A 72,089-nucleotide genomic window follows, 5' to 3' on the forward strand; every position below is an offset into this window, starting at 1 on the left:
TTTGGATCAATTTCTTGAAGTTTAAAGGGTGAAAAATCCTATAACCACAAAAGTTTATGGAAACACGTTACACATACATTCAAATTTCGATGTAAAATGTTTTTTTAGAAAACAAACTTCAAACTTTTATTTTTCGGTGTTTGATTGGCACTTGAAAAATATTTCACACACACTCTAGTAAACGTGAACTAGCATTGTGCATGTTCGATGCACGGGACAATAGAAATCACATTGGTATTTTTTTGGCCTCATGTATCGATTAGGCACAATGCTAGTTGATAAAAATCATACTTCAAAGAACAAAAGCATTATCAATAATTTGCTTGAAAGGGCATATTATACTGTATGGAACAAACTTATTTGGCAACGGGCTCATGTATCACCAATACTGTCATCTCTTTCCGCCAAGCAAGGACCTCACTGCAATCAAAATTCAAAGTCTTTATTTTTTTACTTATATAAAAAAAAGAAAGCCCAAAAATTCTTGTGACACAGTCAGTTAATTTTGTAAATCATCAAATGTTGCAGAAAGATTAAATGGGAATTATAAACAGATATGTAGAATACGTATGCGTGTGCGTTAATTTTACAATGCGCATAAATAGATGGATGAGATTTATCAAGATCCACAAATGTTTACTCGATCAGCTCTTCATTAGAAATGATTTCGTTGCACAATTTCCCTCCGGGCCGTCAAGGAAAAAATGAGTTACAAAATGGGTGAGAGAGAGAGAGAGATGAGGGAGGTAGCAAACGTGGGGGATATTCCCGGACAGTTAAAAGTCTAGTGGGTTATGCATGTTTTGAATTGTTTTTAAAGAAAAAGAGAACAAGTGGTTTTTAAAAGAAAAATTAGAGAGATAAAGAGAGGGAGAGAGTCAAGATACGCATATTTTTAGAAATAAAGAAAATACAAAATCTAAAAATTAGAGAATGAAGGTTCGGAAACTTGCGAGGGCTCAACACATTTGCGTTAGTGATTAATTGATTGATGTGTGTGTAAAATGTTTGCGGTTACGGAAAAATCGTTAGCGGATTGATAAACGTCAATGGTCACAACTCACAATAGTGGCACTTTTTTTTTTTTTTTTTTTTAATAGCTTGGTTTGGCAGGAGGATGATTAAAAATAAAATTCACGTCCATCCAACACGTTTCATGTAGTCTGGTCTTCTTCCCTCTTTCCCCCGAGACCAAGACTAGAACGGTAGAACCGAACCAGTCTCCAACACGTTACACGCTCACTGCCAGTCTTCCCCACCCCACTACCCACGCACACTCTCTGCATTTTTCTCTCTCTGTACATGGTATACACACTGCGTCCACTAATATTTTAGCAGTATTACATTCGTATCTCTCTCTCTCTCTCCGTCTATAACTATCTATATTTTATCTGCCATGCGAATCTCCTTTCAACTCTCAAATACCCAATCGGTTCCGATTTCTTCGATCCGTAAAGAATCAAGATGACCGGATGCGATGCGCCGTCGTCCAACGGCCGGCGCGTCAAGAAAATCGTCTGTGACGCCGGCGCCGGTGCCGCTGCAGGTTCGCTCTTTTTACCATAAACCCCTCATTTCTCCTCAATATTAACGCTTTTGGTGATTGCTTAGGTTTACTTTGTATTCAGTAATTTAGTTTTGCTTTGTATTCTGGGCCAAAAACCAGTTTCGAATTTGAAGATTAAAATGGATAAAAGCGTGGAAAATGAGAATATGGGTGCAATGTATTTCACTTTTTCTCCATCTGTAGGAAATTGGGCTTAAAAATGGAATTTATTTTAACTTAATAGACAAATGTCGATTAAAATTACAGATTTATTTCTCTCTCAAAGATGTGAGATTTGGGTGCAAGGGTAAGGTTAAATTCAGTTTTCTTTTGTGTGTTTGAAGTAAACTTCAGATACTAAAATTAGTAACTTTACAAGAAAAAAAAAGTCTGGTAGATTTATGTCATCCCATTCGTCGAACGGGCATATGGCTGGTTATTTGTGTAAGCTAATAGGTTTGTTATATTGGAATATTCGTGGTTCTCATGATATTTATCACAGTGTGGTTTACGGAATAACTTCCTTTGTTATGTTATGGGATTTATGCCTCATGCAGGTGCTATAGCTGCTACTATTGTGTGTCCATTGGATGTGATTAAAACTAGATTGCAAGTTCATGGCCTACCTGATGTGCCCCACTCTGGTCAAAGGGGTATGTGATTTTTATACCAGTTGTATTGTCTCTAGCAGTCTAGCTAGTGGCATATGGTTTTCTTCATTTTAGCTAGCATATGGTTTTCTTCATTTATGATACAGTAGCATTTGTATTCTTATGTAATGCTTTCACCGAAGTATGGAGGGTTAAACAATGTTATCATGACAGTGTAGATGCTTGTGAGGGGAAGTATACAACGAGGGTCGAAACCCACCAGGAATCGTATTTTGGGGTAGCTAAGGAGAAAAATGACTTAGCTTCTAAAAATTGGTACTTTTGTATATACCGGATACTGGAATTACCAAATGGTTCTACTTGAAGCTATTGTGTTTATGTAAGAAGAAGTGGTGCTAGGGCATGTTTTTGGAGAAATATCCATGAAACAGAGGGAAGGTAACAAGAAATTTAAAAAAAATATAGGCTACTAATAATGAAATATGGTCACTAATATTTATTTACTAACATTATATTATCAATACTTTATTCAGAGGGCAAGTTATTCATTAAGTGTACCGAAAAAAGTATATAACATGGTCATGACACATGAATATTTCTTTTTAAACATGACAAGTTAACTAAAGTAGTATTAAAAAATAGGAATAAAGCAAAGTTTAGGGCAAAAACTATAACTAGGGTAATCACAGGGGGGCGAGTGTAATTTTAATAATATGTTTTAAATCCCAAATCCGTTTCTACTGTTCACAGTCGCGCAGCGCAACACACAGCCAGAAATGGGGTTCACCATAGGTTTTCGATTTTTGTCACTTCTAAGCTCTAACCTTGCATATTATTAACGCTAGATACTAAGAGATCGAATCCAACTGAGAAAAGCGAAGAACGGGTTCTGGACGGTTTCGGTAAAATGGAGAAGGCGACAGCAACGAGAGACTTTGGGAACGGCTTGAGGTGAATGGAGGATGGTTCTGTGATGCCGAGGAATGTGTTCCTAACACGTTCTATTGAACTAGCTCTATACATAAATACATATGTAGTATTAAGTTAAAATAAAACTAATAATGAAATAACATTGTAATATACTAATTATCCGAATAATAAATTATTATTTTTAATTTATTAAAAATTCTGGTTATTATAGATAATCTATTGTCATGTGAGACACTTTGGACTAATAGATTTGTGTGGTTTGTAATATGTCATCATAATTTAGGATATTACATGTGTCTTTTTCATTCTTTTTACCATGCAATGATGTAAATCTATACTCAAATCACATTAAATCAAAGCCTTATCAATTTAGAACACATAACTTCATATACAATTAATTTGAAAACTGCTTGAAGTTAACAAAAAAATATGAAATATATGGGATGAGATACAACAAATATAAAAAAAATAGCCAAACAGCATTATAAACCCCAATAACTGTGATTCTTAAAAAAAGAAACGTAGGTAATTTCCATATGTTGTGCGGAATTTTAAAAAATCACACCTCCGGTCACCGATACCGTTACAATACGACTGATACGCCCCAAAATCGCGACATCGCAACCAATACCGTTATGGTGACCGATACGGAGATTTCGATCTATGGTATACAGCTTTCATCACTTGGTTAGGGTGGAATGCGGGTGTGGGAGTGAGAGCGAGAACTGGATCGCAAAAGTGACCATAATAAAACCAGTATGGGGCGTCTTCAAACACATGAGGAAATAAATATGGTGCAATTGTCGATATGATTGTATATAGATTGGTTAATATTTTGTCCTTTTATGTATGTGAAATTGGGATACATAAGACTGTATTGCATACTCGGTGATTGCTTCGCAAATTTAAGGTTATGCTTGTTCCAATTGTGTGAAAAATGCATGCCTTTATGTGCCAATGTCTTAAGTTCAATCACTTGATAGTAGTTTTGTTTGTCATTTTGTCTTTTTAGTATTAGATGTTTCTTCGCTGATAAATACTCCCTCCGTCCCAAAATGTTTGTCCGATCCGCAAAACGGAGTCTTAAAAATAATATGATTTTTGCAAGAAAAATTCAAAAGTTTTTTAATAACTTACTAGATATCAATGAGTTCTATTAATTTGTGAAAAAAGTTTGAATTTTTTCTTTAAAAAATTGCATTATTTTTAAGTTATCGTTTTGCGGACCGGACAAATAATTTGGGACGGAGGGAGTAACTTAAAACTTTATAAATCGTATCCTACTGCAATTCTTTTTATGCACGACATAGATAGTATTAGATACAAGAAGAATGATTACAGGCACCGACACAGACGCACAGATTTTCAATATATGTTTGGCATGGCCACGTTCGGTAGGCATGTACATGAAAACAAATATATGGTGATTATAGGTGCATTTTATATGTTTTCTTACTTAAAACAAGTTACATGGGATAAACTTGTAGAAAAGTGAATGTTTTCTTCAAACTTTTGTCTGTTTATGCATGCTCTACTTATATAGATATATGATGGAGTTTTTCACCTTCCTCTTTTGGTATGATCAGGTAGTATCATCATTACAAGCCTACGGACTATAATACAAACTGAGGGTGTGAAGGGGATGTACCGGGGCCTTACACCAACATTAGTTGCACTACTTCCAAACTGGGCTGTGAGTATTACTTTCTTTGGGTTGCTTCTGGAAAATGATTGAGTCCATTGCAACTTCAAATCTTTTCCAAGTGGTTGTAGCTTTAAATGTTTTCCGATTGCTATCCTATTTTCGCCCCCAATTTTTCTTTCATTGAGTAGAGACTGGTTTGATGTTGCTTTTGTAAAATCAATATATATTGCTTTTGTAAAATCAATTTGGTTGAACTACACTACTATGAATACTTGTTTCAAAAAGAAATATGCATGTGTGTTTTTCTTGTGTCTGAATCACCTAGAGGCCCCTCTTTTTTTCTTTCTTTCTTTCTTTTGTTGCTTTTTTTCCCCCTTTCTAGAAATGCAATGCTTTGCGGTGCAAATGCTAGTTTTGTTTCCTAGTCAATTAAATCTTTGTAAAGCCAAAATTTTGGTGGAATAGAATTATTTTTTGCCAGAAAGCTAGAGGATTGTTATGAGAGCGTGAGATACCCGCAAAATTGAAGGATAAATTTTACCATATTGATACAAAGGCTAACCATGTTACAAGGCACTGAGTGTTGGGCTACTAAGAAACGACATATGAGTAAGATCAATGTAGCTAAAATGCTGAGCAAAAAAAGATCAATGTAACTAAAACAATGTTCTAAAAGTCGCTCGGCGTTCATCGCTCGGTCGACCACCTTCGAGCTTCGAGACCTATTAATCGCCGATTAATCGGCTTGTAGCAATTAGTCGGGTTTTTATTTATTTATATATAAATACTCCCCAATGTCAACTCTTATAAAAAATTGAACATTCATCTATCAATCCAACAACATCAATTGTTTTTCAAATATGACATAGAAATCTCTCATTTACAGAAAACTGTTAACATGATTATAACACCAGCTGGTACTGGGTATGGGTCGTTCATTTATTAGTCACTTACCAATTATAATAACTTTATTTATATACACCAAACAATACTACACTTCGTGTTAAGATTTAATAAAAAATATTACTACACTTTGTTTCCAGAATCACTAACGTGTCAATATGGGTATGGGCTTTTTAAAAAAAAACACTAATGTTCGAGATCGGTGGAGACGTGGAGTGAGAGGAGATCTCGAATTTGAGAGAAAGAGAGGCGATAGGCGGCTCGGAGATCTCGTGTTTTACACAGAGATATGACAGGTGACTCCGAGATCGATCAATCGATGACTGGGTGTTGAACAAGCCCTAAAAACTGTGATTCAAAGCCCTTAAACTAGTATGAGTGTATAACAGTTACACCCCTTGATTTTCCAAAATTATAGATTTTACAAAATTATAGATTTTACCCCTATTAATCGCCGATAGCCAATTAATCGCCCATTAACCGATTAATCGACTTATCGCCGCTAGACGCCGACTGACTAATCGCCGGTTAATCGCCGACTAACTCCGATTAACCTCCTGACCTACTAATTCAACCTTCTAGGCATTAATCTAATCGGTTAGGCCAAATTTCCGATTAATCGCCGATTAATCGGCGATTAAATCCTTCTTTTAGAACACTGAACTAAAATGAGAATGTTGAGATGGATGTGTGGTACTAGTTGTTTGTTTGTTTATTTATTTTTCTTCTTTTTGTTGAACTGTTGGGCGCAACTTATTTCGTGAACTTCTGTTTGGCCGAATTTCTCATTCTTTTTGACCCTTTCACCTTTGAGAATATGCATAGCTTGGTCTCATAGTCTTTATCTTTCTCTTAGTAACCAAAGTACTGATTTTTCGTACAGGTGTACTTCACAGTCTATGGGCACCTGAAAGGTCTGCTCTGTACACATTGTAAGTACTGATTTTTGGCATTGATTTTATTATACGATGTCTCCCCCCCTTCAAATTATGATAATTCTTGTTCGCAATGGATTTGAACACAGTGCTTGGTTTGGTTTGGTTTAGGACACATCTTGTTCTTTGTCTTACCTTTCTATTCTTTAGCGGGAACGGATTGTTAACTCCTGTTATGATAATGCAGTGGATAACAGTTGTCAACTTACATTTGGAGCCAATATGATAGTTGCTTCGGGCGCTGGGGCGGCCACGGCTATTGCAACAAATCCGCTGTGGGTTGTTAAGACCAGACTCCAAGTAGGTTGGATCTTGTCTGTGTTTGGAGCTTTCTAAGTAAATTGAACTAATATATCAACAATTGCATTTGATTGCTGCATGTATGACTTGTCATTTGTAAACACGTGTATTATTTTAATGTTATGTATCAAAAAAATTCTCAATATGTACAGAGTTCCATAGCTGTAATTCTTTTGTCGCAGAATGTTCTCCCGTTGGTGAAAAAATATGCTTTGCTAATTTGCAGAAGTACCAAAAGCAGAATACATTGCTGGAAAATGGGATGGAGTATGTCTATAACACTCCTTTAAAGAGCTAGGAAACATGCTCTGAATTGTCGTAGGTTTTGATCTATGCAAGTAATCCTCCTGGCACACATTCATTATTCTGTTCACAGCAAAACTCTACCTATTTTTTTGCATGTCAAACAAATTAGAAGATGAAGAGTCTATAAGATAGAGTTTGCTAGTTGCCTCTTTTTGAGCTTGCTTATCGACTTATTGTCTACTTTTGGGGGATCCCTTTTTTCTTGATTTAGGGTCTTGGGGTGGGTCAATTTGTCAATTTTGGTGCTTTTGCTGAAATTGTATCTTTTATTTTGGGATCTTTTCTTTCTTTATTTTTCACAAGGCCCAACGCCCTAGTATCATTCACAAGATGAACCCATGGGAGACACCTAAAGCCCATGTTTAGTGATTTACGTTCTCACCAAAGTGCTCTTGACATCTGTTAGAGCTTGTCCCACCCTAAAAAAGTAGAATATGAGCCTGCACGGACTCATTTCCAATTGGTTTTGCATACATTCTATTGAAGCTAGGCTTTTGGTAGCTTTTGGATAAGAGTCATAAGACACTTGATTGATTTCCCCTTTGTTTGTGCCGATAGCGCACCTTGTTTTGCTGTGATCCCTATCTTATGGATTCTTTATCCACCTCTCCATGTGCGAGTAGGGCGTCCCTGTGCAGGGGAGCGTTAGTTTGTCCCACATTGGTTAATTATACCTCCAAACCCATTATATGAGCATGCGCAGCTTTCTCAGTCATTGCCAATTAGTTTAAAGTTGGATGCTTTAGAAACACCTTAGACCTAATGCAACGCTATAATTTTGTTTAGAAACACCTTAGACCTAATGCAAAGCTATAAATTTTGTTTAGTATTTCCGAACCAAGAAAAACAAGTTTTTCTTTTGTTTTAGGATGGAAAGAATCCAGTAGCTATACAAATGAGTGGATCAGATCGACTAGGTAAATGGAAGATGCATAAAATAAAACTCAAATCACCCAAAACCTGATACTATAGAGCCCAAGACATGCTGCATGTAAAATTCCATATTTGCCCTTTTCCTTTTGTTCATGCTCCATATTGATCTCATGTTTTCCCTTGTAATGGGGCTTTGACGGTATCTAGACTCTATTCTTTCAACTCCATATATTTTGGTACTCACTTGTTCATCATTTGGGCGTCAGTGCTTGAAACTTCTTCAAAATGATAGGTTTGTGAAGCTAGTAGTTTCTACCTGTTAAATTTGGCTTTAGGTAGAAGTGATATTCTTGTAGCTTCACTATGAATCCTTCCCCAAGTTAGAGAAAGACTGTAATGTGCAAGCTAAAACTGTCACATATAGCTATTAGAATACACAATTTTCTGAGGTCTTAATTATAACCAATGATGGATCCCTAGAAAGCCACAAGAAATATCCTCAATCTCTCTTTGTATAATTTGATAGTCCTACAGGTGGTCTTTTCTAGGTCGATACTGGCCTGTTGTTGAAGTTAGCCAACTATTCCCCCAGTTTTTTGGAAAGAAACCCACCCTTGAGACAAAAACTTGTACTGCCCTTTGGCAAGTATCCATGTATTGGCTGGTCCATCACTAATCAATGTCAGATTATTTGGTGTCCAGAATTTATGTGGGATAGATGTGGTTGACCCTGGCAGATGGGATTTCTATGAGATTGTTGATTATTGTAACTCGGGATTAGAGATTTCTGATTGCCGTATTCCCTGTTCAACTCCTCCCTTTTGTCTTAACTTTTGTTTCTAGACATTGAAGTCTATTCCCTGTGTTTGCTTGTAAACTTATTTCCTTAATTCGGAGACACCATAGGAGTAACCTGCAAGGGGCCATGGCCCCCTCTACGTGAACAGTGCTTGTTATAGTACTCTGAAAGCAATATAATATCTCCATACCGCAGAGGTATGGCCGCTCTGCTAAAGATGTGGCCCTCAAACCCCATACAACGCGGTTGATTCCTATTAATTTACTTCTTTTTTTACCCCCTTTCATTTGTTTGCCTTGGAATTTTGTTCCACAAAGGTTTGCGGACAGAAAGGAGAGTTGCGTATATAGGAGTATGCCATACACATCACTGTAGACAATGTACCGCCTAACTTGTGCATACTGGCATGATATTATCAATTTCCCTCTCCTCTCATCTTGCTCAATTTGTGCGTGTTGGGAGATCCAAAAGATTGAGAAGTGCCACCTTTCAGTCTCTACTCAACACCCTCTCTTCCTTCTAAGGACGTCATGGTCCATGCCCTTTTCACGTATCAGCTCTCTCTTTTTCTCTCACCTGGGCCTCCTATCACTATAACTCTTCGCTGTTGCGAAAGGTTTGCCGGATCTGTGATAGGCTGGGATTTAGCTCTCATCCTACTTTCCCTTTCTCTGTAAAGCTGTCTATTAGCCGGCCCTGTCATAAGTGGTCGATTTACCCCTCTCTCTCTCTCTCTCTCTCTCTCTCTCTCTCTCTCTCTCTCTCTCTCTCTCTCTCTCTCTCCGTGTGTGTGTGTGCGCGCGTGCATAAAGCTATGCATTGCTTCTATGAATCCCATAAAGATGCAATGATGGTTCTTCAATTCATGGGAACTAGAATTCAAAAAATAATGGTTTCCCCAAATTGGGTGAAATTCAGTTCTATTCCAATTTAAAGTTCTGGACCTGAAATTAACACGTTCATCCCCAAAATGATGGTTGTCAATCCTGTTCATCTATTACCTTCTCTGCCTAGATTTGAAGCCTTTTATTCACTCTCCTTGTATATGTGTATATTCTCTTGACGCAAAAACAAATGTATCATACTCCTGGGAATGTTTACAAAGGTGATTCTGGAGCTTGACTTGAGGCTCACCTCGAGGCAAGGCACAGAAAAAATGCTCCTGGGTGTTGATATTTTGGTTAGAGAACCACAAACTCCTTTGTCTATCAGTTCAAGGCATATGGAGCCGTGCGCTTTTCGTGCGTTTTTCACCCATATGACGGAGGCGAACACATGAAGAGTCAGCTCTTTTTTTTATTTTGTAAGTGAAGAGTCAGTTCATTATGAGTTGTTGGGGCGGAAACGAAAGGTTTTGTGTATTTGCAAGACGACTTAGAGTGCTTTTAAAAGTTGGATCTATTAATGCACTATGTTTTATGCCTTACCATGTTTTTTTTGGGAATTTTTATCAACTATTTTCTTGCTTTTTGTGAGGCACCTTTGTGTGGCACAAACACTATACCCTTCTTTTTATTGTGCTTTTAATTAATTTTATTTCTCATAAATAAATTGTAAAAACTCCAAAGGTTTATGCCTCAACGCCTTGAGGCTTACGCCTCACCTCATGAGAAGTCAACAACTTCACCTTTGCGCTTTCGCCTCTGGATACTTTTTGCTAGGGTAATGTTGTCTTCAAATTTCTTCACTGCAGATGTGAGTAATACATTGTGGTTGTATTGTATGTTATTCAGTAAAGCCTCGATTATATTTGAGAAACTGCCACATGACGACACTTCGGATTACTTGGATACTGATTTGAACTGAGCGCCCCAGAGTGTATAGTTTCTGATAAATACTCCGCTCATTGAACTGGTTATTTCTGAGAATTATCATGTTTGTGTTACTCTTACCCCTTCTTTTATTTCCTTGTGTAGACGCAGGGAATGAGACATGGTGTGGTTCCCTATAATGGCATTTTTTCTGCATTAAGAAGGATTGCTCATGAGGAAGGGATACGCGGATTGTATAGGTTGGTGATTCTTATTGATACCACAAATATAAGTTGGTAGTTGTCAGGCTTCGTGATCTTACTAATTGCACCATATCACGAATATAAGTTCATGAAATAGCTAGTTCCATAATGTCTGAAGCTCTTAGAACTTGGAATATTTTGGTACCATAGTTACTCGATTGTTTGAGTTGTTGGTAGTTTTATTCCATTAACTATTTTAAGTGCCATATCTTGGGATTTCTACAGTGGTCTTTTGCCTTCATTAGCTGGGCTAAGTCATGTAGCCATCCAGTTTCCGTTATATGAAAAAATGAAGTCCTATTACGCAAAAAAGGGTAATGTGTTATTTCTTTCATTTCTTTCTATTTTGAGTTGGTTGTAGATACGAAAGAATCATATATTTGATGGGTGAGATGCTGATCATGCTTACTTGATGATGTCAGATAATACAACCCCTGATAAGCTGAGACCCGGGAGACTTGTAATTGCCTCTTCAATATCTAAAGTAGTTGCCTCCATAATGACTTACCCACACGAGGTATTCTCTCTATTTCTACAAAATGGAAAAACATGTAGATATAAGATTATGGGAATTTATTTTCACACTCCCCTTTTTACAATTCACTCTTCTTCTTTTTTTGGGTCTCTATTCACTTGAATTTACTATCTTGCCCTTTATTCAATACCCTTTTTTGCACATTCAAGTACAATATTGTAAATTCATGTGGATAAAAACAAAAAAGGGAGTGTGGATGGTTAAAAAGGGAGTGTGAAAATCATTTTCCAAGATTATTTGTAGAAAATCGTTTACTCGTTGAAACATGATACTGGTTTGGAACTTTTTTTATTTTTTTATTTTTGTAATTTTCTGCATTAGTATTTCTCTGGATTTGTATGTATATATAGACGCCTCTATATTGCTTGCTTTCAACCCAATTTAAGTGCTTCAAAATAGATCCTATTCCATGGTCAATAAGAAAATGTATTTTTTCGTTTTGAATTTATGGAAACCAATAAAGGAGAAATGAATCATAAAATATGATAAACAGAAAGATGATTATTTTTAGTAGTATCCCTGTAGACCTGTCGAATTACAACACCTCAATTCCATAAGAGCATGAACTGCGTGGAGGATCAAAGTTTACTAAAACAGATGACAATTTATATCCCCAATTCTAATTTTATACGTGTTGCTGATGAGTGAGTTAGCAACTTTGTTTTGTTTTTGTCATAAAATCTGCATTTCCGTTCCAGGTGGTGCGTTCCAGATTGCAAGAACAAGGACAAGCGAGAAATTTTGAGGTCCGATATGATGGTGTCATTGATTGCGTTAAGAAGGTATTTGAAAAGGAAGGAATTCGTGGTTTCTACCGTGGATGTGCAACTAATCTACTTAGAACGACTCCATCTGCTGTCATAACGTTTACTAGCTACGAGATGATACATAGGTTTTTGGAGCAGATTATACCTCCAGAAGAGAAGCATTCGGAGGCCAAACCCTGAATCTGGTGGCCATACTGAACCTCAGGAGGAATATGAAAGGACCGGAAATAATGACGACAGAATTGTAGAACAATCACAAACCCCATCTAAATAGGATAGCGACTTTAGTTCCTTCCGGTAACATTGATGAGCTAAAGGGCTGAGTTCGAGAGTGGATTCTCTTCCATTCTTACTGAAAACGTGAGACAGCTTCCCTTAAATTGGGAACTTTTCAACTAGGGGTGATTATAAGAGAGTTTCAATTTTCATTACCAAAAGAAAAAGAAAAGATAGTTCAATTCTTGATTATGCAATGTTCTGTAGTTTATTTTTGCAAGGTTCTAAGTTCGTTTTACCCCTATTGCCTGCATTTGATGTAGAGAACCCTGATTTAAGTAATTCTTTCAGAAGTATTTACTGGTGTTCTTTTTATTTAAGAAGTTGCTTAAATTTTTTGGCAACTTTAACACGGGTAAATGATGTATTCTTATGATATTATAATTTTTTTTGCTCTATCTCCAAGTACCCATTTGCTCGATATTGATCTGCTTCTATTTCCACTTTCTTGTAAGCAAGGCCGGGCAAACTAAAAAGGAAAAACCACTAGTGGATGACGTTATATTTTTTTCCTTCATGCGTAGGTCAAGAAATTCTATGAAGGAAACCGAATACGAAGTGGACTTATTTCCTTGTGTTTGTGGAACAAAAGTCCGTGGTTTTTTGCATTTTTCACTTCAATCTGTTTGTCTGTCCATGTGCCGATTTGAGGTCGTCAATTGCCAGCTTGAATACATATTGTTAAACTCAACGCAACTCTGAGACAAATTTTAGGCCTGTTAGGCTCCGTTTGTTTGGACGTAAAATATTTTTTGGTAAAATGTTTTACCTATTTTCCGGTGTTTGGTTGTGTAAAAAATAAGGAAAATATTTTACATGTAAAACATTTTCTATCAATTGGATGAAAATGACTTATCCTTAAATATTCCGTAAGTTATTTTTCGAAATGAACCTGTTGCTTTCTACTGCAATTCTCACTGTTCAGTTTTCTCGATCGTTGATCCTGACTCACGTTCAATTTCAATAATCTCATATCTCTCCTCTATTTAAGCTCCCTCTCTTTCTATACACTATTTTGTTAGATTTCTGAAAATATTTTTAAGTGCCAACCAAACACTGAAAAATAAAAGTTTGAAGTTTGTTTTCTAAAAAAACATTTTACATCGAAACAAATGGAGGCTTAGTGTTGAATCTTTTTTGTCACAACTACCACCATTTATTTTTACGAGGAAAAACGAGGTTCGCCAAATCTCGCGTAATTTTTTTGCTGAAGTGGGCAAGTCCAATGCCAAATCTGAATGTAAATAATGGCTTTGTCAAAAGAATGCGATGCATTTGAGGTTAATGCCATATTTCTTGGATTCTTGATGAATTTATTAGTATCTTTTTGTAGCAAAGGTGTCAGCATTTATCTCGTGGATACAGACGTTCAGACACAAATCTAAATACGGACCTAGACGTTTAGACACAAATCCGGACCTAGATGTTTCCCTCAACAATTAGAACCGCACAATTAATTATTCTGGCAAACATACTCACAATTGGCAATCCAATCACCCATTCACGCCACTAACTCAAAGTGCAGTGCTTCGCTATAATTGTTTTTCTTCTCTTTCCCTTCACACACACACAAAAAAAACAGAAGAAGACAAAGAGTCATATAATTCCAAGTTCACAAGAAAGCCGACAACAATGCCATGGCAAGCCAAGTGGCCTTTGGCCCAACGTCATTTGGGATACTTAGGTGCCAAGAGAAAGGAGGTTAGGAGTTCAGTTCCTCTTCTAATACGGAGTAGTATTTACTTTCACAGATCAAAAAAAAAAAAAAACCAATGCCCTGGCAACTGAGTAATGACTTCAAATACCCAATATCAACAAGTATACAAACCAGACCTCTATATGTACTTAGGTACATACCTTCAAAACAACTAACTGATCTACAACAATGGCACACCCTTTCTTAGCAAATCTAATTTCAAAGTAAATCAGAATGAAGATAAAGCCTTAACCACTAGAAAAAGATGTGGTTGAGCAACTAACGAATTTACCGGTCACAGAATCCGGTGAAGGCGGAACCTTGCTATTCTTCAACAACACAACATGATCGCTCTCAGGCGAAGGATGCAGACGTTTACCCGTTGCCTCGCCTTCGCTTTTCTCCTCTTTGTACTCCTGAATTTCCTTCAAAGCCTCCAAAACCTCTTCCATTGTAGGCCTCATTTCCTTCTCAAGTTGCAAGCACCGAAATGCCACCTCGGACACTGATTGAGCCATCCTCTCAATCGAGGAATCTGATTGGAACCCAAGAGAAGGGTCTATTAGCTCATTGAACGCATGGTTTTGGATCCTGTTGATCGCCCAGTTAGCCAAGTTGATCTCGTGCCTATGCCTACTTATGTCAACTGCCGGCATTGATGATATGAGCTCGATGAGGACAACACCGAAGCTATAAACATCGCTTTTATCGGTAAGTTGGTAGCATTGGTGGTATTCGGGATCCACATAACCGGGGGTCCCCTGTGGAGCCGTTGAGACATGAGTGACGTTGGTTGGGAAAAGCCTTGAAAGCCCAAAATCCGCAACTTTGACACAGAAGTTTTCGTCAAGGAGGATGTTGTGAGTCTTGACATCACGGTGGATGATGTCAGAAGCATGGAGGTATGCCAGTGCTCCGGCTGTTTCAATGGCGATGCTCATTCGGATAGGCCATGTGAGCAGGGCGTCTTTTGCTCGGTCACCATGTAGGTGATCAGCGACAGTGCCATTAGGGATGAACTCGTATACGAGGAGGAGTTCCTTGCTTTGGTGAGAGGTGCAACCGTAGAGAGCCACAAGATTCCGGTGGTGCAAACGGGTGAGGATTTCAACTTCGTTCATGAATTGGGTCACTCTCTTGTAGTTGTGCTCATATAGGCGCTTGACTGCAACTTCCCGCCCATCTCGAAGTATTCCTGTTTGAGGAAAAAGGTCAAAGATTGAGTAACGGGCGTGACTAATGCGAGTACAGAATACTAGAGACTGGGGACACGTGGTGCATATGGCACGGAAATATCAACATGGTCAAACTAAAATGGTAACATAAAATTTTCAAGCGCGCAGTTGAGACTTGAGATTTGAGAGGAGGTGGGAATGATGAAAAGAAAAAAGGACTGTTAGCAGTTCAAAAAAATCAGTTGAGAGTAAGGAGAGAGAGAAATCTGAAGCAGTTTTAAGAGAAAATTTTTCGTTAAAGTTCAGACCATGGGGTGTTCTGCGTCTAATTATGTACCTAAGAAACATGGACACGAGATGCCCAAGACAAATTTTCCGAAAGGTTATGGGTATGTATCCTGTGTCCGAACATAGCTGTATCCCACATATGTAAGACACTATACGTGAAGCTAATCGTCACAGTAGCATAGATGAATGTGACCAAATTGCAAAGGTAGCGGTGGTAATCTTGTGACATATAAGTTGAACTCTGAGCCTTCTCAATTCTCACCGTGGTATACGGTGCCGAAGCCTCCATCTCCCAATTCTTTAGAAGCATCAAAGTTGTTAGTAGCTTCTTCAAGTTCAGTGTAGGAGAAGACAGCAACCCCAAAGTAGATGCTACCTCTTCCAAGGTCAGAAGAAATGTTCTTCGAGATCCCATAACAGACATTGTTTCGCTTCTTGCGCCACCCGATAGTAAGTATGAGCAAGGAAAGAACAAGGACAACGCCTCCTGGTATGACTGGAGAAAATAGAGGTGCAGCTAGTCAGATTTTGATTCAGCCATTCAAAATCATGAAACAAAATAGTAAAAAACTACAAATGGAAGAAGTGAGCATCTCCAATGGTTAGAGCAAATCTCGCATTGCCCATTATTCTTCAGTTAGCCACAGGGCACATGCCAGTATTAGCCAAAGTTTCTTCTACAATGTGTGAGAGAGAGAGAGAGAGAGAGAGAGAGAGAGAGAGAGAGAGAGAGAGAGCCATTCTAGTGGAGAAATTTTTTGGTTTGAGCCAACTTTTGCTCTAAATTCAGCATAGGATTGGCCAAAGCAATAATTTTGCAATGGAGTTAACTAACTACCCATTGGAGCTCAGTTGTTGGGACAACTAGCCAAGTTGTAACTTTGGCAATGAATTTGCCTACCCATTCGAGTTGCTCTAATGAATGTTGCATATGAATGAAGAACACCAGTGAGATATTTATCAAACATACATCTGTATTTTCTCATGTATATTAGAAGCTGATCAGGGGCACATTACCTGTTCCTAGAATCAAATTCAATTTGCTTTTTCCTGCAATTAAGGACAAGGAGAAAAAAAAAGATCGTTAAACATGTCCGAAAAGATAGGAAGAGAAAAGCCCAATAACAAGCAAATATTATGACTACTCTGAATGCTTTACACTAAAAACCACCATATAAAATGGACCGGACTGCTATAAGTGAAGATTTTTTTCTTACTATGTGAATCAACAACGAAACATAAAAAACATAACCTGAAATCTTCTGAAAACAAAGATGTGATACGAAAAAAAACTGTAGTTTCCTTGCCGAAGGTTATGAGCTCTATTTCTCCGATAAAAACAAAACAGAACTAGAGAACTGCCACAGTATAAAGTATAACCGCCATTGAAATTTCTGCCTTTTTTCCAGCAAAAGTAAGAACATCATACGGAGTACAACATACGTTAGTGAGTTAGTGGGGTCTAGGGGAGACGAACTTCAGAGATGAACTAAGGTATTAGCGCTCTTTACCACGTGAGCTAGACACAGGTTCCTGAAATGGGTTTGATAAGGGCCAAAACACAAATAGTGTTACTGAACCGGCAACGGCCATGGCTTATTTCACACTCATCAGTCATCACAACTAAATAGAACCAGTCCAATGTAAATCCACTCTCAGTAACTTTGCATAGTCTAGAGACTCCTGTTTTACCATTCTTCCCTCCATCAACTTCAGCCGGTGCATGCAGCAACCCACAAGGCCATTACTCACTTTACATTACAGAACCGTTCAAGTACTGATCTTTTCAAAATGTTCAAATAAGTAAAATACTTGTTGGTGGAATTGGAAAAGGCACAACTGCACAAGTAATTGGAAAAACTGTGAAAAAATAGCAGGAAATGAGGTGCAGTTGAAAAATAAGAAGAGATCAGCAAAGTTGGGACCGAATTCCATAGAAGATCTGTCAAATGCAAAATGGCTAGGCGGAGCAGCGCACTCGGGATTAATCACCTTGACATTGACTACCAGGAAGTGTTGTTTGGATAATAGATTTCTTCAATGAAGCAATTACTCCTTTGGTAAGTTGTATACATAGGCTTATTGCCTTCACAGTAGACCTCAAATCCAAGGTACCCGCAAAAACCTTCTTTGCCATCAGTGGTTTCAATTGGGTATGTTATGCGTAGACCAGTAGTTGAACTGACTCTGTGGCGATCATGCTAATGAGGAAACTAAATCTGACATGGAAAAAGTATTTTTTTTCCCATCAAAAATTGAACTGCCAGCCCATTTTGGTAGATTTGGTTAACAAGAATGAGAACTAGGATATATAAAAGGCTTGAGGGCATCATTTGATAGTTTTCTTCGTCTGTGTTATTGAGTTCAACTTGGTTTGAGTCTGTCAGATTCATCTCTGCAAATTCCAAAGCTAATAGTTGGATTTTACCACTGAAGCCAGATTCCAGAATTCAGAATTAACTGTGAAACGTTTACGTATCAAATAAAGAATAAAGAGAACAGTCAAATAACTCCATTCATGATATCAGGATACTGAATTGAAAGGGATAAGGAAACAAAGGAGGGTTGATTAAGGGTAGTTCCTCAAAGTTGTAGAATTGTCACCAGGTCAAACGTGAATCTGAGTCCATCACTGCCTTTTTACCATGGGATATGAAGTCAACTAGCCATCCCATGGAAATAACATTCAGACCATTGGACTCACTTATGCTCTATTTTAGTACCGAGGGGGAATCTCTAAAGGCTTGTTTCACAGGACAAAACATGAATGTCCAGTAAAGGCACAAAGCATATATGGTACTCATACCGTCATTGCAGTGTTTGGAATGAGCCCCATCAGGACAGAAACACACGACAGTTGAACTGTTCAATCCGCAATTGCCTCCGCTGCTTCTGCAATTGGCACAACTCGGTCCAGACCATTCCAAAGAAAATCCTTGGGTCAACAACTTCGCATAGTCTTGAGTCTCCACAATCACACTTGAATTTTCCTCAGTTAATTCAACAGGTGCAAACACTAAGGACTCACAGGGCACCGGAGCGCTAAAACCATAATGCTTTCCTCTAGGAACCAACGCGACAAAGGAGATCAGAATTGTTTGGTTGGCAGCGAAAGCACATGTAACTACACGTTTTGGATAACTAATAGAAATGTCCACCGAGCAGTTGTAGAAGAGCAGGAGATCAGAATTGGAGGATTGGAATGTTAAGGATGACCGGTCGAAAGAGAAATTTTGTTGGGGAGCAAAGCAAGTGGTGTCAAGCACCTCCACATCTAAAACCAAGTGAAATGACTGGTTGTCATAAGAGATATCCTCAAATGAGGTAATGGGCACCAGAGGTCTTATATATGGGCTTATTTCGCTCGCAAGCGACATCAAATCCCTTTTCACCGCAGAAATCATCACTTTTGTCAAGGATCCAGAATGGGTAGCTTATGTTTGGACCAGTACCGCAGTTTTGAGGCATGCAGGCTTCATATTTTGAATCTGCAGACAAAACTGACTCAACTAATATGGTGGAGATTACAGAATGGATCACCACATGAAAGAATACTTCCAAACTCAACACGTTGTGCAAAGCCATTTGATGGACAGAGTTGAAGAAGAACAAGAAGATTAAGAGTAAAAATTAGGAATATGAATGGGAGGGAACGAATGAAGAAAATCAATGCAAGTCACTATCAGATTTGAATGATTCTAAGTTTGTAAAAATGGTTTTGGTATTATTTTTATTTGTGCATTCAAGTTGACTTGGCTCACACTTACAGTTACCCAGCCTTTTAAACTGGGTTGCAAACCTTATACTAATTAATTTGCATGCGAACCTCATAATTGTGTAATCAACATCAAAGGTTGCGAAAACAATAACATATGTTTTTTTTTTTTTTTTCTTTTTCTAGGACTATGGATGGAATATGAAATTGGGTCAAGTACCCATTTGTGAATTGTCCTTCTTGAAGCAACAGAAGATAAAAAACTACAATGCAGTCGATGTGGGTGTCATACGAAATTTAAGTTCAAGAAGCCTAGGTTAAATCCTTGGTAAAACTATATAAAATGGGTGTTCGAGTACAAAACATATTTTAGCTAACCCTTTGTCATAATCTTGAGATACTATTAAAGAAGCTATGTGTAACATGTTCTATTTTCAGTTTGATAATCTCTGGTGTGTGGGGATTTTGTTGGAGCGTTAAGACGGTAAGTGATTGAGAAGACCATGTCATTAATTTGTTGAAAGTGACCTTGTACTACTATTTTGTTGGCACATTTGCCTATATAAGATAAGATAGTATGGGAACAAAGAGTCCATACGTTGTGCCCTAAGGCAAAGCACGCGTGCTCTGGGGCCAGTATCAGGGTCCATCCTAGGCCCGTTTATTTGATTTGAACTGTTCCTCTTCTTCTCCTCGAGTAGGTGACTCGAGTAAAATCTCAAGTTGATAGGACATCTATAACCATGTAATCAACACATATTTGTCTTGGAAAAGAAACCTAGCCAAAATGATTTCGGATATGAGCATGGTAACTGTGCTTCGATGCAACTCGTTTGATATTCAACATCATTCTTAATTTGCTTGGTTTCCAAAATCATGCAGCTCATTTCCAAAATCATTCTTGCTCGGTTTCTTTTTCAATACAAAATATGTGTCAATCACATGGTTATAGATGTCCGACCAAACTGAAATTCTTCCATGGATCAAGACAGAAAATGAACAATTCGGATCAAATAAAACGGGCTCAGGATGGACCCGATATTGGCTACACAACACGTGCGCTGTGCCTATAGAACCCTGTCCCCAGTATTATGTTGACAAATTGAAAATTATTACTCCAGAACAGAAGTCTTCTATAAAATAGGTCAGACACTCTCCTATTGGACCCAATCAGAGGTCTTCTGTTTTAAATCAGGACTCTTCTCTCCTTTCGAGTATCTTTATTTCTTAATTCAAGGAGGTTCATGTCACTATGGTTGATTTCACTGTCGCCCGAGTAATTATTTTCCGTGAACACATTTAGCCCATTCATGTCATTACGATTCGAATTATTGAAATTTGATTAGAAAATAGGAGGTCCACATTTTGTTAAAAGGTTGAATCTCTCACTGGATCAGTGGTGTATATATTTATATCTCCAAACTGCAAAAAAATGAAGGTTGAGGCTACCATGCATAGTGGACATTGATGGCAAATTTTGGTAAGTAGGTCTAGCTTTGTAGGTAAGTAGTAGGTAAATGATATTTTTTCACATAAAATACCAGAAGTTCTAGTTAGAAAATTCAGTTGAAAAACCAGAAATTCGTAAATTCACAAGCTTAATTAGTGTGTCTACACTAAATGAATTAAATGAGAGCTAGTTTAAGGACATGATTGGGCCGAACTCATCATTTTCCACATCACTTTGAGATGATGACCAGCATAAGGAACTACCTTTGATCCTGTTGAAATGGCCTAGCAACAATTCAGATGCATAAACAGGCCTGTTTAATGTGAGGGCGAACAAGGAAATTTACACATTTAATTGTCATCTGCCCACCCTAATCTACCCACACCCAACAACAAAAGAAAACCGAAAAAGCTAATTAAGGAAACAGGCGGGAGGAACTGAAGGGCATGCGGGGCTCACTCCGGATCCCCTACGGATGATCCAAGTCATTCAATAATTTAAAAAAAAACTGAGTGGGCCTGTGAAAAAATCAGCTTAATTCGATAAATGTAGGTGCTCGATCCAATCTTTCATTTTTTTCATTCAGATTTCAGATCCATGAAAAAATAGAAGATTTGATCGAGTATCTTCACATATCGAATGTAACGATCCGCTCCATCTTTGTACAATATTGTTCGCTTTAGACGCTCAGAGCCCATAGACTTCCCAGTAGGTCACCCATCCCTAGACTACCTCAGGATGAACACGCTTAACTGTGAAGTTCCTATGTGCTTTGGCCCGCCCTCACAGCTTTAAAAGGCATTGTACAAGTAGGAGGGATCTTTTTTCTTATAAACCATGACTTGCCCCCTTCCGTCCGGATGGAGCCTGTTTCCTGCAGTACCGCCGGCTACCGAAAAGCAGAGTGTCACAATCTACCCCCTTAGGGATGCAACGTCCTCGTTGCACAGGTCCAGCAACCTCCCCTGGGGTCCGTGGCAGCAGAGCACATACTACTCACTACTCTACCCAGGGCGGGGCTCTGATACCATTTGTAATGACCCGTTCCATCTTTATACAATATTGTTCGCTTTGGACGCCAAAGCCCATAAACTTCCCAGTAGGTCACTCATCCCTGGACTACCCCGAAATGAGCACGCTTAACTATGAAGTTCCTATGCGCTTTGACCCGCCCTCACGGTTTTAAAAGGCCTTGTACAAGTAGGAAGAATCTTTTTTTTATAAACCGTGACTTACCCCCTTCCGTCCGGACGGAGCTTGCTTTCTGCAGTACCGCCGGCCACTAGAAAGCGGGGTGTCACGAGGATCACTCATTTTTTAAAAAAAATTATTGAACGACTCAGATCATACATGTGGGGCCCAGAGTGGGCTCCTGCGGCCGTCGATTTCTGCAGCAGCTTTGAAAGAAAACAAAGTATATGCTCATCGTCCTTCCAAATGCTACCCTATGCTACCCTAAACAAATCATATATCCCTCACCCCCTTCGACTATATCTTCCGTACTATTATATCCCCTTATTCGACTCCCGCGAAAGACATACTTCTTTGGTTGCGATAGTTTCTTTTGTGAATTTTCTATTTTCACTGTGGATGACCAAGCTTCGAGTGGATCGAAGGGTGGAAGCTGGTATGGACATCCCTTGCCTCTAAAAAAAGTGCTTCCTACTAGTTCAAGAAAAAGGGTAGGAAAGGTGATTTCGTTATGGCTATGTTTGCTTCGATGTCAAACATTTTACAATGGAAAATAATTTTTGTGGAAACAGTTTTCCATAAAAACATTTTCCGCGTCTGGTTGACATAATCTTTTCTCTGGAACAAATTGATTCAGTTCTCTTACATTCGTGTTGGCACTCCTGGAGTGCTCTTTAATTTGGTGGAGGGTCAGGTGGTGAACCGCCAATGGTACTAGGAAGCACAAGAGAGACAAAATAATGAAAATACACTTGCTGGTGCGTGAGAATTAAGGAGGAACATTGCCCTCATGGTAGGTCGATCAATTTCGAAAAATAACTTACGAATGTTCGTCACTTAAGGCATTTGATGGTCTCGAATAAAATCGTTTTCCCCTCAAAAAAATTTTACTTGATTTTTAAGCAGCCAAACAGAGAAAAAATGCTCGAAAATATTTTGCATCCAAATAACGTAGCTTATATTTCTAACTAGAAACACCTTCACAAGAATAAAGTAGGTAATGGATTCGAGTCTCGCCGTAGGATTTCATTCCCTACCTCTTAGATTACGTTTCTTGCACGTACATAAAAATAAGGAGAGAGAGAGAGGACGTACCTGAACGATGACACCGGACAGAATGAGGCCTATCAGTGCAAAAGCACTTGAAATGATCTGTAGCCAAATCAAACCCACACCTACCTCCGCTCTCCTCACACCTACCGCAATTCGGAGCCTTCCATTTTACCAAGAAGCCCCTCCTCAGCACACTCAAATAATCCCTTATCACGTCACCACTCACCAATTCAACTGGCGCTAGCACCTCCGTTTGGCAACTCCGCAATCCATATCCCAGGTTCCCATCATTCCCAAACATAGCCAATGCCCCATTCCCATGCCTACTCTCCTCTCCACACCCAATTCTGTACTCCAAAAGATTTTCACCCAATGAGGAACAATTTGAAAGCAGATACAAATCCGAACCATTCGAAACAACACTGAATTTATCCACCTCTAGTGATACGTTACTGATCGGAGGCCAACAATCGTGCTTTAAATTCCAAACCGCGGTGTTGCTTAGCCGGAGGGTCTGCCCTCTGTAAAGAATTTCTTGGATTGTGTAATTGTTGTTGGGTGTTTGGAGAATTGGGCAGTTGTTGTTTTGGCAATTTAGCTCAAATCCAGGGAACCCACAAAAGGGTTCTTGTTTATTTTTAATCCAGAAAGGATATCTTATGGTTTGGTTGCCACAGTTTTGGGGTACGCAGGCTTCATAGTTCGAATCCCCACTAGAAATTGTGGAGGTTTTGATAAAGAAAATGAATATAGTAAAGGGTAAGGAGGGTGTGAGGGGAGATAGGCTTTGATGCTTCATTTGGAAGGATGTTGAGGTAGTAAGAGATAGAGATATATAGGTAATGAAGATGACAAAGTATATGGGAGAGAAATGCCGGCAGGCTTGAAATTTAGTGGTTTATTTTTATTTAAAATTTTTGCTTCGAAATTTATGAGGTGTTATCAATTAATTTGGGACCGCCGAAAGAATGTTAACTTGGAACCTTGTCTGCCCGGACACTAGTTATCAATTTATATTTTGAGAGAGAGAGAGCGGGGGGGGGGGGGGGAAAGATAAGATGTATAGTGGGGGGAAAGATAAGATGTAACATTTGAGGGGGGGTGGGGAAAGATAAGATGTATAGTGGGGGAAAAGATAAGATGTATATATATATATATATATATATATATATATATATATATATAGATATAGATATAGAAAGAGAGAGAGAGAGAGAGAGAGTGGGTGGGGGGAGAGAGAGAGAGAGAGAGAGAGAGAGAGAGAGAGTGGGTTGGGGGAAAGATAAGATGTAGTATTAAAGAGTGAAGATGACTAGGTATTGATGGAGGAGTTACCATGTGTGCCGTGTAAAAGGTTGCTTGACTTGGTATGCAAGTTGGAATTTGAAGTTATGATTTTTTCACTTGACATATCGTAGAAATCCCAAACTACCGTTAAAATATTTGGGACAAATTACAGATTACCTCCTCGTGATATAAGCGTTTGGCAGATCACCTTTCTAAAATTTACAAATGATCAATTTATCGGTTTCGGACTAAATTGCTACCGTTAAATTTTCCTTCCAAATTAACAAAAGGTGTAGTACACATGCCTGCTATGAGAGTTGCAATTGAAAAACTAATGCATTGTTTGGATTGATTTTTGAATTTTTTTAAAAAAAATAATAGAAATAATAAATGAAAAGAGATAGAGAAAGAAATGTTCAAAGTGGAAAAATTTAAGGAGAATTTTTTAAAAAATTGTTTTTTGAACCCTTCTACATCTCCTCCAAAATAGATACTCCGTAGAACCTATTACCAACCAAGCAAATTCAACAGAGTACGTCATCTTCTTCACACCTCCCAGTTCAGAACCTCTAGGTTTTGTTCCACTACATCTCATGCTCCGACAACAATTAGCATTTCCGGCGAACCAAACCACCCACGAAGCCATGACATCTCCGTCTCTCTCTCTCATGCCCCTGTTGCCGCTCTTCGACAGCGGTCCGGCGGCCTCACGGCGAGAGTGAAGGCGGCGACGGGATAACGAAGTACATATCCTCTGCATCAAAATCCAACCCACCACCTTCAGCAAAGGTTACATTGCATCTTGGAGCTTACAAATTCCAAATCGTTTACCCTAAATCGTCCCAAAGCTTCCATTGCATCTTAGAGCCCACCGACCCAAAAACGAAATTGGGGACCGATCATCCTCTCTCTCGCGTGTCTCCCCGTCCCTTTGGCTCTCTCTCTCTCTCTAAACGAAATTGGGGACCGATCATCTTCTCTCTCGCGTGTCTCCCCGTCCCTTTGGCGCTCTCTCTCTCTCTCTCTCTCTCTCTCTCTCTCTCTCTCACACACACACACACACACACACACACACACATCAGAGCTCACCGAAATAGGGTGCTTTTTCTCCATATGAAAATTTAGGTCAAAAAAAATTAGGGATGCTGGAAATCAAAGATTATTTCTTCGGGTTTAGCTTTATTTATTTATTTATTATTTAGATTCATAAATTGTGATTTTTGGTTTAATCGTAAAGCAAAAAAACATGACCATCATCCATATTTCTTTAGGGTAATGACATTGTTGAGATTTTTTTAGTGGATTATCAACTGTGGTGTTGTTTGTTGGTAGAAATGTTCTCTTTCATTTTGTCTCATTCCTTTCAATTTAAAGGATGACAAACCAAAAAAAAAAAGTGACATTACCAAACGTGTTTTATGTTGGCTTTATTTTATACTGTCTACAAAATATTTAATACCAAACATGTTTTCCTTTTGTAATGTTGTTTAAAAAAAAAAAAACACATGATTCTACTTTTAGCTTTTAATAAATAAAAATTTAAAAACTGACAACGTTACCCACCACCCCTTAATGTGCACCAAACGTGTTTTTTCTTCTATTTTTGATTAAATAAAAAAGTTTGTTTCTTTTTTTGATTAACAAAAAGCAAAAAAAAAAAAAAGGCAATGTTTGTTTTTATAATTTTATAAATAATTGCCTAACTAATTATATCCAAAAGAATAAAACAATTAAAGATTATTCTAACTAAAAACTTGAAGAAATTAAATAGCCATCCTAGTTGGAAGACTTATTTAGGTGCACATCCTAGTGGTTTTGAATACTTATGTCCTCATCCTCAAAATGAATAGTTGCCCAATCATACCCCTATACATAATAATATATATACATATTGTCTACCTAATTAATATTTTGATATATTACTAATATATTTTCCCCATCTGCCGTAATTAATTCTCTCCCTATATAAACAATTCCTAACCCTAAATTCTTTCAACCTCTCTCTCTCTCTCTCTACTGAAATCCCTCCCCCTGCTCCATTTCTTCTCCGGCGATCCACTTCCGGAGAGTCCCATGTCCGGTGAGTTCTCTCTCTTGCGCGTGCTCTCTTCCCTCCTTTTCCCCCCTCTCTTGGCCCCCTGTTTTCAGCAAAAAAAAAAAAGAAGGAAAGAAAGGAGCAACGGCGACCACCTCCATGAATGCCGCCGTTGTCATCGTTGACAATCTACACCCCACCGCCACAAACGTCGTCCCTCATTCCTACAGATCTGACCATGAACGCCGTCGCGCTCAAAGCCCTACTCTAGTGCTCGGAGATATATCTAACATTATCTCAGATTTGTTGGGTTCCCTATCTTTTCGTGATGTATACATTTGTAAATGGGTTTTCTTCTACCATAGATACCGCCAATGATGTTTTTGGAAGAGTATCACCAAGGTTGGTTTCTATTGTTGTAAATTTAAAACATCCCTAATTGGTTTTGGGTATTTTTTTCGAACAGTTGAAGATGGGATTTGATGAGGCACATGGGTATTTTCTCATCCATCTTATAGCCCTCCTGTTGAATCATTGATTGAAACATTTGACTATCAAAATTGGATTTGACCAAAGGCAATACTCCCTGATGTGTTTCTGGTTAGTTAGAGGAGCAAAATTGTGTAATTTTTTGTCTGATTTTTGTCGAAACAATTTATGATAAAACATGATTGGTTTGGAGAAAATAATCATGAACCGGTGTTGCGCTACAAATTTCTTGGTAATTTTGTAGAAATTATTTGTGAGAAGTATGGTCGATTTGATTTGAATGCATGGTTTGACTGGTCATTTTGTGGCGAAATGGGTTGTGATAAAACGTGGTGAAACTGCAGAATTTTGTCATAAAATGATTGTCGTAGTTGATCATCAATTCTCATGAAAATTTATGTTTATGCTTTATGGTGATTTCACAATTTTTGTCATGATTTCGGTAGGTGTGTTTTGATTTCTTCAAATTTTGTCATTATTTTGATTTAGTGTAGTGTATGTCGGCAATATTTTACGATACGTATTCAAAATATTTTTTTTCATGGTGATTTCATAAATTTTGTCATCATTTCAGTATGTGTGTTTTGATTTTTTCAAATTTTGTCATGATTTTCGTTTAATGTAGTTTTGTAGGGACTATTTTATTATGAATATTCATTTTCAAGTTTGGTAGATGATAGTTTTATTTTTAAATGTTGTTTTTAGATTTTAGGTGAGAAAATTGGAGAGAAAAGATTAGAAGAGAAAGAGATAGGATAGAGATTGAGATAAATTAGGAAGAGACCTGCTATTCCCCCCCCCCCCCCCCCCCTTTTCATTCTTTCTTTGTTTCGGGTTTGTTCTTTTCTTTCTTTTTTTCCTTTTTTTTTCTGGTTTGGTTTTTTTTTTTCATTTTATTTCCTTTTCTTTCTTTCCAGTTTGAATTTTTTTTTCTCTTTAATAATAGGTTCAAGTCTAATTCTAGACTTTGTAAAGTAATTGAGAGAAAAAAAAGTGTTTCAATTGATTATATTTATCCGACTGTTTTATTTTTCTTTTTTTGTCCTTTATAAATTAAAAAATATAGTTACGAAAATAAGTGTTTCAATTTTCAATCTGTTTGAACCAGTGCAAAGATGTTATTTTTCTGATCATTTCATCCTAAATGGTCGTAATAAATTTTTGGCTTCAAGGCCTTTCAATGGACACCCTAAGAGAGTCTTGAAACTAAATAATGAGTCTTATGGTGTTTGTTGAAAGGCCTTAAACCAAAAAATTCATTATAACCATTTAAAATAAATAAAAAATAAAAAAAAACGATCTTTGCTCTGATTTAACTGAATTGAAAATTAAAGCACTTAATTCTTGAATTATATTTTTAAATATACAAATGGTGTATTTATAGAAATTAAATAAATAAGATATAAGTAATTAAATAAATAAAAAATTAAAAAGTAGGGGGGCCCGAGGGCTCTGCTGTCCCCATTGGCACAGTAGCCCCTACGAAGCCCCTAAAACGTTTCCGTTTTAGTTTAAAAAAAAAAATAGAAACCAGCCATTTGCAATCATATGGAGTAGAAACGTGATTTGAAGCAACATACTACTGAATCAGTTAAGAGGATTTATGCTAAATAATGGTTAACAAATTTATTAAATTGTACTATAGTTAAAAAAAAGTCATCCTAAATATAACATTTGTATTCTGGATTAGTATGTCCTTTGCAAAATACATTTCGTAATTAGTTCTCGAACACTAATTGTAATCTTAATGATTTTTTGCTTTACGGTCTTTCAACGAGCACCCTAAGACTCATTATTTAGTTTAAGGACTCTCTTAGGGTGTTCATTGAAACGCCTTGGAGCCAAAAATTTATTACGACCATTTAGGATGAAATGATCAAAAAAATAACATCTTTGCATTGGTTCAAACGGATTGAAAATTGAAACACTTATTTTCGTAACTATATGTTTTAATCTATAAAGGACAAAAACAGAAAAATAAAACAGTCGGATAAACATGATCAATTGAAACACTTTTTTTTCTCTCAATTACTTTACAAAGTCTAGAATTAGACTTGAACCTATTGTTAAAGAGAAAAAAAAATCAAACCGGAAAGAAAGAAAAGGAAATAAAATGAAAAAAAAAAACGAACTGGAAAAAAAAGGAAAAAAAAAGAAGAGAAAAAAGCAAACTGTAGAGAGAGAGAGAGAGAGAGAGAGAGAGAGAGGCGGGGGTAATTGGGCAAAGGGATTGGGGGGGGGGGGGGGGGGAATAGCAATTTACATTAGGAAAGATAAATGAGAGTAAAATATTATAAATATTAGGAGAGAGAAAGGGTAGCTTAGGATTTATTTGAATTTGAGGATGAAAAGATAAGTTTTTAAACCCACTAGGATGGGGACTTAAGTATTTATATGGGAAAGGACCCCTATTTAAGTTTCCCTAAAAACTTTTCTGTAGCATAAGAATTAAAAAAGAAAGGAAAGCAAAGACCAATCATTGTCAAATTAGGAATGTATACAAAAGGATAGAAGGTAACACAGTCATTTTGACATCTACCGTTAACGGTGTTAGCATGGCACTTTACTTTGAAATCACAAGGAGGTGAATCGGTCATTTAAAAATCTTTAGGGAGATGATGTGCCAAAAGCTAAACCACAGGGAGGCGATTTGTACTTTGCCCAAATATTTGATCAAGTGTCGAAAATGTACTTTGTTTGGTTGAGAGTTTAGTTTAGTTTTGGTAGTAGATGGAGAGAAAAATAGAATAATGATTTAAGATAAGGATAAATATTGGAGAGAGATGATAAAGTAATAATTAGAGAATTTAAGTAATGATTGGAAAAAGAAATAGGGTAATGATTAAAAACTAAACTAAAACTAAAAGTAAAAGTAAAAGGTTAACCAAACAAAGCTACACATAAATTTGAGTAAATAGGTTATTCTTTGCATGGTTGTATATTTGAGAAGGATGAAATGGTCTCGTCAAATTTGAGGAAAATAAAAAATAAAAAATTAGTCTAGGGTCCACTATAAACAATTTGTAACCCAGTTAGTCCACTTCTAATGTTTGTAACCCCTCTAGTCCACTAATATAGTTTAGTAAGGCTTTAAGTCCATTTCTTTTAAAAAAGAAATTAAACCAAGACAAAAATATCTTCATATATAAGATGTCATATAGAAAAACCCTAGAGCACAAACAAATCTACTGCACAGCCTCGTCTCTCTCTTTCTGCCTGATCTTCATCCTAATCCCCTCCGCCCCCTTTCCAGCCACCACATGGGCCAGCGCTGACACCATCGCCGACATCTCCACCTCCCTGCTATACCGGGACAGCATAGTCAGCGCGCGGTGATTGCGACGACAGCAACCCATCTTCTCTCTCCCTCTCCTCATCCCTCCTCCGCCGCGAACTCACCTTCCCACTGGAGTTCCAGGCTGTCGGCGACTGGTAGTCTATCATTACCGTTTCGTACCGCCCGGTACGGCCCGTTTTTGTCCAAAAGTGGTATTGCAAACTGCATGTTCGCTCCCGGCCGTTTTTCCGGCCGATCTCTCCTTGTTTCGGCGTACTGTGCTCTTTTTCGGTCATACCGGATCGTTCCGTCTGGTACCGCTCGCTTTTGGCCGGAGAGAAAGCAAAGGGTATGACAGAAAAAGGTAAAGAAAGAAGAGACGTACATCTATGCTTACCTCTGTAACCTAAAAAGCTGCAAAGTCTAACCACATGCTATTATCTACCAGACTACCACTTGTTTGCTTTACCTTTTACAAATCACGCTGAAATTATTATTTATGAAAACTAGTTATAAAATGATTTACTATTGCATTATGAAAAAATATATAAGGTTATATGTGTGTTTTTTGTGTCATACAAAAAAATATATTTTTGTTGTTATTTAATATCATTTTTTTAAAACATTCTTAGTTAGAGAGAGATATAAAAATATATAATGTTATATTATTAAATATAACATTCTAGATTAAAAATATGTGACAATTTGCCATTGGTATTTAATTTTGTCCTGTAAAACTCCAAAACAAAGAAACTAATAATGTTACATATTATCTTATTAAATTGGTCCGCACAGCGGCCTCTCAAAACCACATATGGATATGTCCATATATAATTATATATGGTTATATGAGAATATTTGTGACCATATGTGTGCGTGTATATATACATATATATGATTATAACGTTATATACATATGAGATTGTATTGACATAAAAAAAATATTATAATTTGCATAGAAAACACATAACGTTGTATATGAGATTTTGTCCTGTAAAAAAAAAAAAGAACTAATAACGTTTTATGTTCTTTTATTGAATAAGTTCGTGCAACGGTCTCTCAAAAGCAATATGAATATATCCATATATTATCAGAAGCAATTCGAAGAGCCCGCTGCGCGGACCAATTCAATAATTGATGGACAACGGAGCATATAACGTTATATGTAAACTTCTGTTATGTGTAATATGTGTTTTTCCTAGGATTAGACATATAATATTATATCTCGTTTTTGAGATATATTAATGTTGTTTATGTTGTTTTGAATATGTATATATGTAGATATAAAGGTTATAGGAATGCTATTCGGAGGCAGAAAATCACAAATTTTGAAGGATTTGATGAAAGTTTTGATGAAGAAACGGTGAAAAAATGAAGCTCGACCCCCTGTGGCCTCATCAATATTCAACTTGGGATTCAAGGCGCGATTGAAAACAAGGATAATGGTGGCATGATATGTGAACATATAATGTTATTTTTTGAAATATATAATATTGTTGGAAAAATATGATGTTGTTTTGAGAACATATAATTTTATATGTTATGTTTTGTGAGACTTAGAGCTACAGAAGCTCAGATATAATGTTATATATTTTATTTTTTTGTGAGATTTAGAACTACATAAACTCACATATAATGTTATATGTTCTGTTCTATTTTTTTTGTGAGATTCAGAGTTGCAGAAGTTCAAATATAATGTTATATGTTTTGAGTTTTTTTTTTTTTTGCGATATTTAGATATTCAAAAATTCACATATAATGTTATATGTTATGTATGAACCAGCATATAACGTTAAAGACTAAAATCAAGGAAAACCAAAAAGAAATGTTGCATGTTAGAAAATTTTTGTGACACATGTAATGTTGTATGTTAGAAAATTTTTATCACTCATATAACGTTAAAAAATCAATACAAGAAAAATAGGAAAAAAATAAAAAGAGAAATTTGTCACATATATAACGTTAAATGTTAAGTGTAACGGGTTCAATAAAAAATATTGAGAAAAATGAAGAATACGTTTTTTGTTACACATATAACGTTATATGTGGCGTGATGGCAGTGGCGACGGTGGTGGTGGTGGCAGCGACACCAGTGGGGGCGGCAGCGACACTAGTGGTGGCTGCGGCAGCAGCGGCATGATTGCAACAAAAACGAAAAAAATAGAAAAAAATAAATTTTCATGTTAGCCAAACAAGGCCCTTGTTTCTTAGGTGGGATATTTTTGTCATTAAAATTATTAGTGGACTTAGTGGGTTATAAAACTTAGAAGTGGACTAGATGGGTTTGGAAAGTGCTATAGTGGACTTATGAAAAATTCTCCCAAAAAAAAAATGGAGTCTTTCTTGATTTGAGCATTTAAAACTTAATTAGATATAGGTTTGAGTCAAAGTCAGGAATGAATTTCGAAAGGTCTTCTTAAATTTTTTATTTTGAGTCCAAAACAAGAATAAGGAGTGGGATAAGGAAGGGAGAATCATTTTTTACCGGAAGAGAAAAATAATCTCAACGGTCCAGATTAGCTAATGCTAAGGTGCAAATAATCCCCATTTAGGGCCTATTAGGATGGGGATTGTGATATTCCCTTTCAGAAATGATATTGGTACCGACCTCCCGGTACCGAAATCGTACCGCCGGCCGCCGGTGGGCCGTCTCCGGCCACCGGACGGCCGATCCGAGCCGTCCAAAAATTTAAAAAAAAAAAAACGAGGGGGCCTGCGCGGGAATCAACGGCATCCGAGGTGTGTAAGGTGCTTGATCCGAGCACCCTTTTTTCGTGTATATATGTATATTCCCGCGAATATACATATATACACGAAAAAAGGGTGCTCGGATCAAGAACCTTACACACCTCGGATGCCGTTGATTCCCGCGTAAGCCCCCTCGTTTTTTTTTTTTAAAATTTTTGGATGGCTCGGATCGGCCTTCCGGTGGCCGGAGACGGCCCACCGGCGGCCGGCGGTACGATTTCGGTACCGGGGAGGTCGGTACATGTAGCACTACTCATTCCCTTTTAGTCCGTGGGCCCAGCCTTAAAACCTCGTTTATGAAGTAAGATGGAGAGGGTATTAGCTAAGTCCCGAATTATACTGTACCCCCTAATACCCCCGGAGAGGGGATTATTTATGGGGAGGTTTTATAGTGTTATTATATAATACCCCCTCTCTCTTCCTTCAACTACAAAACAATCTTATTCCCTCATTTATTCTTCAACCAAACCAAGTACTATTTAATTCCTCCGTCACATCAATGTGGGTCCACCATTCTTACATAATATTTCCTATTATCTTATCCCCCTTCATAATTAATACCCCCAATTCCTATCCTGCATCCAAACGGGCCCTTAGTTCAATTCTTATTTTAGTCTCACGCAACAAACATGGGACTAGCTAATCTTGAGGTATGTGTGGCCATGTTCCCATGTACCTGATGAAGGATTATAATCCCACTATCAAACATGCCCTATGTGTGAAACAGAATGATGGTGTGCGTTTGGTAATCTTTTCAGTTTTTAGTTTTTAAAAAACTCGAAATAGAAACAGGTTTATGTTTTCATAAAAATAAAAATAAGAAACATGTTTGATAATAATCTTTTTGAAAACAAAAAAAACTGAAAACACAAACATGTTTGGTAGTATCATTTTTGTTTTTGTTTTTATTCTTCAAATTGAATGAAATTAGAAGAAGTCCATAAAATAGGGATTAATAGAGTAAAAAGGACATCAACAAGTTATGAACTAGCGCCAGGACATTTGGACTGGCTTTCCAAATATACCCCCATTTTTGAACAAGAGGGGGCAAAAACATTTTACGTTTCGTCAGCAGCAGCGAGCTTCCAGGAGGAATTGGAGGTGCCGCCAAACGTGTTCATGAGGAGTGGGCGGCGGTAGGACAATGATGAGGAGGATCTCCGGTGTGGGCGGCGGTCAATTGAGGGGATCTCGCCGGACGGCCTTCATCTGTGCCGCCATACACCCGTATCTCATCGGAATCTCGAACAAAACACTGTCGCCTACCTCCAACTCCACCGCTGACCAAATCTCGGTATCCCATCGTCCTTGTGCGATGCCTTCATCTGCTTTAAAAGTAGACATAGGAATATTGAAGATGAATAGTCGTCGGGAATGAGTGTGGGTGTGAGTATTGTGGTGGGTGTAGCTGTGGGGATCGACGGGCCGAAGTTCTGTTTTCAAAACAGTGTAAAACTCCATTTTCTAGTTTTCATATTTTTCAGAAATTCTAAAAAAGTTATTTAAAAACAAAAAAAGTAAAAATATGTTACCAAACAAGTTTTCTTTTTTAGTTTAGAAAAAAGTGAAAATAAAAACCAAAAACTGAAAATAAAAAGATTACCAAACACCCCAGTGTTGAATTTCGTTGGAAAATTTGAAGCCCTTTTAACTTATGTCTATAGAGTTAAATGTCAATAAAACTGCAGGGCCCAGGATATAATTTACCCTCATTTGGTGTTCATATCTGCCTCATATCTTAGACTATTGAATTATTGCGCCCTTTGCCTTCGTAGGACATGTGGTAAGAAAAGTCTTACAAGTTGACTAACCTCTTTCGACCATACTGACAATCTTGAACTATTGACCTGTGATTTGGGAATGGTTGAATTTATTTGGTTTGGCTCTGTGCTAGTATAGGAATTAAATTTATCATGACCAGACGTTATCATGACTAGAGGTCGGGCATACGTAATGCGTGTGTAAATTTAATTTTAATAGTGCTCCCCTACAGTTGGTGTGAAATTTAGATTTTTGTCTTTTTTATATTTTACATGCGCATTGCATGTGCAGTTGTGCTTGACCTCTAGTCTAGTAATAAGAATATCAAATGTATGACTCTGATTAGGTTGATAAAATATTATGTCGAAAATCCTTCTACTATCTGCAAAAGAAAAAGGTGTTTTTAGCAAAATTACTAAGGGAAGAAGGCCATGGCTTTGGAGCACAGTTTTAGCAATTGAATTTAACCCGTATCTTTGTAACCCACTCTTGAGAAATTTTAATTTTCAAGTTTTGAACAAACAGCCAAAACAAAACATTATCAAACATTAAAGCAAATATTTGAGGGGATTTGGATTGAAGTGCAAGGTTGGTCATTTGAAAATAAACCCAAATGAGGGAAAAAAAATAAGATTTTTTTAGGATCCGTTTGATTAGAAAGAAAATTAAGCTAGAAAGTGAAAATGAGAAAAAGTAAAGTAAAGTAAAGTAAAGTAAAAAGAATTTTATTTTCTTACATGTGTTTGGTTGAAATGAATTTTTTTTAAGAATCTTACAAGGAAAAATATATATTTACTAACTTTACCCTTAGCATGCATAGTGGATCATGATAGAAAAAGAAAAGTTATGGACATAATAGGAAATATCATAAAATGTGACAACTTTCACAAGAAAATAAAATTTTAGCAAGAAAGTATGAGCTATGTAGTCATGCTTTAATAGGTTGTACAAGAAAATTCACTTTCTTAAAATTTTTTGTATTTTCATGCTAATCAAATAGAGTTAAGATACAGGTACCGAAAGGGAGGGAGGGAAATCGTACCGACCGGCCGCGCCGGGCCGTCTCCAGCCACCGGACGACCGATCCGAGCAGTCCAAAAGTTCTATAAAAAAAACGAGGGGGTCTATGCAGGAATCAACGACATCCGATGTGTGTAGGGTGCTTAATCTAAACACCTTTTTACATGAAGAAATGATGTTTAGATCACGCACCCTACACACATTGGATGCCGTTGATTCCCACGTGGACCCCCTCAGTTTTTTTTTTAATAGAATTTTTGGACTGCTCAGATCGGCAGTCCGGTGGCCGGAGACGGCCTGGCGCGACTGGTCGGTACGATTTCCCTCCCCCCTTTCGGTACACATAGCATGACTCAATCAAATACTAAAAAAGTATAATTATTTTCTCTTTCTTGCCATTTTTTTATCACTTTCAACCTATTCAAACGGATCCAAGAGAACTTTAAGAGGGAGAGAGAGACCTTCACTGTACATTAATACTGTAATTTCGACTCTCATAGTCAAGTTTGCAAGTTTAACTCTCATAGTTACCCAAAAAAATAACAATGCTACGTACATTCCTATCGACTATTTCTCTCACATATGTATTGATCTAATAATTAATAGGCTCCACACATATGTGAGAGATGAGTGGTCGGTAGGAGTGTTCATGGATTTATTGCCAAAAAAACCCATAAGCCCATTAAAAGTTTATCTGTTCTTTAACGCAGGAAAAAAACTAGTCGATCGAGGTGTACATAAGTTGGATGTATACCCAATTACTAGGAGATCAGGAGTTTGAGTCTTCCCATCTGTGTATGAGTGGTCTTCTATTGGGATTATTTCTTCCCCTAATGTGGGGCTTGTAGCTGGATTGGGTTACCCGTAGTTTAGTTATTGGACTTGGTTATCTCGTAGACTCTCATACGATTGATGTAGTGTCCCATGATTTGTATTTTCTAATTCATACGATATAGTAATGATCTAGCTCTCGTATCGATTTTTTTTTTAACAAAAATGGAAAATCTCATCATTTAAGTGCTGGCATCAATCACCTCATTCTGTTTTATTTAGGGCGAGGCCCATCCTAAAGGAATTTATTGTGGCCAATTCAGCGGTTTCTTTTTTTTTTTTTGTGGCAAAAATGAAATTTATTAAAAATGTGGAAAGGGAAAAAAGGAGTCCAACAAAGAGTTGGACAATACATCACAAGGACATAGCCCGGAACACGAAAGAGTCTACAATGGTCCAAAACAAATAGACACTAAAGCCAACCCTACACCCAAAATAAACAATGACAGTCTAAACACCCAAATCCGGACCAAACCTTAGACTAGCCCACCCAAACCAACCCTCAAACCCTAACCACTTCAATATCCAGCGTTTTTATGAACAATCTTGTGTTTATTATTCGAGCAATGCTACCAACACAACTTTGAAACAAAACTCCAGACGCAAATTGTATCTTGAGTTGTTCATGTACGTCGAACCGCTCCAAACACAGTTGTATCCGGAATGTATTTGTAGACTTTTTGATATTATTGCGGTTTAAAACTTGTAAAGGTAACCGTAACTCTAACCAACTTTCAGGTAGCGGGCCTACTTCTAGTCCCTTACAGCTCGTTTGGATGATAAGAAAGGAGAAGAAAAGAAATGGGTAGGGTTTCTCGCCAAATCTCACCAAAAGTGGTGAGAAACTGTGAGAAACAAAATGGAGCAATAAACTTTTACTATTCCTCGTCCTTTCTCACTCTTTTTTACTCCGTATTTGTTTTAGTCATCTCATTAAAGAAGAGCATTCTCCTTCTTTCTTTCCTTTTTTTTTTTAGTCACGATTTCACGCAATCCAAACGGGCGCATGACACCACCAAACTATGGAGGGTCAATTGGTTGGCAAATTGTTGAGAAATTGTTCACGATTTCTGAGTTCAAGGGAGTCAAAAGGAAGGAACTTCCATGCCGGTGGTCAGAAGTATCACTCGTATTCAAGTTTTCAACATATTGACGGAGGGATCGCAAAGTGGCTCATTGTTGACTTTAGTTAATTGAGCTACTCAAGTGGCAAAACCCATGTAGGGGAATATTCATATTCATAATCAGGAATTAATGCCTTAATTAGGTGATCGTTGACTTCGTCCAAAAAGGACGGCCTTGTTCGGTTTGGGTCTCTAGACCAAAACCTTCTCTCTGCGCACGGTCTTCAAAATTTTTTCTACCTAATTATTACTCTCGTTTTTCTCTTTCTATCTCTCTCCTCTCAAATCCAAAATCCAATCCGAGAAATGATAATGTCAAAACCGTTTTTGTTGGTGCCAAAACCATTTTTGTTAGTGACAAAACTCTAGTGCACAAAAGACTTGTACCATTTGTAATGTACAAGACTTTTATACACTGGAGTTTTGGTATTAACAAAAACGGTTTTGGCATTATCATTGCCCAATCCAAAAACCAAAATCCCAATCTGAACAAGGCCCCCTAGTCTTCTACGTTTACTGATCCGATGGAATGCAGACATCTCACAGGACTCTATGTCTGACATTTGTGCACAGATGAATCCCACTTCTCACTCACACGAACAAAATTATTATAAGTATTATAAATGAGGTAAAATTTCATATGAACTAGCCCAATACAAAAATTTCGTTCATATGCGAGTGAAAATCGAACCCATGATTAAAAACTTTTTAAGATTTCTTATTACCAGCCAATGCACCACTCCTGATTAATAACTTCAGATGTATGGGCTTGTCTCAGGATAATGATGATGGCTTTCGGCTTAATTGATGCATATAATTTTCACAAATTTGTAAATATAATTGGAAAATTGGGATCTCTTTGTAGGCATGCACAGAAATCTTTACCTTAGTAATGAAAAATGTATTTTCCTCTCTAATGAAAAATGTATTTTCCTCTCTAAAATTTCCACGCTAAAGTAACCTTTTGGCGAGGAAATATTTCCTCGCTAGAAAAGACGAGGAAATTGAATTTCGTCGCAGAAAATATACATTGCCAGATTTTGTCACGATAGCTCTTTCTTGTTGTAGCGGCTAAAATTGCAATCCAGCCTCCTATGGCCTTAAAATTGCCTCTCAGGGCTTCGTCATTTTGGCTTCAATTGCTCACAAAATGCAGCCAAGAACTTGCAGCCCAAAATTTGGCAAATGCGCATATAGTGCTACTGCTATGGCAAGTACCACATAATTGCAAGGAGAAATTCAAAGTGTTTTTTTTTCCGAATTACTGAACATGAATTTTTCTTCCAAAGCTTTACTGAAAACAGAGGTTTATGCCTAAAGTTTTCTCAAATTCAAATGGAAAATTGTAGACCAAAAACATCTCAAATTCCAACTTGAACTATGTTGACTTGATTCTGATATTGTACTTGCTCGTTTCCTTTTTTTGGACCTAATCAGATACGTAGGCAACCTACTCAAATGGGTGCATGCAGTCACAAAGTTAAGAAGATCTAGGATTGGCATATGATTGGTAAATGAGTAAGTGCAAATCTAGTTGGGATGAACTCTTCTTACAGTGATGCCGCGATTTCAAAGTTTATAAATGAATCTCGTAGGTTCACCAAAAAACTAAAGTAGCCATAGATTGCTCGCTAAAAATTAAATTATGTAAACATGAACTATGCATGTTTGGTTTGATCCATGCCATGGGTACGTAGGAAGCCTGGATTCTTATCTAAGTTTAGCCGCTAAAATAAATAAAACTCAATCTCCCTTTCCTCTCTCACGAAAAGAGACTGACGATAAAGAATAGTTGGAATAGATCGATCAAAGTGTTTTTTTATTTTATTTACAAAAGATATAATTAAGAGATATGTTATATCTTGAATGGATCCGAATCACTTAATAAAAACTTAACCTGATTTCTTTTCATGTGGGTGAGATTATGTTGACCAAACGATTATGTTGAGATTATGGTGATCTTGCTCTGCAATTTTGTCGATGTTCTTTGTCCTCGTAGTGATAAGTTTTGTGTGGGTGGCTGTGGTACAGCTATGTCTAGTTAGGAATCCATAGGAACAGTTATAACCTTTGTGCAGTTAGGAACAGCTTTGTGTAGTTTCGAAGGACTGGAACTATTTTCAGTCTCCTATATCATCGGAATCCATGGGATTGTGCAAACTATTCGACGAAATGTGTCTTTCAAATACGAGTTTTCAACTGAACCAAAACAAACATATGAACAGTTATAACCTTCAAAAAAATGGAATGGACTTCAAAACCACGTCTTATTGTTAAAATCTATATTAATAAAAATATTGAAATTATGGAGCTAATAATGTATATTTTAATAACAGAGGGAAAAAATATGGAGGCCATGGCACCTGTAACGCCCCGAATTTTGGGAACGTTAAAAAGACATTTTATTGAAACTTCAAAATAGAGCCTGGCTCATTATTACAATACAATCTCCATAAGAGTACTTTCATTACAAAAGAGAGGGAAACTAGGGTTCCTAACTACAATTCCGCCTGCTCCTCCATCCTAGCTAGCTCTTCAGTTCCAAAGGCCTCCAAGGCATACAGCTTACCTTGATCATCTACAAGGTCTGCACATTATACCAGCGTCGCCACCAGTATAATATGTCAGGGTCACCAAAGGTAACACCATGAGCTACGAGAGCTCAATAGAATAATCCATACCCACTAACCTTTAACTTACTAATAATAGATCACATAGTACATGCATAATTGACCAAACAGTTAACAATGATATATCCACATTCACTATCCACTAATGTTGGTGTACGTGATTTTCTGAGTTTCTCCTATGCGACATCTCGTAGACCGTGTTACTGGTTGCACCTTTCATTTACCAAATCAACATTTTCAAAATTGTCATTTTACACACCCAACCTCGGTTCCGCCGCGCCGGTCTCCCGAGTATCCTCACAATGGTTCCGCCGCGCCGGGTTTTCATTGGCACACAAAAACATGGAATTTGGCATTGGCTCCTCTCCATGGATAACCAATCCATAATTCAAACCCTCAGTTCCGCCGCTCCAGGTTCTCGAGTATTCCCACAATGGTTCCGGCCCTCCGGGTTCCCATTTGGGTTTTCGAAAATCACAATTCATCCCTCGGTTCCGCCGCTCCGGGTTCCTGAGTATACCACAATGGTTCCGCCGCTCCGGGTTCCCGAGTATACCACAATGGTTCCGCCGCTCTGGGTTCCCATTTGGGTTTTCGAAAATCACAATTCATCCCTCGGTTCCGCCGCTATGGGTTCCTGAGTAAACCACAATGGTTCCGCCGCTCCGGGTTCCCATTGGGCTTTCAAAATCATTCCTTAACACATACATACCACACAATGGGCAAGTCCGGCCACATTGGGGTTTCAAATCCACACCTTGCCTTTAACACACCCTAGGTGTCATGTCTCTAACTTTCTCGATTTTCGTGTTATATTACTAATCATGCTCAAATCATAACTTAAAGCATAACGCCACATGTACGGACGCCTTTGGAGTGAAAATCACTTATGCTTTACAACAAGACAAGTAATGCAAACAATTCATAGCACATGCTCATAACCATCTAAAGATCAAATTACGAATACTTCTATCAACGATAAAGTCTTATATTTTGCAAAATCGTTCTTTCTTCCTTTGTGAAAAATTCAAAACAACACATGTGTTTATTACGGTAAAAGTCAATTATTCCAACATGTTCATACTTCCATTAGCAAAAATTTAACTATCATGCATTTCAAAACATTATAAGTGATAGATAACCTTATCTACTTAAGGAAAACTAAACGATAGATAACCTTATCTACTTAAGGAAAACTCAACGATAGATAACCTTATCTACTTAAGGAAAACGGTTAAGGATATTTATACTTTGAACTAAGGACATTCTACTTTCCAACATAGGGTTCTATGCTATACGTAAGTAAGTGGACTAGGGATTCTACCTTTCTTCTTGGCGGTAATGACGATTACGGAGAGAAAAAGTACGTCGGGCGGAGTAACTTTCTACGGTCGGCTTCCTGTAGCTTCGAAAGAGAAAGGTTTTCTCTCGAAACTACTTCGTGACTAAGACTACTAAACTTTATGGATTGAAAGGGGGTTTTAGGATGAGTTTCTTGAAGAACACAAGAAGAACTTCAAAAACAATGAAGAACTAAGCAAGAACAAGTAAGAACACAAACTTTCTTAAAGAGAGAAGTTGGAGGATGAAGGTGTGAGTTGAATGGTGTGTGTGTGTGTGTGTGGGGGGGGGGGGGGGGGGGGGTCCTATTTATAGCAAATTTTGGCTCTCCCTCTCCTCCATTTGGCCGGCCCTCTCTCTCTCTTCTTTCTCCCATGGATTTGCTCCATGGTCATGTCAAATCATGCTTGAAAGCATGCCAAGTATTGCCAAATCGAATCTTTAGGCATAAGGCTATAAAATCAATTAGGATCTTAGGTTTTCTAGGGTAAATCTAGGTAATTATAAGCTAGGTTGCAAGACTTACAAGTCTAATGGCTAGTCTTCCATGTTTAGTCAATCCTAGGTCTGGGTTGTAGTCAAATCTTAGGGTAATGAGAGCTAGGTTTAGGATGATTAAAGGCTAGGATTCTATGCTAGAAATTGACTAGAAATGAGTTGTCAAGTCATAAATAGGCTCAAGGCTAAAGGGGTAGCTTGTGGGAGTGAACAAAGCACACCACACACTCCATCTCTATCCCTCCCTCTCGGCCTCTCCCTCTCGGCTTCTCCCTCTCCCTCTCTCTCTCTCTCTCTCTTTCTCTCTCTCTTGTACTATGTACATATATATATAAGTATCTAGGAAAGTAAAACTTAAATAATTAGGCTTAAGCCTATAAGTTTCTTAGGTTTGCATGCATGCATGCATGGCTAGACTTGCTTCTTTTGGAAGCAAAATAATGACTATGACTTGTCTTGTCCAAGTCATACACACATTGGCAAGTCAAAGGTCCAATAACCAAGGGATAATAATTCCCCTAGCATTTATTAACTAATGGTTAAAAAGGTAAATGATGGTAGGTATGGGCTTGAATAACCATTCATGGGGTATAATGATTACCCCTAAAGGTCTAAGGGTTCAATTAGGTTTGGGAGGGGTTCATAAGGTTAAAAAGGTCCAATTAGGGTTAGGAAAATGTAACTAGGTGAATTGATAGTCCGGTTCCTCCAACTAATCGGTTGGAAACTAACTTTACTAGCCATGTAGGGCTTTTAATCAAGAAATGAATTTTTAAAGGACTAAAATCTAATTATGACGGATTATTAGAAATTAAAAAGAAATTTTAAAAGCAATCCAAGTAATTAAAAATAAAATTCAAATATTTAACGAAATTTTTATTTACCAAAAATCAGGGTCGTTACAACACCCACTATTCCGGTATTCCCAGTGCAGTTCTACATTTAGCTCATTGTTATTCAATCGCATATACCCTCTCTAAGTCTCCAGCATTACGGTTTCCAAAGATGAAATGGTGTTCAGATGTGCCAAATAGGAGCTATTTTGTGATTATTTTTAGGTTACTTGTGTATTTGAGTTGATTTTGAGTGGGTATGTATTCTTTGGCAAAATATCGTTATATAAAGGTGATAAGTTGATAACAGCATGAATGGGGTTCACTAATTGTATGCCTGTTGTGAACTAAATTTCTCAAATATTTACCAATATTTGAGTTTACAGAGATTTGAAAATGGTAGTGACTTAGTTTGACCAAGTTTACATGGCTCCAAAAGGATGTCAATTTGTCATGGTTTCTTCATATTCATGTTGAAGTCACTCTTTAATCTTATCAAAAGAGGATATAGGTACTGTTTTGTGATTAAAGGATTGGAACATCGATGGCCCCTCAATGTTGCACTCTCTGGGTGGGTTGTCCATGTAAATATGGTTTGATGGTTGACTGTAAAAGTTTATTGCTGTAGAGGCATATGTAAATAAAGTGTAGAAACCATAAAGCAGTTCCAAATTCTTCTTTCACTGCAGATTTAACTACTGTTTTGGACAGGCTGCCACATTAGTTTAGTGCTTCAATACTCTTTTTACATTTCATGGTGCATATGGACGAATTTGAAGAGTCTTTTGCTAGATCCCCTGCTTTCCTTTGGCATTGGAACACTAGGGATAAAATTGTAACAAAAATATCAAGAGAGATCCTACATTTAGATCTAGTCCACCTGATTGATGAGACTACCTAGCATCTTTTATTGTCCTATTATTTGGCAAGGTTTGGGGAATTGCTTGTAAAAATGGTGAGTTTCATTAATGATTTCTGCACCTTTATACTTTTTGGCTTCTTACTGAGTGGAGGAGATTAAGGAAGCATGAAAATTTTGATATCTATTGCTTACCTTTTATGATCAAAGTTGAGTGTTTCATTTGGAGTTGGAACATCAATTTTTTTTCAAATGTGCAAATAATGATATTGCTTATGGTTGAGCTATTGAAGTCCTGTTATCTTTCTAGATTATTTATGCATTTCACCTTTTTTTGCTATTTTCATTTGGCGATTTATGATCAATCCTTTAATCATCTCGCGATTTGCTGTTGTCTATCACTGCATACATGAGAAGTAAAAGTTTAGGCCTGATTTGGATAAGAGGAGTCACAAGGGAAGGAGAGGATGCAAATATGTCGTGTGTGGTTCTTCATGATACTTTACCCCTATCAAATAAGAATACTAGCTCCACCCAGAGTGAAAACATAGCCCTCTAATAATATTTTCCTACGTTCAGCATTCATTCTTGAACCGTTAGAATGTCTCATATTGTTCAATTGAATGTATATGGCCTAAAAGCCATTGAAAGTATGCAGTGAAATCCACAAAAAACAATATTTCAATTGACTACATTTTTGTTACATGGCAGTGTGTATAGCCCCCTGCAAAGACCATTTACAATTTGTTGCCAATCAGATCATCTCAATCACTGGATAACTAACTTTTGTTTTTCTCCTTTTTCAGGTATGATTTGGTGAATGTATGGTAGTTTGAATGGAGATCCCTTTCGAGGTATATTCTCTTTCCCACATTTTCCCCTTCTCGCATCAAGTATTGACTTAGTTGATACTCCTACTTTTTAAGTTTTCTTTTTGGCTTTGCCTTTGAGCATTGGCCAAAGTCACCGTGAATATTTGTTGCTATCTAAAGTAAGAGGTCTGGAAGAAAAATCCGTTCCAGTGTGTAGTTCTCCTTGTGATCATATATCCCTTCAAGCTAAAAATTTCTATGGTCAGCTAATTTGTTTGGGTTCATGAAATCTTTTTTTTACCCTGTGGGATATGATAACATGGAATATAGTTTGCCAATACAACAGGGGATACAAAGTTGTTGAGAATAATTCTGTTACTCACTTGAAGTCTATGCTTGTCACGCCCTCGATTTTCAACATAAATAATAATAACATTTGATAATTAAAATCCTCGCATTAATACAAATATTACCCCGAAAGACAATTCTTTCTTATAATCACAAGTTAAGTTCAAAGATTTCTTCTCCGGCTCAAAGGCCCCAAAACTGTCATGGTACTAATACTGAAAGAGGGGATTAAGAGTTTACAAGATCCCGTGGCCAAAATGATTTTAATGAGAATCGAAGTTACTATTACATCTTCGAAAGAGTTTTACTAAGATGCCAAGTAGTTCCCCTTGTTAGCTTTCAAAAAGATGAAGTCAAACATGCACTCCAAGCACTCCGTGTCAATGACCTGCAATATATCTGAAAATGATAGGTTGAGCTACACTAGCCCAGTAGAGAAAACTATACACAAGTTATAGGAAAATATGCCGAGTTATGCATCTAGAGTGAGAGAACTACAACAGATGTGCCCAAGGTACGAATGATCATCAATAAGCTACACGTTATAGTCAAAGGATTCTAGACTTCACACAAGTGTCACCGACCGCTTACCTTTCAGACCAGATACATCAATAAACTCATGTCAATCCACATTAATCTATAACCAATTCCAACTCATCTTATTAACCTTCGTATGATACTACAATATTTCTCGTGTCCACATTTGTCTTCATCAATTTCCTTTATTACAAAACCTTTCCTTTTGATTTCAAATCAAATCAAAGAAAACTCAAGACCACTATAGGCTGAGATCCGTTGATTCAGGCCGAATACCAGAGTCCGTTGATTTGTGCCCAAGTACCGGAAACCGTTGATTCGCTCAAGAATACCGAAGGATTTTCATCAAAATCCTTTAACCAAAACCAAAATCCTCTCATTAACTTCGTAAACCAAAAACGTGTCGTTGAAAGTCTGAGCCGAAGCTCCTGCTAGGCACTTACTCAATAACGAGCCCTGAAGACGAACCATGTGAGCATCTAGCTCTTGCCAGGCATTTACTCATTTAAGAGCCCTGAAAGTATACAATATGAGCATTTAGCTCCTGCCGGGCATTTACTCATTTAAGAGTCCCGAAAGCATACAATATGAGCATTTAGCTCCTGCTGGGCATTTACTCATTTAAGAGCCCCGAAAGTCCTCTTTGTGTCCATTTAACATTCACACTCTTTCCACATTCCCATTTCACAAACATCTAATCATTCACTCGAATCCAAAAGTCGTTTAATCAATCACATGGTATTACAAGACCAACAATCTACCATATCACGTATAAGCAAATACATACGTCCTCATCGTACATCTAAGTATGCCTTCGCACCGACACAACGTGCTACTCATAAACGATTTCTGAAGTGTTCGACCTACTAGTTCCTATACTTGAATCCCATAGCAAGTGTACCAAGGAAAATCAAGAGGTTCAACGAGTCGTGAAGAGAGAAGTTACTACTTCACCCTTGAAGTCATTATACCGCTCTCATCTACCATTTTTACCCACCACAACGTTCATACAACCTTTGGTACTCATCAACACTCTACGATACGTTTTTCGTTTATGATAAGCATCCGATAATGCCATTAAGGGTGCGCTAGTTTTCTAGTTTAAGTTCAATTTAATCGTTAAATAGTGTTTTAATTGCATTTGCTCGTTAGATTTGTTGGTTTTGTTTTTGTAGAAAAATTGGTCAAAACAAGAATTTTAAGGCAAGGCAGGCCAAGGCAAAGCAGAGCAAGACCAAACGGAGGAACTAATGTGCTCGGCATCAATGGGATAAAGCACCTTACATCGATGCCGAGGGGCTTATCCAGAAAGGCACTAATGTGCTCGGCATCGATGGAAAGAAATAAATTACATCGATGCCGAGGCCTTTAGCACAGCAGCCTAAGCCTTTCTCCATCGATGCCGAGGCTGTTAGGAGGGTGATTTCAAGGCATCTCCTGAAGAATATTGGGGGGCGTACCTGGAAGAGTAGAATAGATTTTTGCTTACATCATTGTAGATCTAGATCTAGATTTGTTTTTGTTCTTGAATATTCTTTAAATTTTCAGTCTTGAATCTTTATTTTCTGTCTTAATTAGTTAGATTTTGATATTGTCGTCTTTATAAAAGTTGTAGTGAATCTTCCGATCTATCTTTTAATCCAATTTTCTTCTAGTGTTGTTAATTCAATTATGTTAAGTAAATTTTTGCTTACTCCTATCTCAATAGATATGTGTGAGTAGTTTTCCAAGGTTAGGTCATAGGGTGATTAACACCTCATGGCTCAAGTAGAATTGCGTTTTTCACCATAAAGTTTAAACCTTTGGTTCGGGAATCGATATGGGGTTCGGGTTTATTTGTCAAATCGCTAAGATGTTAATCTCCTTGATCATGTGTAGGTAGGAGCATCGCCTACCTACCACACATGATACTTGGAGCTCTGACGCACGAGGCATTTGCTAAATAAATTCTAGAGCTAGCTTGGTAATCGAACCATTCTATTTTCCGATTCGGGAACCTTAATTGTGTATCCTGAACCGTGTATTTGGGTGAGAAATGCAGTTTGACTTGAGTCGTGAGTGTTAGTAATTCCTAGACCTAACCTGCCCTTTTATCTTAGTTTATTTATTTTTCAATTTAGCCCATTTTCATTTCCACTACACACGTAAAACCAAGTTGGCTGTCTAAAAGCCAAAAGCCCTTGCTTGCATCTACAAATCCAGCAAAGCCGTATTAATTATTCCCTTGGGTACGATCCCGGTCTTTCGGATTATCATGTTTCAACTGAAGTATTAAGCCCTATGCTTGGGGCGTTATTCCATATATCGGAGCAAACGAAGCAGTTTACAACAAAACTAAGGTTGAGTCCAACAAGTGCCTAAGGAATGGGAACGACCAATGAGTCGTCAAAGGATGAGCACCTAAGCTTAGAGGGGGTTTAATGATATTTTAGAGGTGTTAGAGATGATCGGGAGTCAAAACAATGGAATTTGGATCAAATAACAAAATCTGGCCTTAAGCTCTGTTGTATAGATACTGAGAATATCAGTATTGATACAACAGTAGCTTAAAACCTTCCAGAGGTTCTGATATCGATACTGACTATATCAGTATCGATACAAATGGGTGTTCGAGCAGATTTTCAGGAAACGAAACCCAACGACAACCAACAACCTAAAGCATGATCAAGGTGTAAAATCAATACATAAACATATAACAAGTGCAATAAATTTCTACCTCGAGTTTCAAAGCCGAACCCACGTGATTACCCGAGCCCTTGACTTCAAAACTTGAAATCAACTGGAAAACTTCGATCCAAGCTTAAACCTACTAAAATTGAGGTTGAAATCACATGTAGAAGGCATATTTGAGGTTGAATTTCATGGGTTTTTAGTTATTTGGAGAGTTTTTGGTGAGAATTTAAGAGAGTGAGAGAGAGCCGAAGAGAGAGTTAGAGGGAGAGAGAGAGGGCCGGTGGAGATAGAAAGAGAGGATTGGGATTTTTAATCCCTTACACACACATCCTCATATATATATACTCACACACACACAACTCACACTTACACCCCCTCCATTAACAATCCTAACATATTAACCCCAAATCAAATAAACTCAACAAATTCCACATTTATTTTATTCCAACATTAATAAAACTTTTAAAAAGATTCCGAAAATGCGGGTCTCTACAATGCTTATGCTGGATCATGCATGGCCTCATTTCTTTTTCTTTATGCTCCATTACGTTATCAGTTCAGTATTTATCGTTTTTTCTGCAAAATCACCCTCACCCATTACCAAAGCTCTCTCCAAAGACTATCACCCAACACCTTACTAAGTTGGTAGGATTATCATCACTCCTTGATACTATCATCTTTGGCAATTTCTTGGGCTTTCCTTTGGCCATTGATTTACATATATAATGCACTGGTTCTTTTCAGTTTTCACATGGTGGTTTGAAGAAAGGGAACCTGATTTCTTTCGATGTCGTGAAATTCACCTACATGTTTGCTTCCCACTGTAAGAGCAAAAAAAAACCTCAAGCTGATGTCTTTAATTTTACTAATCAACTTGATTTCTTTTTCGTACAATAGGTTTATTTTCAATGTCAAATTTGGATATGTATTTGATCATTGATGTGTTTTCCTTTGTTGAGTTATAAATTGCTTCTGTCAACTGCTACCATAGGACCTATGCAAATACCGCAACATAATTGTTTAAGGCAAAGGGCTAGCTATCTTTTCTAAAAAAACTACCTACCTGTGTGGTTGTTTTAGAGGCTAAGAATTGAGCAGACTAGGATTTAGTAGCCAAGAGGTGAAAGTAGGGGATGGAAGTACTATGCAAATTGGTACCATTACTCAACAAGCTTTTTAAGCTTCTTAAAAGGCTAAAGGTTTCTTTTTCTTCCATTTTTTTAAATTCTCAATATTTTGCTTTACTATAAAAGTTTAGGTTACGGAGATGTTGGAGCAACAGAAGGATTACACCATGGCCATTGTCCTATTTTGTCATTATTTTGTTATAGGTTTCTTGGTCTGAATGGATTCAAATTACGTGGTAGCGAAAAAATTGTTGATTCCACTTCAAGTTTTTCTTTTTGTTAAAAATATTTTTTTCCTATATGTATCATCAACTATATCGTGAATTCAAAGTGCTCTCTCTCTCACGCACACATTCACATGCACTCAATGTACACTCATTGTTTGAATGAATTCGTTTTACGGGTTTAATTTTCCTCAACTAACGCAACGCATTTTTTACATTTTTTTAGTTTGGTGAAAACAACTCGACTATGAATAACTATTAGAAGTAGTCCACAATTTTTAGTTTAACGGAAATGGCCCGATCCATTCACCGTCAAATGTCAATGCTGAATAATCTCTCCTGAATTGGCGTACAACCGATCCACTTTCACCACCTTCATATGGACATGTTATTGCCACGTGGTTACCCGTAAAACCTCACCACTCCCGCCCCCTTCCTTCCTGGATCTTTGCAGTTAAAACACTCTCCGTGCATCATCTCTCTTTCTCTCTCTCTCTCACACACACTCTCACTAGGGCCGGTCCAAGAGTTTTGAGTGCCTAAGGCCAAATTAAAAAAAATGTGCCCCTAATACTTAACAATTTTTACAACAATGATCAAAATACGCTAAAGCAATATAAAATCACCAACAGACCAACTGTTGTCTATTGAAAGCTCCGATAAAAAAAATGGGAAATGCTAGAGACACATCAATGTGTCACACCCCAACACAGTTCCCTCACATGCATATGTGGGAATTTCACAATATATGCTAGGTACCCACTAGGAACCCACATGTATGTGAGAGGGGTGTGGTTGAGATATGATAAATTGATGTGCCTCTAGTATCTCTCAAATACAACAAGCTGCAGATACGATTCTAGCGATCAATATCAGAAAATCAGAACCAAGCAATCAGACTCAAAGGCAAGCTCAGAAACATAAACGCCACATATTCATAATCAGTACTAACTACCAAACTCTTACAGATACAAACACAGCGAATTAAACCCTTAACACTAAACACCATATTGTTCACCATCATTCATCAACGAAAACCAACAGCCCATAATTTTTTACCTGACTAGAAAAAACCCTAATAGATACGTGTGTGTATCTATAATATGTATGGCGAAAAGATGGGAGAGAAACCTGTGGACGGAGAATGAGCGATTAGGAGACGAAATGAGTGCAATCGAAGAACTGGATGCTGGTGATGATGGTGAGCCGATTTGGTTTGGTGATAGTGAATCGACAAATTGTAGTTCTTCGAAAGTTTGAAACGTTCTTCGTTCTTCTTTACCTGGTTTTTATTTTATTTTTGTTTGGGCTGTTGGGCAAAACGTTAAACGTGAGAGGTGAAAAAAGCTGAGAAGGATTTTAATTAAATGGACCATTTAGATCTCTTATTTGCAAAAATGCCACCGTGTGTTTTTTTGGGCCTCATTGGATTTGTGTGGGCTGCTGGTGGTTTTAATTTGGAATGGACCCTTTTTTTCCTCCTTTTGAACTAAAAAAGACTTCTACTCAAGTCCAAAGAGAAAAATTGATAGAGGCCCTTAAAATTTGACCTTTGGGGGATGTCCAAGGCGGCTTGGGCCTTGGGGTTGGGCCGGCCCTGACTCTCACTGTGCTGTTTGTGGCAGGAAACTCCTCAGCCAACTATGGAAAAGAACCCAGAAGGCAGTACGAATGTCTTGTGCTCTCTTTGTTTTTTTTTTTTTTGTATAAATTAACCCATTTGTTTCCCTTCTTGGTAGTTTTATTTGGGGTTTTACTTACTGTTTCAACCTGTCCTGATTTCGTTTGGGTTTTGTAATGAAAGATTACGAGGAAGCTGTAAAGGATGAGCAAAGAGAAGGGCTTTGCAAGGGAGCTTGTGAGTAGTGAGTACAAGCCATCTGAACGCATCTCTGATCGCCTGCGCCCTCACATACTCAACATGTGAGGTTTTTTATTTTTTTCAAAAAGAAAATTAATTAGCTTTATATTTCCTTTCGGTCCTCAAAACTTGATGCATAGTGGGTGAATTTTGGTTTTAATTAATTCAACTCTATTGTTTGAGAGGAAAGATATCTGGGATTTTTTTTTTTTGAGGGAATCAATCAGCCTCCTCTTTCTTTTGGATGCTAGGAAAATATGTTTTTATTTATTTATTTATATAACTCAGGTCTCCGGGCTAGCTTAAGCACACCGCCCACTTGGGAGTTTAATCCCACCGTCCACTTGCGGAGATCCCATTAAAGGCAGGTATTAGCCCCGAAGGATTTGATAGCACCTGTGAGGTTTTAAGGTCTCAACCCCTAAGTCCCGATCCTTGACCACATGGTCAATCCATTGGGGTTAGGAAAATATGGTTTTACCCATTGTACTCATGGCTTTCACTTGATTATTGTTTGTTTAGTGCATATTGTGATGGTTATGTAATACTCCTAGGTATTTAATAAAGTTGATTGTGGATGAACAAGTTTGTACAATTTGTATCCTAAGGCTTCACATCTTATCGTGTGATACTTGTCATTTCATACAGTGACTGTTATCTAATGGTTTCACATATGGATCCCATGCTACTCGTCGTAGTACTCGAAGCGGTTTTGAAATATATGCTCCGGATGCAACCTTCAAAGATCCACATGTGTGCTCGTGGGTACATACGGTAATAGAATGTGAGTGTATGTTTTGGGGTCTGGTGTGGCTAGTGTCTGATTTTGCGTTTGGTGTCGAAGTTGAGTATTATTTGAGTCTAAGTGTGGGGTGTAATGTCTGGTTTTCTAGATTGGGAGTCTTGGGGTATTCTCTAAAGTGGGATTTAGTTTTGTGTTGGGGCTTCTATTCAAAACCAGAAGCACCTGCAGATGCTGATTTTGGTATATCATGAAGTAGCTGATGGTGGGGCTTGTAGGCCCTTGATGCTTCTTAAAATTGGGAGTTAGGTAGACACAGGGAAGTAGAAGACTCATATTCGAGGACATTGATGCCACATAGTATAGAGATCAATGCTTTCCTTGGATTGAAGATCTGTCTTGAGGCCAACTGATTTGGATGGGATCATTGCAAAAGTAGAGGATTTTTTTTTGCAATGAAGTCACAAACACTACGTCGATGCTAACTCTTGTACAATTAATGTTCCCTCCCTACTTAACACGTTTTGTGAATATGGAATGTTTTGTTGCTATCATTCTCTTCATGTTTATATAACCCTCATGGCTACCAGACTTACATCATATAACTTATGCTATGCTTTCTGATCTTGTCGGGGAAAAACATGACCTCAAGCCAGCTCCTTTTGAACCTAATGTGATATATGGTTATGGTTTTCCTTCAGGAACCACTTTATGTTCATGGTTGCATTAGTAGCTATATCAACTTAATTTGCAATGTTATTCCCCTAGATTTCGCATACCCTTTTCCCTCCTTCTGCGTTTGTGTTAATAGTTAAGGTTCCTAAATCCATTGGTTAGCAATTATGCTTTTGTCATGGCAATCAACATTTAGCCATCCCATACAATATACCCAATATATTTTGCTCCAAATCAACAGGCATGACATTCGTGCCTTCCCTTTTCTTCGTATATTGTATCATACTTGTGGGCTCATCTCAATCACTTGATAACTAACTTTCGTTTTTCCCCTTTCCAGGTATGATTTGGTGATTTTATGGTAGTTTGAATGGAGATCCTTTTCGTGGTATATTCTCTTTTCCACATTTTTCCCTTCTCGCACCGAGTATTGGCTTAGTTGATACTCCTACTTTTTAAGTTTTCCTTTTGGCTTTGCCCTTGAGCATTGGCCAAAGTCACCACAAATATTTGTTGCTATCCTAAATAAGAGGTGTGGTAGAAAAATCCGTTCCATTGCGTAGTTCTCCTTTTTATCATATATCCCTTCGAGATAAAAATTTCTATGGTCAGCTAATTTGTATGGGTTCATGAAATCTTTTTTTTTCCCTGTGGGATTTGATAACATGGAATATAGTTTGCCAACACAACCGGGAATACAAAGTTGTTGAGAATAATTCTGTTACTCACATGAAGTCTATGCTTATGCCGGATCATGCATGGCCTCATTTCTTTCTCTTTATGCTAAATTACATTATCAGTTTAGTAATTATCGTTCTCTCTGCAAAATCACCCCCACCCATTATCAAAGTGCTTTGTTCACTCCGATATATGGAATAATGCCCCAAGCGTAGGGCTTAATACGTCAGTTGAAGCATGATAATCCGGAAGACCGGGATCGTACCCACGGGAATAATTAATACGGCTTTGTTGGATTTGTAGATGTAAGCTCGGATTTTTGGCTTTTAGACAGCCAACTTGGTTTTACGTTTGTAGTGGAAAGTAAAAGGGGCTAAATTGAAAAGCAAATAAACTAAGATAAAAAGTAGGTTAGGTCTAGGAATTTTCAACACTCACAACTCAAATTAAACTGCATTTCTCACCCAATTACGCGGTTCAGGATACACAATTAAGGTTCCCAAATCGGAAAATAGGATGGTTCGATTATCAAGTTAGCTCTAGAATTTATTTAGCAAATGCCTCGTGCATCAAAGCTCCAAGCATCATGTGTGGTAAGTAAGCGGTGCTCTTACCTACACATGATCAAGGAGATTAACACCTTAGCGATTTGACAAATAAACCCGAACCCCACATCGATTCTCAAACCAAAGGTTTAAACTTTATGGTGAAAAACGCAATTCTACTTGAGCCATACTTGAGCCATAAGGTGCTAATCACCCCATGACCTAACCTTGGAAAATTACTCACACATATCTATTGAGATAAAAGCAAGTAAAAATCTACTTAGCATAATTGAAATAACAACGCTAGAAGAAAATTAGATTAAACGATAGATCAAGGGATTTACTACAACTTTAATGAAGACGACAATATCAAAAACTAATTAATGAAGATAGAAAATTAAAAATTCAAAGCTGAAAATTGAAGAACAACCAAGAACAATTCAAAATCTAGATCTAGATCTAAAAAATGATGCAATCAAATCTATTCTACTTGTTTGTACAATGACATCACGGGCTTTTATACTCCAAGGTTTGCGCACGGAATATCCCAAAAGATGCTCTGAAAATCCCCTCGTAAGTCCTTGGTTCCGATAGCGGAGACCATAAGGAGTAGTACTAAGTCACTCGGTACTGATAGACTGCATTAACTTCAATCGATGCCAAGCAAGTTATTTGATCCTTGTTGATTGCCTTTGAAACCATCTCGGTACCGATGGGAATAATCACTTGGTACCAATACCGAAGACATTAGCTTGATGCCCGGAGTTACTTCAAACTTGAGATGCTCGGTACCGATAGACTTAATTCCTTCCAATCGATGCCGAGAGCTTATGTTCCAGTTCACTTTGACCTTGGTCCTCACTTCATCGGGTAACCTTTGGGTCTTGACGCTTTGGCTTTTAAAACTCCTACAATGAGTGATTTTTCTACAAAACAAAACTAGAGTACCTTATGAGTAAAAGCAGTTAAAGATAATTAAATTAACAATGAAATTAGACTAAACTAAAGAGACCCAACGCACCCTATATTGTATTATCGGGTGCTTATCACACCCCCCAACTTGAGGTTTGCTAGTCCCTAGCAAATAAACTACGGGAAATTTGAAACCAACGTCCTTGCAATCCATTCCGCTATCATAATATAGAACATGCTCAACATTGTAAACTGACAAGAGTTCAATCAATCCAGCTTTTTATTTCGTTCCTACAATTCACACGTTCAGCATCCAATTAAACAGGCCAAGCATCAAGCAAGTCTAAGAGCAAGCATAAAAATAGTTGTGTCCTCGAACAAGGGTAGGATACGGGGTACGAACCTGTGAGTTCAGACTAAACCATATCCCATGAAGGAGTGCTTTATAAACAGACAACAGACAACAGCGAACAAGAAATACTATGCCTTAACAACGAAAGCACTTTATTCAACAGAATTTAACAACTATCAGATGAAAATTGGATAGCGACGGGAAAGCATACCATGCAACTAATTATGCAAATATCAAATATCCATCACAAAGGAATTCATGCGCGCATAGGATCAACTAAGATATTTTTAGGCTTGTAATGTCCTTGGTTACAAAGAACAGTTTAGCAAAAACGGGCGACAGCTTGGTTAACTACCCGGGTGACCGCCGCCAACTCAAAATGAACCAAGTCAAGGGCCAAACCGGCCAAAATGAATAAACCAACTACTAACTAATAACGTGCAAAACTAAACTACGAAATAAAATGCAATAAGTAAAAGGATAGAGTGGTTGGCATGTCAACCAACCTAGACCCCGACCAAGTAAGGGGATTTGTAACCACCGACTCTCTACCTCATCACATCATCATACCACCACCTCAATCAGCCAATTCTTCACTTTTGTACCCTGTAAAGTCATCACTAACTTCCCCCTCATCCACTGGCTCGGGGACATACTTCACCCCGTGCTGATGCTCCAGAATCGATGTCTGCCAGGCTATCTCTCTCCTCTGTCTCTCTTGTTCCCTCATAATCTGTCTCCTCTCAGCCTTTTCCTTTCTTCGAGAATTAATAAGTGCAACCCCCTGACAGAACAGCTTCTTAATCCAAGATGTTTGTTTTTCCTTCTTGGTTGGCATCGTGGTCAAGTAATCACCCGCCTCTACGTGTTTACCTTTAGCAACATGTGTCTGAGACGAGCTCTTCACATCAAACGTTGACTCAAATGGACTCGGAGAAAGTTCTTCCAACTTCTCATATTCAGCCCCCGAAACACCTTTTTCTTTGCACAAACTAGTGATCATACAAGGGAAAGGCATGTTGGCAGTGATCAATGTGTTAGCTCTAAAATCTCGTAACTGAGTGAAAATGAACATTGCCCAATCTACTACCAAATCATTTGTCATGAAGGCAAACATAAGTTCTCCACTTTTCCTAGTTGGCTTATGCTCCGTGCCTCGAGGGTATAGATTGAAATGGATAACTTTGTTCAAGAATCTAACATTAGCTTTGAAATTTCCAGGCACGTGGGGTACTGTAGCTTGCGTGGGGTCACTATACAGAATACTGTTCACTACCTGCTCATCCAACATCACATCTTTCAAAGGATAATTCAACGACTAAGGAGGTGGGCGTTGAACTTTCAAATATCTAGCAATATCATTGGGAGTAATCTCAACATCAATGCCACCTACTCTAGAACTAATTTTCACTATTGAGTCGCTTTCCCAATCACCTTCAGGTATTTGCATATACTTGTAAAACTCAATAACAACATTCTTTTTAAAACCAAGTAATGGCTCAATCTAGAAGGCCAAACCTTTACTAATAATGCATTGAACGCCCACATGATCAGGTCTAAATTTTTCAGCATCCACTTGTCGTTCATTCTTGAATTTCCACCAGCAAAACTGCCCTCCCAATCTCTCATTTTACCCGCTGCAATCTCAGCCGGAGTATGCCTCCTTTTCCTTCCCCGAGACCCCGAAGCCTCCTCCGGTTGAATATCCTCTTCCGGCATAAAATCATCTTCTTCCTCAATTTCTGGTTGAGAAGGGGCTGCCCGGTGTGCGGTCTGTTTGATCCTCGGCATTGTGGTTTGGAAAGGATTTTGGGTTTATTTTTGGGGTATTTTCGGATTTTTTTTTTTGGGCTAGGGCTTTTGGGGTTTTGATTTTTGGTGGAAAATATGGAATGTAGAGTATAAATGTGGAGGGGTAATGATATATGAGTGAAAGATAGGAAGAAAGTAGGGATTTATGTGGGAAAAATAAGAAATTTTTGGATTTAAAAGAGGAAAATGGGGTTTCCCTTGATTTGGGCTTGAAAACTCGAAATCAACAGAGGAATCTTGAGTATTCTTGAGGAAGATGAAGGATTTGAATATTTCCTGTGGAGATATGGAGGATTTTATGGGAGATTTGAAGGTTTAAGGTTAGGGTTTTTAAGGTTTCATAGAGGTATAAAGAGAGAAAGAATCGGGTTTGGAGAAGATGGAGTGAACTGTTCGTGCATTAGAACTGTTCTGATTTGCACTGAAACGCCTCGGTACCGATAGAATATATTACCTCCAATCGGTACCGAACGACTTTGACTGCCTGCTTGATCCAATCGGTACCGATAGCTAATCATACATTCCATCGATGCCGACGTGCTTACGTTGATCCCTTTGAACCACTTCGATACCGATAGCTTCAATTTTGATCTACCAATACCGAAGCCAATAACTCCGAACTCTTGCAGTTCTTCACTTTGAAACCAGAACTTCCAATAATTCAACCAACACCCTAAAAATACCTTTGAACAAAGAATACTCATCCCAATAACCCCTCTGAACAACCGGTTGCCTAGATTAAAGCAAAGAACGGGAAAAGACTGGATGCAAAGTAGGACGAGGTGACACATATGTGGTATGATCATGTAAAGAATGCCTTGTATCCTTTCCTAAGTGCGCTTTGGATTCCAAAATGATTGAAAATTGATACTTAAACACAATCTAGAGATGGACATGCGATTATTCTCCTACACTACAAGCATATTATTGAAAGATGGGGATATGGGTAAAAGCTTGCTCAAAAACTTACTTAACACATAAACCATTCAATTTTCAACTAAGCATGCAAATTGAGAAGCACAAAATTTCTTAGGATTACTACGAACTCTTGCCAACTAACAACTATTGAGCATGCAACAAGTCATATAAAAGAACTAAAAACCATGACAAAAGGAAGGATTGCAAGTAAAAACCTTTTATTTATTTTTGAAATTTTCTATTTTCTCATTTTTTTTGGATTTTTAAATTTTCAATGTTTTTGAATTTTTCAAATTTTCACAAAAATGAAAATAAATAGCATACAAGCTAATCCCTCCCCCCAACTTAAAGCGATGCTATGCCTTCATAGCATGAAGAACAAGAGCGAAGAGAGGAAAGAGTGCGCGAATGTACTGTCTAAGGGGAATGTCAACCCCTAAATACCTCGACCAAGTTGGAGGATTTGATGTCAATGTCTTTCTCCAGCCAGATTAAATGCTTCCAAGGTTTACTCTTTCGGTTCTACCAACTCGGAACCATAGCTAGTCACACTGGGCCATATTCAAAGCTTTATCGGACTAACAACCGCGGCGCTTAGCCCCACCCATGCTTAGGGCTCCTGAACGCCTCACTCACTCCGGCTTTAGGCCCAAACTACCAAGGCTAGTGTGGTAGCAAATAAACCCTGCAGAAGACTTAAGAAAACGACTTTCCACAAAACAGATTACATTAGAACCACCGGCCCGTGTTATCCGGCTTTAAACAAAACAAAAATGAAAAGACAGAAGGTAAAGAAAACACTAAGAAAAAACACAAAACAATTAAAAACTACATGCGAAACAGAATGAAATGCAATGCACCACCCGATCATCACGCGATCTCACGAGTCATAGTTTTCTTCTCATCTCTTACCGGTGGGGTAAGAAATGAGTGGCTATACTAGACCGTTGAAAATTTGTTATGCTAGTGCCCGTAACAAAATTTATCGCTTGATCTCGCCAAACAACTAAGTTCAGCGTCCTCTAGGATGAAAACAAAGTGAGATACACTACAACCTATCGTGCACTCTAGGCAATATCAAACCTCACCCTCAGACCTAAGTTGCCTCCGATTAGGGGTAATCGCGGAGAGCATGGATCATTAACGATAAACTGTTACCAAGAAGAACTAATGAAAGCCCTTTTTTTACACTAACACATTGGTGAAATCTTTTGCATGTGAGGTACCTCCAAGACTTTATTCAGAACAAGAAAAACATAACTTAACTAAACAAAACATGCATACTAAGCAAAATATGGCAAAACAAGAAGGAAAAACAAAATATGTACAATATATACAATTTAATATCAGAACTTGGAGCGTCAAAGTCATAGTTAGACTCCGCCAAACAATGAAGTCCAGCATCCCCTAAGATCGTAACCAGGCAAGCAACAAGATAGAACCAAGTGCGTTAGCACGGGAATATCAAGGCCTAACCTATGGATCTATACCGCCCCCGTTGGGGCTAATCTGGAAGACGTGAGTGTTTACTGTGAATTACTCCTATCAGAAAAGCTAATTAAAGCCTTATGTCACTGATATTAAATGATTTTACCCTTCGAACCGGAGCTGGGCACACGATCCTTCTTTTAGTAGCGGCGTGCGAAGCTACATATACCAAAGTCAATGGTGGGTACCCCCTACCCGGGGGCCGGGTCCGACAAACAGTTAAGTTCAGCGGTTACGCTTTCGCTCCCCGTGCAAATATAGTGAAGACAAGCTAGATCAACGGATCGACCGTGTAAACTGGATCGATCAACTCCTCTCCGGTTCTCCAACCTCAAAAATACCAAGAAATGGTTTAAGTTTTTGACCATTTACTTTAAAAGATTTACCATTAGTTGGATTCAAAACATCAACAGCACCATGAGGATAAACATGTTCAACAACATACGGGCCAGCCCAATGAGAACGTAATTTACCAAGAAACAAATGAAACTTAGAATTATATATAAGTACCTTCTGACCAACCTCAAAGTCTTTCCGGTGAATTCGCTTGTCGTGGTAAGCCTTGACTTTTGCTTTGTATATGGTGGTGTTGTCATAAGCATCTCTCCGAATCTCTTCAAGCTCGTTGAGTTGTAGCCTTTTGTGTGCCCCGGTGGCCGGTAAACAATAATTCAGGGTCTTGATTGCCCAATATGCTTTGTGCTCGAGCTCTACCGGAAGATGGCATGCTTTTCCAAAAACCAAACGATACGGCGAAGCTCCCAAGATGGTCTTGTATGCTGTGCGATAAGCCCATAGTGCATCGGTCAAACGAACATTCAGAAAATGATTACAGATGTTTACTCCGTCAGTTGTTTACACCTATTTGATCTAAGTAAATTTTTGGCATCATATTCTTTTCACTCTGTGCAATCGGAACATTGGAAAGTACCAAAGTTTTTTTTGCAAAAACATTTCGTGGGAAACAAACTGAGCATTATTAGTACACGAGGATTTTTTGATCTTTTTTTTTTCCCCTATGGTTCCTTATCTCCCATTGTCACAGATATCCACCATCTGTTCCCCTTGGCTGAAAGCACTAATAAGTTGCGATATACCATCTTCCAGTTGGATGTCTAAGGCCTGGTATAATTACCATACTTGCATATATATTAGCCATTGAACAACGAACGCACACATACACACAAATGCATATGTGACTCACTGGCAGATGTTATTCATTCAGGTATCCTATATTTACATAATATCTATGGGTCCAACATTTAAAGATGTGGATGCTTGCTTTCGGACTTTCCATTCTCTTGATACTCCTTTGTCAGGTAACTCAAATCTGAGTGTCGGTTTTTATTCATGGTTTAATCATTTGGCATAATTTGGCATACAGCTGATCGATGAGCTGTCTTCCATCACTTTTAATAGACAACAATTTAGCATTGATGCCTTGTCGTTCACTTTTGGCTTTTACATAAGTATTTTGAGATGTATGCCCAAGGAATGGGGGATGTTGCCAAGCAGCACCGCCCAACCCCTCCTCATTCCTCTCTGAACTCTAGGCCAACTAACACGAGAGGTCTTTCCTAGTGTTGTCATTGCCTTGGGCTTTGCTTCTTCTTCCACCCCCCCCCCCCCCCCCCCCCCCCCCCCTTTGTTTGTTCTTTTGAAAATAATTGCTGTTTTAAATTGTACACGATATCATACTCTTTAATGTTATCTTTTCTCTATGCGTGTTCTTGATAATGGCAAGTAGCCAAAGTGCTCAGGCCCCAGTTGTGACTTATCCCGGAGATATAGATGGAGTACCCGAGATTTCATTACCAGTATTTAGCCTTCTTTCGTGCAATCCTAAAAGCCTAGGCCTCAATCAAAAGTGCCAATGAAGCTCTAATTTTGCAGTAGTTGACACATAAAACTTGTCCCCTATTATCTCTGGCATTGATAACAAAGCCTCGGAAGTCAGAACAATTATGCGATTTGGAAGGAAAAATGAAGGAAGAAATGACCCGAAGGGAGTTTTTGGTTTACAGAACTCATTCCCACAAAATCTAAACCAAATTAGAAAGACTAAACTGGGCTCTGTTTGAATCATAATTTCAATAAGCTGGGGTGGCTTCTCTTTTGTTGGGAGCAGAATGGGGCCTTTCCAGAATTAGGTGCAGTAAACCATTTCTTCAGTAAAATATTAAGATCTAACTAAAAAAATTAAAAAGCGTCAAAGAAGTCTAGTTCTACTAAAGTTGCTTAAGATTAAGTGGTATAGGCATTGGCTAGGGTTATGTTGCTCCATTCTGACTAAGGCATTATGATTACAAAACTCAAGGTGCGTGTATGAGATCCAGACACTATTAGCTATCTGTTTACACCCGTTTTTGGCACCCAGTCCTGGGCAAGCATTGGATGGCCATTTAATTATTATTTAATTAAATTGGGCTGTAAAATGAAGTTATATTGGGTTAAAAACAATGGGCCAAGCTTAGGCAAATTAGGCCCAATTGATTTTAACTTTATCCGATCACGGGCTAAGAGTATTTAAGGCTTAATTGGCTAAGTGAAATATAAAAGCCCATGGTTGGAATTGTTTATCTGGGTTGTTCCGAATAATACCCATGCAAATAGGAAGTGGGCCCATGGAGATAATGCATTACTCAGCCATTTGACTGTTTGACCGGGTCAAAATGGCTCATTACTACTGCCCACAAAAGAATGAGGGAAAATAGGTCCATTATCTTTCTAACTGCCCATGATCAAGAATTAGCACATGGGTAAATATTATTTACCTCCAATAACCACACATGATCCCACTAAATATGTTAGTGGGTAGTTATTTTGGACACTTTGCAACATTTGGAGCCAACTCGGGACACGTGTCAGCTCGTGGTGAAGGAAGGAAACTTGGCTCAGATCTGGACCAGTGCAATATTTGCCCACAATCTTTTGTAACTTCCAATAACTACCCATTATCCCATGATCCCATGAATTGGAAGTTACAAGGGACACATGGCGCCACGAGAAGAGGATAACAAGCCCCTATCATGCAGAAAATCAAAGACCCTTGGCCTATAAATACTTGAAGACAAGAAGAAAAAAGCGTTCCCACACCAATCAAGCTCAATGCTTAAAATCGAAAGCCTTCCTAGCGAAGCAATTATCTCATTCCTCCCTCATTTCTATCTCTCTTGTACCCCCAATTTTGTTATTACGACATAACAAAATTATTCATATCTCCCTCGTATCCCCAACTTTATTATTACGATATAATAAAGTTATTCTTACGTTGTTACTTCTTTTCTTACACGGTTAGGAAATTATTAAGTTCTCGCTCGTAGAGGCAAAACCACGGACCTTCATTGCAATCCAGCCCTTAGGTTGCAGCACTATCGCCCTCACAAATTCGAAGTCAGAAAAGGGGCACTCAGTCCTTTACGTTGGACGCGATAAGTCTTGGTACGCCCACTTAGTCCTTGAGTCACTTCGGAGCCGAAACAATTTTTGGCACGCCCGGTGGGACCCTAATCGTCTAAGGGTTTTATTATGGCAAGGAAGCAACAGCAACAACAATCGGATCCACCGCAGAGTCCTGAGGGAGTGGCAGTCGACGTGCCATTACTCGAGGAGGCTGGTCCTCAGATCAGCGCCCAAGATCTTAGCGATGCTACCGACAGCGTCAAAATTATATGTTTTTGGCAGGATGTGAGATCTCCCGCGACGTAACACACTCAATTTCACAATCGTTCTCTTAGTCCTTGGAACCTCTGACCGTAACAGTTAACAAAATGGTTGCTACGCTTACAGAGAGGCTACCGCTTGCTCCTCAGCAGCAGGGCTTTCCATAGTTTGGTGTTTATGGCAACAGTCAAGACCAAGCTGGCTTATTGGGGGTACCTCCCCCTCCTCAAACATTCTATCACACTACATCATCCAGCAGCCCTGCACTCGAGGGGCAAAAGGAGAAAGGAGTTGTAATTGGAGGAGCCCAGTCGCCTCTAGTAAATGACGATCAAAGGTTTATTTTGGCTGAAGATCTGAACAAACCTGACAAGACGGACAAAAGGCCTTCGCAAGGAGGCCAGGGCTCTGGAAAGGACAAAGGAGTTGCCCATACTCCTCAAAGCTCTGATACTCGGGGGGCAAGTCCAACCCAGAACCAACAAGCACAAGAGGCACACCCGCAGCCGCCTCCTATGTCAGACCTAGCTATGGGAAGGGATCAAGTCCTGAACTTGCTTCAGGAGCAATTAGGACCTGGTTTCAGGCCTTTGGGGAGGCTTATGTATAGGAAACCTCATACCGAGGAGGTGGACAATACACCTTTCCTGAAGGGTTATAGAGTTCCAGAATTTCAGACCTTCAATGGCGAGAGCGCACAGTCAACAGTGGAGCACATTGCCAGGTTTCAAGTTCAATGTGGGGAGGCTGGCACCATTGATGCTCTAAAGTTGAGGCTCTTTCCTAATTCTCTTACGGGGACAGCCTTTACTTGGTACATCAACTTGCCGCCTAACTCTGTGCAGACCTGGGTACAGTTGGAGGAGATGTTCCACCAGCAGTTCTACAGGGTAGAACTAGAAGTGATGCTGGCAGACCTGTCATGCTATCGTCAAACCCATCTGGAATCCGTAGAGACCTACCTTTTACGTTTCAAGACTGCTCGATTCAAGTGCAAGATAGTCCTTCCAGAGGCCGAATACGTGCGTATAGCATTAAACGGCCTGGGCTTCGAAATGAAGAAGAAGTTCTATGGGACAGAATTCACAGATTTGTTTGAGTTATCCTCTAAGGCCTCTCATTATGAAAAGTTCTTGGCAGAGGAGCAGGACAGGAAGACAGCATCCAAGGGAACGTATTACCGTGACCCTAATTACGAGGTTGCTGCAGTGGAAGCAGAGGCAGACCCAGACGTGGCAGTGGCGGAAATCATCAACAAAAAGCCATACGTTTGCCGACCAGGGCCTATACTTTTGACGTGGGTAGGGCTGAAGCTATCTTTGATCAACTCTTGGCCGACAAGCTGCTCAAACTACCCTTTGGTCACAAGATTCCAACTCCGGAAGAGCTGAAGGGCAAAGAGTATTGTAAGTACCACAATTCTTAGAGTCATACAACTAATAACTGCATAGTATTTAAAAATGATATCTAGGACAAAATTGACCAGGGGGAGTTCAAGTTTCCTGAAAAAGACAAGCAGCTCATAGGGGTCGATGGCAATCCTTTTCCCTCAGGGCTGAGTACAAATATGGTCTCCGTAGACATGAGAGGAGTGCCTAGGACTGTTCCTAGGCAGAAGATAAGTTTGGGAGCACCTTCCAGAGCAGTTTACAAGTCCAACCCGGGCAGGTACTGGGATCCTTATTATGATGAGAGGGATTTCAGGACAGAACGGTTCAGGAGGTTTGAAAGGCAGAATTCACAGTGGTCCAAACCTACAGGGGTGAAGAAACCAGAAAGGCTAACCTGTTCCATGATATACACGGAATGTGGTCATCATGCCAGTCCTAGCAGGCCTAGCAAACCAGCCCTCAAGAGCATTATCGTGGGAAGGACTGAACCAAGGACTGAGGAGTCACGCAGGTCTAAAGGAAGAAGGGTTGTCCGTGAATCTGTGTTCAATCGAATTCAGCCAGGTTTGGTTGAAGTTGAAGAAGAGCTGGGCAGTTTGAGGATTTTTGCTCCTTCCAAGGGCAAGCCAAGAGTTGTGAGACCTCCAGTCACTCCTCCAGATGAGTGGCATAGGGTTGAACATCTAAAGTTTCCCTTTGAACCTCCACCTTTGTCCAGATCTCAGAAGAGGCGCCGCCAACGATTCAGGCAGGCAGCAAGAAGGACTGAGGAGAAAATAGACCTACCTGACAACCTCATGAATGAAGATGATCCCAAAGAGAAGACGAAGATGGAGATTCCAGTGGAAGAGCCTATGGTCGAAAAACCTAAGGCTAAAAGAGTATACAAGCCTTTGGAAAGGACTATGGAAGAGGCTATCGTTGAGCCTCCTCCAAGGACTTTACCCCAGAAGCAAGTCCCGTTCAAGAGGACGTACAAAGAGGCCGTTACCAAACCACCTCCAAAGCAGGCAACTGTATCCAAGAAACAACCTCTCTTGGAAAGAACTCTTAAGGAGGCTAGGATTCAGCCTCCACCCAGACAAGTCACTTTGCTCCAGAAGACAGCCCTTGAATCTGTAAGGTCAGACTCGGGGGGCAAGTCGAATTTGAATCCACAGGCCAAGGAGTTCAAGCCTGGACAGGGTTCTAAAATGCAATGCAACATGGTTGTGATCCTACCAGCAGATCTAAAAGCCAAGGACAACACCCCAAAAGCCATGGAAGGAGATGTTGTAGAGATGGGGCAAACTGCTGAAATTCTAAACGAGTCCTTCTCTGTAGGACTGAACGGGGCCTTCAGTGATTGTGCTAAAGGATGAGACTTAGGGAAAGACTGACGATCGGGCAGCTAGTGTGATCTTTGAAAGACCAGATCTTAAGATAAACAAACACATTAAACCCTTGTACATCACGGGTTGTCTTGATGGGATGCCGGTCAATCGTCTCCTAGTGGATAATGGGTCAGCAGCCAATCTCATCCCTAGGTTTATGATGCAAAAGCTTGGGAAGACTGATCAAGACCTTGTCTCCTGCACTTCAACCTTGACTGATTTTACTGGGAAGGAGACAGCTTGTCAAGGTATTCTGATCATGAACCTAACAGTAGGGCCCAAGACCTTAACAACACCTTTCTTTGTTGTTAATTCACACTCTTCTTTCAACGTTCTGTTGGGGAGAGATTTGATTCACTCTTGCCTGGTAGTTCCCTCAACCCTTCACCAATGCCTTATTTTCTGGAATCAAGACGATGTGGAGGTGATATGGGCTAACTGCAGACCTTTCCAGGCCTCTAAAAATCATGCTGAGGCCCATTTATACGATGAAGGAGTGGGTCCAATGAAAGTGGCAGGCCTTGACACGTATGGCCGCCACAAGATAGCTCCTATACATGGCAATAAGTCAGCGCAAGAAGTAAAAGCACTTTTTCAAGAGTTAATCGGTCCAATGATCACGGAGTCAAGTAGGCCGATTACGACTTCGTTCAAACGCCCTTTTCAATGTCAATAAACCCTTTAGAAAAAGAAAAGAGTGTGACCCTTCACGCCACACTGTCAAAGTTTGAAGCCTACTTATTTGAAAGGAGTCTGATGGGTGTTCAAGAATCAGAAGAAGATCATTTGGCCTGCGCGGCTGAAGTAATCAATGAGGATGAAAACCTGGTTGAAGAGCTAGATGAGATCAGACTAGAAGACCTTGAAGCAGCCCCAGCCAAGTTGGATGATCTAAAAGCTGACGTGCAAAATCCTTTGGAAGAAGTTAACTTGGGAGATGCAGAGAATCCCAAACCTGTATATATTAGCCAACTTCTCCCAAAAGATGTCAAGAAAAGGTTCATCTAGCTCTTAAGGGAGTTCAAGTCTTGTTTCACCTGGACTTACGAGGAACTTCCAGGTCTGTCCAGAGATCTAGTGGAACACAAGCTGCCTATTCAACCAGAATTCAGACCTTTCAAACAACTGCCAAGGAGGATGTCCAATGAGGTCTATTTGCAGGTCAAAGATAAGATCGAACGACTCTTCAACGCTGGGTTCATACACACAGCCAGGTATGTTACTTGGCTCTCTAATATCGTTCCAGTCCTTAAGAAGAACGGCAAGGTGAGAGTATGTGTGGCCTTCAGAAATTTGAATTTGGCATCTCCAAAGGACGAGTACCCAATGCCAGTTGTAGATCAGTTAGTGGATGGGGCTTCTGGTCACAAGGTCTTGTCCTTCATGGATGGACATTCTGGTTACAATCAAATCTTCATCAACGAGGCCGATACCGCTAAGACTACTTTTAGGTGTCCTGGAGCCCTAGGAACCTTTGAGTGGGTCGTAATGCCCTTCGGCCTGAAAAATGCGGGTGCTTCGTTTCAACGTGCAATGAACGCCATATTTCATAATTTCATTGGCCGTTTTATGGAAATCTATATCGATGATATCGTGGTCAAATCTCAGTCCTATGATGAATACTTGGAACACTTGAAGAAGTCATTTTTGAGGATGCAACAGTTTGATTTGAAGGTAAACCCCTTAAAGTGTGCCTTCGGAGTGTCTGCAGGTAAATTCCTTGGATTTTTAGTTCACAACAAAGGGATTGAGATTGACAAGAACAAGGCTAAAGCAATTATGGAAGCAAAGCCTCCTACCACCAAGAAAGAGTTACAAAAGCTTTTGGGTTCTTTCAACTTCTTGAGAAGGTTTATCTCAAACCTAGCAGGAAGGGTTCAGGTCTTCTCCCCACTCTTGAAGCTGAAGGACCAAGACATCTTTGTATGGGAGGCAAACCATCAGAAGGCCTTTGATGAAATCAAAGGCTATCTAGCCCAAGCTCCAGTCCTCATGCCTCCCATCAAGAACAAGCCGTTAAAGCTCTACATCTCAGCGGCTGAGGGCTCTATTGGGGGTCTTTTAGCTCAAGACAATGCTCAAGGAAAGGAACAAGTGGTTTATTATTTAAATAGGTTGCTGACTCCTTGTGAGAGGAGATACACCCTTATTGAAAAGATCTGTCTTGCCTTGTACTTTTCAGCAATAAAGTTGAGGCACTATATGCTTCCTGTTTTGGTTTATATTATAAGTAAAACAGACCTAGTCAAGTACTTGCTTTCTCGGCCAATTATGAGGGGCCGAATTGGCAAGTGGTCTTTAGCTTTAATGGAATTCAGTTTTCAATATATCCTCAAAAAGCCGTGAAGGGCCAGGCCTTGGCGGACTTTCTCGCTGATCATCCATGCGTGGATATCGATGATGAACCTGAATAAGGACGGAACGCTTTTGAAATTTCCCTCACTCCTTGGACGTTGCTTTTTGATGGATCAAGGACTCAAGAGGTCTCAGGCTGTGGAGTAATTATCATCTCTCCTCAAGGCCTGAGGACGGAATTGTCTTTTCAATTTGATTTCCCATGTACAAACAATCAAGCCGAATATGAAGCGGTTGTTATAGGCCTTGAAATTCTTAAGGGATCTAGAGGCCAGAGAAGTGCAAGTTATTGGGGATTCAAACCTTGTTATCAATCACTTGGCAGGAACATTCAAATGCTATAGTGATGACTTAGCCCATTATTATATGGCAGCCATGCAATTAATCCAGGATTTTGATAATGTCACGGTCAAACACGTCTCAAGGAGTATGAACACTGAAGCCAACAGCTTGGCTCAGGCCTCTACAGGCTTGAAGTTAGCTCCAGAAATTATTCACAAGATTATCACGGTCCAAAAAAGATTGTTACCTTCTGTAAGGAGAAGAAGTCTAGGACTGGAGGTATTTACTTCTGATTTCACGGGAGAAGAGTCAGACGATGAGCCAGAGGACGATTGGCGTACACCTATTATTTCTTTCCTCAGGAGGCCCCATCATAGAACCTCTAGGAAGGTAAGGAGAAGGGCTATGAGCTATATCCTCGTGGGTGATGAATTATACAAGAAAAGCTTTGAGGACGATTTACTTTTAAGGAGTTTAGGGCACCCCGAGGCCATGAGAGTCATTAGTGAAGTCCATGAAGGAATCTGTGGAGCTCATTAATCAGGGATAAAGATGAGATGACTAATAAGAAGATATGGATACTATTGGCCAACTATCTTAGAGCATTGTATTCGTTTTTCAAAAGGATGTCAACCGTGCCAAGCCCATGGCCCAATTCAGCGTGTTCCTGCAGCTGATTATCATGCCGTGGTCAAACCTTAGCCATTTAGAGGCTGGGCCCTTGACGTAATTGGAAAAATTTATCTGCCCTCTTCACGAAATCATACTTACATCTTGGTAGCCACAGACTATTTTACTAAGTGGGCAGAAGCAGTGCTATTAAAGTCTGTGGATCAACAAGAAGTAATCAAGGTGATCAAAGAATGAATCATCCATAGGTTTGGACTGCCTAAACACTTGGTTGCAAATAGGGGTACAATATTTATGGGAGAACAAGTAGTCAACTTTGTTGCCTAGCAAAACATCATCATGTCCAGCTCCACTCGTTATTACGCACAAGGGAATGGCCAAGCCGAGTCCACCAATAAGACTTTGGTCAATATTATAGAGAAAATGGTGGAAAATAATCCAAGGGCTTGGCACGAGTTACTCTCTAAGGTCTTATGGGCCTACAGAACTTCAAAGAAGGAAGCTACCAATATAACCCCTTATATGTTGGTATATGGACATGATCCAGTCCTACCAATGGAAGTGGCGGTGAAATCAACAAGGATAACATACCAACATGGCCTCACTCCTGCAGATTATACTCAGGCTATGTTGGTGGAACTTGAAAACTTGGATGAAGTTAGGCTCACAGCCCTTGACCATATGTTGGTTCAGAAAAGGAGAGTTGCTAGATCTTATGACAAATGTGTGAGGAAGAAGAGCTTTTCTGAAGGTGACTTGGTTTGGAAAGCCGTATTTCCTTTAGGGGAAAAGAATTCAAGATATGGCAAGTGGTCCCCGACCTGGGAAGGACCTTATCAGATTGCTCAAGTCCTTAGAGGTAATGTCTATCTTCTTATGGACTTAAGTGGTGTTCTGTTTAAGCATTTAACAAATGGAAAGTACTTAAAACATCATTATCCTACGATGTGGGAAATGAAAGATTTTGGGGAAAATATTATTAATAAACCATAGAGAGACCCACCAACAAGGCCTGAACGGAGGCCATAATACTTGTCATGCAAAATTTATAAAGGCCTCAAGTTCAGGCCACATATCATCAAATCAAACCAGTATCCTAGGCCAGTTAAAGGAAAGTTCTAGGCCAGACACAAAAGGAACGAAGTTAAAGTTATTACAGGCCCAAATCGAAAGAAGGAGTGAGTTTTGAGGACAAGACCTACAGGAGGCCTTCAAGGCTGTCCTTAGAGGTAATGTCTATCTTCTTATGGACTTAAGTGGTGGTCTGTTTAAGCATTTCACAAATGGAAAGTACTTAAAACATCATTATCCTACGATGTGGGAAATGAAAGATTTTGGGGAAGATATTATTAATAAACCATCGAGAGACCCACCAACAAGGCCTGAACGGAGGCCATAATACTTGTCATGCAAAATTCATAAAGGCCTCAAGTTCAGGCCACATATCATCAAATCAAACCAGTATCCTAGGCCAGTTAAAGGAAAGTTCTAGGCCAGACACAAAAAGAACGAAGTTAAAGTTATTACAGGCCCAAATCGAAAGAAGGAGTGAGTTTTGAGGACAAGACCTACAGGAGGCCTTCAAGGCTGTTCTTGAGCTTTTCCCAGGAGGTATCAAAGTTAGCAAGCTGGACTTCAAGTGTTTCCCGCTGCCCACGGAGACTTGGAACTTCTTCGACCAGGAGATTCAACTTCATCTTCTGACTTTTTGATCCAGCCTTCAGCTTATCATGATGCTTGGCCAGCTTCTTGGATTCAATCTGAAGTCCGTCCAATCGACTTTCAGCTTCTGCCAGTTTAGCTTTGAGGTCCTGGATTTCATTGGAAGTTGCAGTGATGCTAGCCTCATTGGTCTTGATGTCTTCTTTCAGCTGGTTCCATTCAGTGCTGAACCTAGTTAGCTCCATATCAACCACGTCTAGTTCGGCCAACTTGCGTTTATCTTACTGAGTTCATGTGTGGAAGAGTCATGAGACTTGATCATGTTGGGAAACTCCTTTTGAAAATACTGGATGGAGGTCTCCTCTGTTTCCAAGGCCTTAGCCTTCACCAGCACGTCCATGGCCTTCTTGATATTTGAGGCTCTGGCGGGATAAACGGCTGCCTTGAAATTTTGAAGAAGAGCCATTCTGAGGGCTGTTTTCGCCTCGAAAACCTCTTCTGGGGTGAACTCAGACTGATAAGTTGAGCTAAGACCACTACCTGAGGTGCCGGAGGTGGCTGCTTTCAACAAGTCTTGGGCAAATTTGAACAAAGAATCCAGGTCCTCGTCTTCCTCCTCTTCCTGCACATTAACGAATTTAGGCTCCACGATGGGATCGGTTGGTGGAGTGGACTGAATAATCGGAGACCTAGGTTTCTCTGGAGTCCTCGAGGAAGCTTCATGCTCGGGTTCTTGTTCAGGCACGTTTAGTTCTTCATCTGCTGTTTCTGCCTCTTCTTCAAAGTAGTCATCAAGTTCCTAAGGATTGAAAACAAGAGGAAGTTGATGATAATAGGGAGCCATAAACGCTTGGAAACTCCTGTCGCAATACATCCTTACAATAGGATTATGTTCTGTAGCAGATACGGTATTTTCAAAATCAGCCGGTGTGGAGATTATCTTTCTCCGCCTTTTCTTCTTGGATGGAATAGATTCAGCTTGTTCTTCTTTGGCTTTAGAGTCGGCCTGTGAGAAGGAAGATTAGTAAAACATTCAAATAGAGCATAGGGGCAGAGCCATAAAGGGCACAGACCTTTTCCAAGGGATCAGTTTCAGGAGAGCTAGTCTTGGCACCGCTTCTAGTCCTACCAGCAACTACCTTCTCGGAGGCCTACAGAAAAGATGAAGGCATAATTACCTTATTTTGGGGGATGAGACAAAGGACTAGAACGTTCATACCTTCGGCCATTGCCTTTTGGCAGTTGATTTCAACCTCTTTGATCTTTGAGGGGCTGAAGGGGCCGCAGG

The 72,089-nt window shown here is 38.9% G+C and overlaps 2 protein-coding genes, 2 long non-coding RNA genes and 1 pseudogene across 7 annotated transcripts; 4 read left to right on the forward strand and 1 right to left on the reverse strand.

The window, feature by feature from the left end:
• Positions 1 to 1,191: 1,191 nt before the first annotated feature.
• LOC131310813 (nicotinamide adenine dinucleotide transporter 1, chloroplastic-like) lies at positions 1,192 to 12,838 on the forward strand (annotated as a pseudogene).
• A 1,319-nt stretch (positions 12,839 to 14,157) lies between these two features.
• LOC131310814 (LEAF RUST 10 DISEASE-RESISTANCE LOCUS RECEPTOR-LIKE PROTEIN KINASE-like 1.2) lies at positions 14,158 to 23,905 on the reverse strand. Of its 3 annotated transcripts, XM_058338028.1 has the most exons (5): positions 23,051 to 23,069; positions 18,406 to 19,087; positions 16,617 to 16,649; positions 15,862 to 16,095; positions 14,158 to 15,331 (listed from the first exon to the last, which is right to left on the reverse strand). In XM_058338028.1, exons 2-5 carry the CDS (start codon positions 19,001 to 19,003, stop codon positions 14,385 to 14,387), a joined length of 1,812 nt encoding a protein of 603 aa, XP_058194011.1. In that variant the 5' UTR covers positions 19,004 to 19,087; positions 23,051 to 23,069; the 3' UTR covers positions 14,158 to 14,384. The 3 variants fall into 3 exon arrangements, with proteins under 3 accessions (XP_058194011.1, XP_058194008.1, XP_058194010.1); XM_058338025.1 differs by lacking the exon at positions 18,406 to 19,087 and having other exon boundaries at positions 23,051 to 23,905; XM_058338027.1 differs by lacking the exon at positions 23,051 to 23,069 and having other exon boundaries at positions 18,406 to 19,557.
• Positions 23,906 to 43,805: 19,900 nt separating this feature from the next.
• On the forward strand, positions 43,806 to 50,773 carry LOC131310816 (uncharacterized). The gene is made up of 3 exons (XR_009195311.1): positions 43,806 to 43,837; positions 44,548 to 44,595; positions 48,856 to 50,773. It is a non-coding gene; the product is annotated as an uncharacterized LOC131310816 (long non-coding RNA).
• A 295-nt stretch (positions 50,774 to 51,068) lies between these two features.
• On the forward strand, positions 51,069 to 53,339 carry LOC131310815 (uncharacterized). Of its 2 annotated transcripts, none has more exons than XR_009195310.1 (2): positions 51,069 to 51,385; positions 51,972 to 53,339. It is a non-coding gene; the product is annotated as an uncharacterized LOC131310815 (long non-coding RNA). The 2 variants fall into 2 exon arrangements; XR_009195309.1 differs by having other exon boundaries at positions 53,081 to 53,339.
• Positions 53,340 to 69,562: 16,223 nt separating this feature from the next.
• LOC131309441 (uncharacterized) lies at positions 69,563 to 70,132 on the forward strand. Its single transcript, XM_058336076.1, has one exon. The coding sequence runs from the start codon at positions 69,563 to 69,565 to the stop codon at positions 70,130 to 70,132; it is 570 nt and encodes a 189-aa protein (XP_058192059.1).
• The last annotated feature ends 1,957 nt before the right edge of the window (positions 70,133 to 72,089 follow it).

This window comes from Rhododendron vialii, chromosome 12a (assembly GCF_030253575.1).
Source record: "Rhododendron vialii isolate Sample 1 chromosome 12a, ASM3025357v1".
Taxonomy (NCBI): domain Eukaryota; kingdom Viridiplantae; phylum Streptophyta; class Magnoliopsida; order Ericales; family Ericaceae; genus Rhododendron; species Rhododendron vialii.

What these genes read in the sequence shown, in the direction of transcription:
- LOC131310814 (XM_058338025.1), bottom strand. Translation starts at nt 23,807, where the DNA reads ATGAAGCATCAAAGCCTATCTCCCCTCACACCCTCCTTACCCTTTACT. An exon ending in TGTCCGGTGTCATCGTTCAG is followed by an intron (nt 16,650 to 23,050) that starts GTACGTCCTCTC and finishes CCTTAATTGCAG; the next exon opens with GAAAAAGCAAATTGAATTTG. An exon ending in CTTCGGCACCGTATACCACG is followed by an intron (nt 15,332 to 15,861) that starts GTGAGAATTGAG and finishes TTCCTCAAACAG; the next exon opens with GAATACTTCGAGATGGGCGG.
- LOC131309441 (XM_058336076.1), top strand. Translation starts at nt 69,563, where the DNA reads ATGGTGGAAAATAATCCAAGGGCTTGGCACGAGTTACTCTCTAAGGTC.